Here is a 66,207-nt window from a genome sequence, read left to right on the forward strand (position 1 = left end):
TTGATATAATACAGCATCCATTCATGTTCAAAACCCTAGAAAAACTAGGGGTAGTAGGAATATACCTCAAAATTGTAAAAGCTATACATGTTAAACCCAAGGCTGACACAATCAAACTGGAGAAAAATTGAAAGCATTCCCTCTAAAAACTGGAAGAATACAAGGATGTCCTCTTTCAGTACTTCTATTCAACAGCCTTTGAAACTCTAACCAGAGCAATTAGAAGAAAGAAATTAAAGTAATACAAATAGGAAAAGAAGAACTCAAACTATCCATATTTACCAACAACACGATTCTATATTTAGAAGACCCAAAAACCTTCATAAAAAAACTTTTAGAACTCATAAATGAATTTATCAAAATAGCAGAATATAAAATTAATACCCCATAAATCAATTGTGGTCCTGTACATCAGTGATGAATCAAGTGAAAGAGAAATTAGGAAAACTAACTCATTCACAGTAGCCTAAAAAAAATTTTTTTTTGGAGTGCTCGCTTCAGCAGTACATATACTAAAATTGAACGACCCTTCACCTACTAGAAGTAAGTAGGCCCAACTCTTCATCATATTGGCTTAGGAACAAAATTCTTCAACAAGACTCTAAAAGTGCAAGAAATAAAATCATGAATCAATAAATTGGATGGTATCAAACTCAAAAGCTTCTTCACCGCAAAGGAAACAATCAAGAAAGTGAAAAGATAGCTTACAGAACGGGAGAAAATCTTTGCCACCTGCTCCTCAGATAGTGTTAATCTCTAAGATATATAAAGAACTCAAAAATCTCAACACCAAAAAACAAATAACCCAATTAATAAATGGGCAAAGGACCTAGATACTTCACAAAAGAAGAAACATGATCAGTCAACAGATATATGGAAAAATGTTCAATATCACTAGCAATTAGAAAAATGCAAATTAAAACTACACTGAAATTTCATCTCACTCCATTCAGAATGGCAATTAGCAAGAATACAAGTAATAATAAATGTTAGCAAGGACATGAGGAAAAAGGCACACTCATACATTGCTCTATCCAGAGCAATTAGAAGAAAGAAATTAAAGGAATACAAATAGCGGGACTGCAAATTGGTACAATCATTATAGAAATCAGTATGGAGATTCCTCAGAAAACTTGGAATGTTACCACAATTTTACCCAGTTAACTCACTCCTTGGTGTATACCCAAAGGTACAGTGACTCAGTCACACCAAATTTATAGCAGCTCAATTCACAATAGCTAAGCTATGGAACCAACCTAGGTGCCTTTCAACAGATGAATGGATAAAGAAAATGTGGTATATATACAACATGGAATATTACTCAACCATAAAGAATAATGAAATTATGGCATTTACTGGTAAATGGATATAACTGGAGACTATCATGTTAAGTAAAATAAGCAATCCCCAAACACCAAAGGCTAAATGTTCTCTCTAATATGTGGATGCTAACACACAGTAAGGCTTGGGGGTAAGAATAGAAGTTCATTGGGTTAGACAAAGAGGAATGAAGAGAAGGGAGGGGGGATGGGAGTAGGAAAGACAGTAGAATGTATCAAACGTATCTTTCCTATGTTCATATAGGAATACATGACCAGTGTAACTCCATATTATATATAACCACAAGAATGGGAAGTTATAATCCATATATGAATAATGTGTTAAAAATATACCCTATTGTCTATATCTAAAAGAAACATATAAAAAGCTAGCATTTTGTCAATAAATTTAATAAGAATTTTTCTTTTTTGATACTAGAGATTGAAGCACCCAGGAGAGCTTTACCACTGAGCTATACTCCTGGCCCTTTTTTATCCTTTGTTTGAGACAGGTTGGCCTCAAACTTTCAATTTCTCTGCCTCAACTTCCAGAATTGCTTGGATTACGAGCATATACCAATGTACTGGTTCTGATGAGAATTTCTGAAGGACATTTTTGAAATTGATCTGTAGACACTGCCAATCTGGGATTAATCTCTATGGTTTTAAGAGTATGTTAACTCGACAAAATTAAGAATGGGTAGACTGTAAAAAGGCTTTTTAAAAATATATTATTAGAGAATCATTCTCAAATTTCATTTTGTAAAGACCCCATTTAAATATTGCCTCCTGCAGGGTATGGTGGTGCATGGCTATAATCTCAGTGACTCAGGTTGAGGCAAGAGAATTGCAAATTCGAGAAGCAGCTTCAGCAACTCAATAAAGTTTTAAAAGCAACTCAAAATAAATAAAAAGGGCTGGGGAGTAGCTCAGTGGTAAAGTGCCCCTGGGTTCAATCCCCAGTACCTAAACAAATAAATAAATAAATACTTTCTGAAACTTCCCAAGTATACCTAAGGCAAAGCTTCTCAAAGAAAGTCTACAGACTGCTACACTGGAATTGCCAAAAACTTTACTCTATTTTTTTTCTTTCTCAACATTTTTTTCTATTGGCACATTGTAGCTGTATGTAATGATGGGTTTTGTTGAACTATTTTTCTGAAGAAGATTCTAGGCTTCACTGTAGCCCTACTGACAGAATCTTTAGATACTGCAATCAGTATTTTTAACAAGTTTATTCAATGATTATGTGAACAAATTCTAAAGAGACACCAACCTAGGGAATAAGAGATGAATTGTGTATGTCAATTTGGATCCACAGTCCTAACTGGTTCTTAAAAAGTAAAATTATCTTTAAAGTATTAAGTACTTTTTAACCACATAAATTTTGCATGCTGTTCCTGTTTGTTTTATTATAAATGTTAAGTTGCCAAATTAATTGTCTTCCTACCCCCACTCTTCTTTTCAATAAAAATTGAAGCTCTCAGTGCATGCCTGTAATTCCAGCAGCTTGAGCAGCTGAGGCAGGAAGATTGCACAGCCCCAGCAACTTAGGAAGACCTTGTCTCAAAATGAAAAAAATAAATAAAAAGGGCCAGGGATATGATTAAACAAACACCCCTGGGTTTACCCCAGCCCCATACCAAAAGCAAAACAAAAAAACTTAAAGCTCTAGGAATGTGTAATATATTTTATCTTGAAGCTTCTAAGAATCTACTTGGCTTGGGAGTTAGAAGTAATTCACATTTTAAGCTCAGAAGGAAGTGAACTTATTTGTGCTTTATTTGTTATATGCTTAGAGTCTAGAAGAGAACTTCGTAATGTACTAAGCTATGAATATTTGCTAGATGAATGAATGCATGTACGTTGCTGTATGTGCTACTTATAGTAACAATTGTTATATCCAGTTCACTTTCATTTGATAGATTCCCTATCCTACGGTTTACAAGAGCAGTAGTTGGTAGATTCCTTGGATAACTAACCACGTAAGGCAGTGGATTGTCAGCCAGTATTTCTAGGGCTGATGGAGAAAATTGTAAAAGCAGGGAGGAGTAGGGAAGGGCATGAATATTAGAGTCAAAATATTTCAAAACTGGAGGGAGACTATAGAACATCTAATTTCATGGTAAAATTAGAAAAATAAGAGTTATATTGGCCTTTTACAAAGCTAAATTGATTCAATTTAAAGAACAGTTCTTCATTCTAAGATTTTTGTTAACCACCAACTTGGATTTTAAAATGTCCTTTCTTTATGAAGACTGAGATAATAACTTTTTTTCTTTTTTAATAGCCTCACTTGGGAAGATATGAAGCAGACCATTTGATCTTGTCCCTCTTCTTATTAATCTATTAGCCATGAAATCCTAAAGTTTGGGAATCACTAATAGAATATATAATACTAGCTAATATTAGGTGCTTCCTGTGAGTTAACTTTATATAATTTGATACTTCAAAAAATTTATATTTCCCTAAAAAAAAATCTGTGTGAGAATAATTATGTTCCTGTACAGATAAAGAAACTGAGACACAGGGAATAGTTTATAAGTCTAGAGATAGTTTAAAACCCAGGCAATATAACCCTATAGATGATATGCTTACTGTTCCCTATTATCTCTTTGAATCCAAACTTTTTTTTTTTTTTTTGAGAGAGAGAGAGAGAATTTTTAGTATTTATTTATTTGAGAGAGAGAGAGAGAGAATTTTAATATTTATTTTTTAGTTTTCGGCAGACACAACATCTTTGTTTGTATGTGGTGCTGAGGATTGAACCCGGGCCGCAAGCATGCCAGGCGAGCGCGCTACCACTTGAGCCACATCCCCAGCCCCAAATTTTTAGTATTTATTTTTTAGTTTTTGGTGGACACAACATCTTTGTTTGTATGTGGTGCTGAGGATCCAACCTGGGCCGCCCGCACGCACACCAGGCGAGCACGCTACCGCTTGAGCCACATCCCCAGCCCCTGAATCCAAACTTCTTAAACAAGCTGTTTATCATCACTGAAATTTGGGTTTGCCATAAAATGGGAAATCTACAAACCTACCTCATTGGCTTATTGGGAGATATTGAAGAGTAAGAAATATCTTAACATTCAAATATACTTAATATTATTTCCATACTCATCATTAAGCTAAAATCAGTTATTTTCCACTTGATCAACTTCCTTTACCTCATTAAAATGATTACGCATATTACATATTATTAACAATTAGCTATAATTTAGATGCAATCTTAGGCCTTATTTCTACAAGTAAATTTGTCAGATGCCTCATTTGTTTCTCTGGGAACTCGACTGGTCTTAAAGTCACATGGGTAATTGAAGATTTCTATAGACAGCAAAGAAAGCTAAATCTCCTTCTGAGAATGTTCTTGTTCTAACAATTCTTGTTCAGATATCCCCCTGTGTAAAAGACCAACATGCACAGTAATTTATATAGTAACCAGGTAGAAATCAATTCTTGTTTTAAAATATTAATCACTCATGTATAAAATAAGGTTCCTGCTTGAGAAATACTTTCCCTTGGTCTATGCAATGGTTTGAAGGTGTCCACTCCAAAATTCACGTTGCCAGTGTGATAGCATTAAAAGGTTGATCCTTTTAAGGTTTCCCTCATGGGAAAACCAATCCTGTAGGCACCTTGTTCTTGGAATTTTCAGCCTCCAGTCACAGGTATTTTGTTACAGCAGGACAAAGACTGAATTTTCAATGCCTCTCCAAACTTGGTCTCAAAGAAGAAATGCAGTTATATTATTACTTCATTGAGTTTGAAATGCTACCAAAAATATAAACCTATAAATTATTATACATTATGGTACATCAGGGTTTTGTTTTGTGTATCAGAGATTGAACTCAGGGGCACTTAACTATTGAGCCACATCCTCAGTCCTTTTTTTGTATTTTTTATTTAGAAACAGGGTCTTGCTGAGAGCTTTGCTAAATTGCTGCAGCTGGCTTTGAACTCATGATTCTCTTGCCTCAGCTTCCCGCACCACTGGGATTATAGGTATGTGCCACCATGCCCACCATTTTGGTACATCTTTACTAAGCTATTACAAAGTATAAGGGGCTGGGGGCATAGTTCAGTGGTAGAGCACTTGCCTAGCAAGTACAAGGATCTGGGTTCAATCACAAGCAAAACAAACAAAAAATAGGGATGAAGGTGTTGCTAAGTGATGAGAGTGATTGCCTGTCATGTGCAAGGACCAGCAGTAAATCCCAGCACCACCAAAAAGTGTTGAACTTTGTTTTCTGAAATGCAAAATATGCTCAAGAGAACTAACCTCATTCAATTCTTGTAGAAATCCCTAAAAGAAACCTGTAGATGTCATTAAAATTGAGAATGTACATTACTAAATTAGGCAGGAAGTTGGGATACACATGACTTCCTGTATATTAGGACCTAGAGTGGGCTACAGAGAAAGAATGGAATTAGAGGCAGAGTGAGTAGGGATAGAAGAGATTGCATCATCCAAGGCTCCCTTCTGTGGTGTGACAGCCTCATACCAGTCAAAGCTATGTATCGGTTCACTGGAGAGGCAGTTGACTCCAGCAGAAATGCTTGTCTGCTGCATATGGGATAACTGGAAAATAGTCTTCCTGGTCTAATACAATTTAGTGTTAATGTAGTAACTTGGTTTAACCTACATTATCAACCACCTCTCTAGGCAAACGGAATAGTACTGAAGATGAAAAATATACAAGATTCTTTAATAAAGTTTAAAACTATGACTAAAATAGGAAGTGATGAGAAGAGATATATATAAGGGTTTTAGAGCTGAATTTAGGCAAAAGTAGACCAAATGGCAGAAATAGTGAAAATGAATTAAAACAGACATGAGTCCAACATGGCTAGAGCAGTTCAATCAAGAAAAAAAATGAAAAGGTCACAGAAGGCAGGAGCCAGATAATAATATAAATTTGTTGTAATGGGACGCTGCTGTGGATTTAAACAAGGCAGTCTCTTCAGGTCCTAAATGAATGACCCTATTGTGTAGATAGATAGGATAAGAGCCAGGTAAGGAGCAAGAGGGAGCAGCATGGAAGACAATGCAAAGGGTTCAAGTGAGAAAGGTAGCTTGTCCTCTAGTGGCAGCAATGGAGATGAGACAAAGCATATATTCACAAAAACCCATAGGATTTACAATTTGATTAAATATAGGAATGATAGTGAATAGAGTCAAAGACTTCTACTACATCATTTAGTTCGAACAAATGAGTTTTAGTTAATATACTAGTTACTAGAGAACAAACTAGGGGAAAAACATGTTGGGTTGAAATATCAAGATTTGTGTTATATAGGTTACTTTTGATTGTTAGAACAATCAACTATTGCACAAACTCTGGGCATGAAGAGGGGCAGGCTAGATATACAACTTGGAAGGTATCAAAAGATAATGTAATGCTAGATGATGACCCCACCCCCCGTCCCCTGTGGCCCCTTTGAAGACAGAAGAACTAGAAATTACAGCTCAGCCCTGAGGTAGGGAAGAAAGGAAGAAATTGGCAAATGCAACAGTAGTCAGTAAAGTGTAAGAAAAACCAGGAATGTTGTTTCATAGAAGCAAAGAAACAAGAGGACAATTGTTGAATGCTGCTGAAGGTTTAGTAAGATGAGGACAAAAAAAAAAAAAAAAAAAAACATGAAATACAAGTTTGATACTCAAACTTTTTGTTATGGTAAATTCTGTAAATGTGTTACCTTATATAGCAACAGGAATTTTGCAAATATGACTAAGGATCCTGAACTAAAGATCATCCAGGTGGATTCCATGTAATAAAACATGTCTAAATATAGTAAAGAAGTAAGAGTCCAGAGATACCAGATGCTATGCTGCTGGCTTTAAAGATACAGGAAAAGACCACGAGTCAAGGAATACAGCTGGTTTCTAGAAGCTAGAAAAGGCAGGGAAACAGGTTCTCTCTTGGAGCTTCCAAAATACCACCAACATCTTGACTTTATCATCTTATTTTTGTTACTAGGGAATGAACTCAGGTCTCAAACTCAAGATACTTCTGCCAAAGCCTTCCAAGTCACTGGGATTACAGGCATGGGCCACGGTATCAAAGTCCAGTTCCTTGATTTTAGCATGGTAAAGATTTATTTCAGGATTATTAAACGAACTAGAAAAAAATTGTTTTAAGTCATAAATCTGTAGTAACTTAGCAATAGGAAACCAATACACAAAGGATTACATCTATATAGGGCCTTTTATGAAAACTAAGAAGAAATTTCACTGGTTCATTAATTTCATAAATACCAAGCAACTCTGATTTCAATTTGATACACATAAATCTCGACTTTATTTAGGGTAAGGACTTTGATTAGTCTAACTCTTTGATACACTGACAATGCTGCTACAAAGCAGAATCAGGCATGTAATGAGCTGACACAAAAACACTACCACCCTGTGAGACCTTATGTGGATCATCAGTTCTGCCCATAACATAATTCTCTTGGCTCTCAAAGATTATCATGGACTACAGTGCTTTCTTTCTTCTGGTTATCACAAGTCCTCAAAAATTAACCTATTCTTTGGTTGGCTTTTATTTCTTCTAAGAAAAGTCATCAAAGGTCATTCAAAAGACCTTTGAATTAGGAAAGAAAATGCAAACTGGCACATATTAGTCTGAAACATTTCTAAATTACTAGTTTAATATCCTCCTCCACATTTTATAAAATAAAATCTAAACTCAGTTGATCCAATTTATTAGAAATTTAGTAAAAATATTTCTTGAATGCTACCCAAATTTCATGAGGTAAAATAAAATGGAACATCTTAAACATTATACTTACTCTGCTTTCATGAAGTCATTTATATCTATTTATACATACACATAGCAATGCAGTGCTGTGCAATGATGGTTACTCTTTAATTAATTTTGGGGGGGAAGAGGTGGGATTTTAAGTGATTTTTCTATCTGTAATTGCTTTTCTATTTTTCTTATAACTAGCATGCATCATTTAAGTAAGTTATCATTTATAATGGCAGGTCAAACATTTCTATCCACTCAGGAAGGTGGGGAGAGTAATTCAACTCAAACAAAAGACATGAAAATTTCTAAAATTTTGTATAAGCAAACGTATTTCAGAAACTAATACTATAGATTCTATAATTGTCTTTTACTATGGGCATGATGTAGAAAAACTTCTCATTTTCATTTACAAAATTCAATTTTATTAGTTTTTTTTTCCAAAGAAAGAAAACACTGTCTTGTTTTAGAGGCATTTTATTTAGACAACTAAAAATAATTAGATGTTCAGAAGCAGTGTACAATGAAAGAGAAATCAAACCAGTTACTTTATCATGTTTTCCCTCTTCTTTACAACTAAAGCAAAAAAAAAAAAAAGGCATCCTGCTTTAAGGGAAAAAGTCAGAAAAATAGGCCAATATATTTTTCTTTTCCATAATAACATAAACAGCTACAAGAAATTTAATTATAATAAGAGAAATTGGATGTTGGCTTGCACATATTCATTAAAAAGACAACAGGCTGTCATGCTACAAGAGCATAACACCACCTGCCTTCATCTGATACTCCAAGTTTTCACTCACAGGTAACACCAAGTAAGTTGTTCCAGCACTGGAGCTAATTCGTATTCCCCATTATTTACTGCTGTGTTTGCTGTAAGCAGAGAGTAACTCTGGAAGGCTGATGCTTTTCTCTGCTTGGTCACTTAGTCCATAAATTATATACTATCTGTGGCATATACTTGATGCTCAGGCCTTAACTTCAGGAGTTGAAGAATAGATGGAATCTGAATTCTCTGAAGCAATTTCCTCTACAAATAAAAACAATGTCACATTAGTTAATTTAATAAAAAAAAAAAAAGAAGCAAATCTATATTTCTGTGTAATGAATGAAGAAAAAAATTTAAACATGCAATAGTGTGTGTGTGTATGTTTGTTGGGGGAAAGAGCAACTGCACGTGCCATTAATAACTGGACTCTGGCCACTGAAACAGCAATCAAGAAAGAGTTCATGTATTATCCATTAACTCTTTTACACCATGCTTTAACCAAAATTTTTCTCCTTCCAAGCTGAATTTCCATTAAAACTCCAGCTATCCAATAAACACTAAATTAAAGTCATATATTTCAAAGAACTGGTTCTCTCCTTTAGTGATTCAAATCCTAATACTTAATGTTATTAATATAAGAACACTAACTACGAAACATTAAGTTTTCAGCAAAAAGATGCTTAACAGGAAAAAATTAAATTTAAAGAAAACTGAGTAAATGGCAAATCCCTTCCCAACTGCCCCCAAATCATAATACCCAGCTTCACATGCCAACAATCTGAAATTTGACTTAATACACCTCCACCTTCCAACTTAATAAAATTATGACTTATCAATTCTACCACAAAAGACTATTCCATGTAACCTTTTCTGTTCTTATTGACATTCTCTCATTCAAAACCACATAACTGCTCATCCACTTAATTGGTTCACTCTTTTCCCTAATTCAATTTTCTTTCCATACTACAGTCAAGGCAATCTTTAGAAACTTAAAATCTAAATTTAGTATTCCTCTGCTTGAAATTCAAAGGTTTCTCATTACCTTCATCTAAAACTCTCCAAGTTCTAAAAAAGCAAATGAGGTCCTAACCTGTCCAGTCTCTTTTGCCTTGGGTTTTAACTGGGACACATACTGAAGTTCTTCTAGTTCCTCATATGCTGTGCTTCTTTTTGTTTCTGAGTGTTATGACTCTTCTTATAATTTTAACAATTTGTTTAACTAATTTGCTAAAACATCTAAGTCAGATTCTTACATTCTATAAGACTAACCACATTGGTCATGTCCACATTGTATCTCAGTGCCCACTATTATGCAGTAGGTATTTAAATATTTAGTTTATAAAAATTTAAGCTTCCAATTATTAAATATGTTCATATTAAATATGTTCATTTTAAAATTCTTTTGTCAGTGAGCAAAACTCACCTATAGTACTTCAGTTTCAAATACGCCAGGACTCTTATAAAAATAAGTCAATTAATTTGTTCTTACCTAATTCCTCTTCAGTTGTCTCTGGAAAACTGATTTTTGGCTTTGCCAGCTCACCACTATCTTCTTCTACAAAAGAGCAAATGTTTTTGAGAATTAGGATAACACAAATAATTTCTACAATTTAATATTCAAGAACAGCAAGATAAACCTATTTTAAGCAATGTTTAATAAAAAAGAATTCTTATTTTAGTAACTGATTCTAAAATAATGTCTTTCTTTAAAAATTACATTTAGGTACATATTATCAGTATAATGGGATCAATAACTAGTTTTTTTGTTTTTAATTAAAACCATGTCTACCTTATGGGTAAAGATTAAGTAATATTATCTAGCGATTAGATACATTTACTTATAAATTCTTTATATTGCCTTCTAACAAATTTTGAATTAAGTTCATTCCACTTACCAAGTGAGCTAAAAATTTAGGAGTAAAATATATTTTACAACAAAAAAATCTTTAACAGAAGAACACAGTGGCCAATTATAACCATGGCTTCTTTTGGCTTAAACTATACTGGATAATTTAAAATCTACTGAGACAGAAACACTGAAACAGAATTAATAAATGACACAAAACCATGCATTTTAATTTGAAAGCGCTGACTAAAAATTCTTACCAGGAAGCACACATTTCCAAAGGCCATAGGTTTTTCCTACCACAGTTTGCCATAGTCTCAATGTTCCATCTTCAGAACCACTGGCATAGAGTTCTCCATCAGGACTAAATCTCACACAGTGAATGGGACCAAAGTGTCCTTTGTAGGATTCTGAAAAAGAAGATAAGGATTATTAAGACAATTTAATAATTATTAGGTTAAGTACTGATATACTAAAGATGATTCTCTATTACTGGAGATATGCAAAAATTCATAAGGGCAAATACAAAGAACTGTACATAATTGAAAATAAAGTAATTCTCATCATAAAGTGCTATATCATACCATCTCTTCTTAAGAGATATCTAACATATACCAGTTTTATGTTGTCTTTCAAAAAAGAAAATGAATATTTTTTGTCGTATTAAGGATGGCAGAAGGATTGATTAAAAAAAAACCCATAAATTCTACAGAAAGTAGATCTAAAGTCTATCAGTGTAATCCCAATTTCCATAACCTAAACTCTGCCTATTACTATGGAACTAATTCATGATTGTGGAGAGCCACCAGATGGAGCTCTTTTACACATTTTGCCTCTTAATTTCCTACCAGGCTCTATGCAGAATCCACTAATGATATCACCACAGGAAACATTCAGATACACAATCAATACTGATCCTTAAATATTTTAATCTATAAAATATAATAACCAATATTCCTGTTTTTTCCTTCTATCTTTGTCCAACAAGAGAATAAAAAAAAATTAAGAGTAGAGGAGCTGGGGGCATAGCTTAGTGATATAGCAGTTACCTGGTATGTGCAAGGCACTGGTTCAATCCCTACTACTGGAAAAAAAATAATAATTATGGGAGTAGAAAGAACATGAAATTGTGGAATGAGAATGGCCGGGTCCAAGGTCTAAAATTCATTAATAGTGGCCTCGGATCTCAGAAGATATTTCAGTTCAGCTTTTTCTCTCTCACTCTATACATATATGTGTGTGTGCACGCACATGCACATGCATGCAGTAGGGATTAAACCCATAGTCTCCTCACTAATACTAAGCACATATTCAACCACTGGGCTTCATCTCCAGCCTGAGTTCTCTCATCTACAAAGAATGTAACATGTGATCAAAACATATAAAAATATATACAACCTAAATCCATCAGTTTTCCCAAGAAACAAAACGTGAAGTTGTCTTTTGTTCTTTCTTAGGTCTTTAGGTGGTAAAGCAGGACAAAAACAGGAACAACAATAAAAAAGACAACTTACAGACTACGTACATACATACATACATATATACGTGTGTGTGTATGTGTGTGTGTGTAGAGAGATTTTTTGAACTAAAAGCAAAAACTATTTGGGAAGACTCAATATTTATCACTTGTACCTTTTTTGAACTATCTGGTTCATCAGTTAAGTATAAAGTTAGACTGTACACATCTTCAAATTAACCCTACTTGTTTCCCTTATTAAAAACTATTGGCATGAAAAGCAGCAAAACTCAAGACCCCAAAAAAGAATAAAAATGAACAGAATAACTCTCCAAGTCAGATTCCTGAGGTACCTTTATAATAAGCCATAGTGATTCTGCCCACATTACCCTCTACAGAATCTCTACAATTAATTAAGTTGGCAGAAAGAAAAGGAGGTCAGATAAATGGAGCTACACACATGCACTACATCTCAGAAAGAATAAATCTCCTTATGTCTGCTTAATATGACTGACATAAAGTTGTCACCCCCAATGAAGTCTGAAAACTACTACACAATAGTACCAAACATCAGCATAAGGATGAATATAAGTTAAAAGGGAAAAGATAAAATTGAGTTCAGCATATTTTGTTCACAGGCCTATAACAATTTCTATCCAAAAATGGATAAAACAACTGAAAATTTGCACTTATAAGCACAAAGCTTTAGTTAGCTGAAAAATTTACTTTCAACATGTTATATACATAAATGAGAGTTAATTAGTGGAACTCAATATCTGGTAAAGGTAACAACATTATATTAAGGGAGGAGAAAAGGACAACTTACCTAATTCTTCTCCACTATTATAATCATACTTATAAAGTTTAAAATCTTCACCTCCTGCAACAAGGAATTCTTTCTCAGGATGAAGAGATGCAGAATTGATAGTTGCAGGAGCTTCAAAGGATTTAATTGGATCCAAACTGGAAAAAAAAAAAAAAAGGTAGTTTACAAAGTTTTAATATTGTATAAATAATACAAGGAAATAAGTTACATTTAAACTGCTCTCAAATTCTGAAACCCACAGGACAAATATCCATTTGGTCAAACACGAATTATAATATAAAAAAAACCCAAAACAAATCTTCATATCTCCACATTACACAAACAAAGAAAAGTTTAGATGGATGCTATGTCCAAGCGGAGTTCATCTCAGGAATATGAAGACCCTTCAATGAAGAGATATCTACATTTTTAGCAATAAAGTTTCTGGAAATCACTGTGTTGGCTAATCAAAATTGTATGGATAATATTCTGAGAATTTTAAATTTAAAAAAATTTTTTTTTCTTGTGGTTCTAGGGATTGAACCCATGGTTTCGAACACGGTAGGCAAGCACTCTATCCCTGAGCTATACTTTTAGTCCCCAGAATTTCTCCTTAAAATGTTTCTCTTTCAGTACTTTCAGATTTTTCTACAAAAAGCAGGTATTATCTCAGTAGACAGAAAAAAGGCTTGACAGTAGGCATTTAATTACTTTAATATAAAGGACTGTAGGTTATTCTCAATTGTTGAGGGTTTAAGCTTCTATAACAAGAAAGACCATAACATATAAACCAGCTATAAACAGCTGTTTTTATTACCAGACAATAAAAGAATAACTAGATTTGAGACTATAATTATATAGTTTAAAAAAATCAATGTATGATAGTATCACTGAAAATTAATTAGACATTGGCTCCTTTTCAAGTTTAACCCTGAAATCATGAAATGCCTTAAATACAGAACATAACCTTCGATCTCCTAAAGGTCACTCTCCTATTCCCAAGAACACATAGTAGAAAGCATGAAAATTAAAGTTAGTCATGATTTATGCAGTATCACTGAATAGCAACCTGCTGGCTGAAATGTTCGCATCACTGCCGCAAAATGGGATTTGATGTTAACAGTCTACAACAGTGTTGTATGTTGCCAAAGGAGCGGTAATGTAGCTTACAATTTAATGATTGTAGACAAAAGTATCCTTGATTATAATTTTACTGTGTGTGTATATATATATGAACTCCTCCTTTACATTATTAAAATTTCCAATTTTACTGGCTTCTCTTTTTCTCATTAAGTAATTAGCTATGAAAGTAACTTTTTATTTTTTACTTAGTTATTTTTTAGTTTTCTTTTCTTTTTTTAGTTGTAGTTGGACACAGTACCTTTATTTATTTATTTATTTATTTATTTTTATGTGGTGCTGAGGCTCGAACCCAGCACTTTGCATGTGCTAGGCAAGTGCTAGGCGAGCGGTCTACCGCTGGGCCACAACCCCAGCCCTGAAAGTAGCTTTTTAGACAAAAAGGTAGCACTGTAGTCAGAGTGCAATGTGGAATGGAAATCAATCAAGCACCATGAATAAATAAGAACTTTTTTAAAAAAATGATTACATGCTTTTTCTTTTTTTAAGAGAGAATTTTAATATTTATTTATTTATTTAGTTTTCGGCAGACACAACATCTTTGTTTATAAGTGGTGCTGAGGATCAAACCCGGGCTGCACGCATGCCAGGCGAGCACGCTACCGCTTGAGCCACATCCCCAGCCCGATAAATAAGAACTTTAAACTCATTCTATCCTTTGAATAAACTAATTCTACTCACAGGATTCTATCATAAGGAAACAGATATATACCATAACACACAAATGAAGTGCTAAAACAGAACTGATACATAATTTAGTACAACTTATAATGCAATACAGCTAATGAAAATGTTTTCAAGGACATTCTGATGACTAAGAATATTTTTCAAAAATAAAACATCATAATAATATTCACTATGGTCCTAGTAATTAAACAAAAAGCACACAAATATATGCATGTGTTTAACAGGAAATTAAAAAAAAAAAAAAGAAAAGAAAAAGACTGGCAGAAAAAACAATAACCATTCTGGAATTTATGGTTATAAGACTGTGGATACATGTTTTTCAATTGTTATATTTTCCAAATCCTATAATAGCATTTACTCTAATATATTCTAGTCACAAATGATTCTGTTTAAAAGAATCATTAGGTGTGCACATATTTAGAAATAGGGAAAAAACATTACCATTTCTCTAAAACAAAAGAAAACAAAAAATTTTGGTACTTGGGATTGAACCCAGGGATACTTAACCACTGAGCTGCATCCCCAGCACCTTTTTATTTTGAGACAGGGTCTCACTAAAGTTGCTTAGGGCCTTGGTAAGTTGCTTTGTTGTTTTGGTGGTGCTGGGGTTTGAACCCAGGGCCTTGTGCATGCTAGGCAAGCAATCTACCAACTGAACTATATCCCTAGCCCAGCTACGTTGCTTAGGCTGGTTTGAACTTGTGGTCCTCCCATTGCAGGGATTACACGTGTGCATCACCACACCTGGCTCTCTTTGAAATGACAAATAAAAAAGAGGCTTGAGATCCCAATGGTCTTAGAACATTAAGTGTAATATAAAAAAGTGCTGAATTTACCAATAAATGTCCTAAATACCATGACTTTGCTTAATTTCTTTGATTAAGGTATGTCAAATTCTTATAAAATGCATTATTAATGGAAGAAACATTTCTTTTCATATCATATAGTATAAGTAATAATTTACCCTTTTTTTTGTGTCTGTGTGGTACTGGGAATCTAACCCAGGAGCTTTCTATCTCTAAGCTATATCCCAGGCCTCCAATTTAATCTTGAGACCTATGTGGAATTTAAATTTAATGTTCAGACAAGGACTTGCTGATTAGAAAGGCCTCCAATTTGTCATACTCCTGCCTCAGGCTTGGGCATAAACGTGTGCACCACTCATATTCACTTTAAAAGAATTAAATATCTTCCACAGGTGCTTTACAATTTTTAAGTAAGCTAATTGTCCTCTGTTACTCAAAAAACAAAATTAAGAGATTCCTTGGACATACCTTACTGCACTATGAAAAGCAATAGAACGTCCATAAGTAATAACCAGGATCTCTCCCTCAGGAATATATTCCATACTGCTAACAGACATATTAAAATTTAGAGATTTCACTTCTGTCATTGTAGCATGATCCCAGAGGCTGCAAAAAAAGGGAAAATATGGCAACATTTATTCACAAGGGGGGAAAAAAGCTTAAATTCTAATTACATCTGCAGATAAACTAATGACAATCATAATTATAATAAAAACAACTTTCATTCCAAACAATAAACTTCAGATTAGAGAAATTTTGAGTTCCTATAAAATGTCAAAGTCTTTAGTAGCTTGTTGATGAAATAATTAAAATACCTAAATACACCTTCCAAATAACTCAGGAACACTATGCCACTAAGACATCTATGTCCTAACCTAATCAATTTCAGCATTGTTTTAAATTGCTTATTAGAATTGTTTTTTTGTCAATCTGATGACAGTTATATATCTTTTCACAGAAGAATATATCAAGCGTTAACATAAAACTTTGAACAGAATTTTAGGGGTTTCATGAACTCCCTTTAAGCAGCCTGTCCATAGACCTATGTTAAGAACATCTCCTTATATAAGTGTCAGTAATTTTAATTAAATATTTAATTAATAATTTAAATTATTTCTTCTGAACTCTATGTATCTAATAGTAAATGGATAGCTCCAAATAAATGTGACCTATGTGGAATTTAAATTTAATGTTCAGACAATTTTTCCTACATGCTAGTCACAAAAAAAAGTATTTAAAATACAAGTTTTAAGGTAGAATAATTTTTCAAACTTTAAATTATTAAAGAAAATTACTTACCGAACGGTTTTATCATCGGCTGAAAGAATCTGTTTATCCTCACTGCACCAAAGAGCCTTTTTAATACCAGAAGTGTGACCACTGATTTCCTTAGGTTCTTAAGATGAAACAATTTAAAATTATTTAATATTTTACTTTTTAAACTGAACACTATAGGAACAATTAAAAAAATGTAATGAGAAAACCAAAACATTTGAAATTGAACTGCAACTTTTTAAAGCCCAGAAAAATTAAAACTTGATGTTTACCAGAACACACTAGCTTTTCTGTTCTGGAAAAAAACCCTATTTAACTGTAAGACAAGGAACCCCAAAATGATAATCTTTGCTATACATAACTGAGTGTATGTACTACTCATTTCCTCAAGCTCATTTTCTATACAACTAATAATATTCAAAAGCATTATTATACCACAATGCTAAAATAGGTAGTAAGAATTACTAATGAGGCATAATTTAATAACATGGACCCAGGAAACAGGTAGTCTGATCTAAGACTAGTGCTATCATTAACTTTGGGACTCTTATTCAAATCACTGTTGTTAGGAAGCAGAAATTAGAAGCAAACTGAAAAAAATTAGACAAGTAATTCAGGAAAGCATTCAAAAAAAAAAGGGAACCTGGCTCAGTAGAAGACTTTCCCTTCCACAGATTAAAACAAACAAGCAAGCAAGCTAACAAACAAATAAAAAACCTTCATTATCATCTCTGGGCAAAAACAAATGGAAACAACAATGCCATTCAACACTACTTGGACTTTGAGCACATTACTTAACTTTTCTGAAAAGTACATTTCTTTACCTGTAAAATAAGATAACAATAGATAGAATATCTCAGTTTTTGAGAATCAGATAAGAATATGCATCTAAAGTGCTTGATATGGCATCTGGCATATGATAAAAACTCTACAAATTGCTATCATTTCTATTTCTGGTATAGTATAGCAACTTCCAAAAAGCAGTAAGAGAGGATGAAAAATGTCCATCCAAGCCCTGAATTTGTTTCACTGAACAAAACTCATTGACTGAGGTCAATGTACTTTGTTGTGTTTTAGTGTAAGTCTACCAAAAAGAATGTAGAATGTATGAATATTTAACAATGTATAAATAATGTATAATTCCAATGCAATGATAAAATAAATAAAACTCCTAGGTGCAAATGGAGAATAAGAAATCTGTAAAAGCAGTTTGTTTCCTCACTTTAGAAATGCTTCTTCAAAGAGAAGGTATCATAAGAAAATAAGTGCTTAATTTTCAAATTACTTTTTTACTACTCTTTTAAACTTTTCTACTTTTTAAAAATTTTATAGACTTATGGATAATAACCATGCTAAAGCTGAGCATTGTGGTTGGTGCATGCCTGTAATTCCAGCTACCTGGGAGACTGGGGAGGAAGGATTGCCAAGTTAGAGCCCAGGCTGGGCAACATAAGCCAGATGCTCATCTCATTAAAAAAATAAATAAAGGGGCTGGGGATGTGGCTCAAGCAGTAACGTGCTCACCTGGCATGCACGGGGCGCTGGGTTTGATCCTCAGCACCACATAAAAAAATGAATAAATAAATAAAAAGCCCCTGATTAAGTTTGAAAGATACAAACTATGGGTTCAATACCAGCATCACACACACATACACACACACACACACACACAGCCAACTAATAAGCAATCAATTTCTAAAAGTCTGTTTATCATGTTTTGATAGCTTTGTGTGCATAGGAAATCATTAAAGTACTACAAAGTATGTGGACTAGAAAAGATGTACACATTTCTGTACAATGAGAGAATTCACCAAGGTAATGACAGAATAATGTTTTAAAGTCTGTGTCAAACTGGGCATGGTGGCATATGCCTATAATTGTAGCCATTCAAGAGGCTGAGGCAGGAGGACTACAAAAATTAAGGCCAGCCTTAGCAATTTAAAGAGACCCTCAGCAATTTAGCAAGGTACTATTGCAGAATAAAAAATAAAAGATCTGTGGGTAGAATACCCAAGTTCAATACCCAGTACCAAAACAAAAATAAAAACAAGTCCATACTACTGTAACAGAAACATTTCCTTCTACTAAATTGCCAAAGATAAATTTAGGTGTCAGTGCACACTAAAACAGATTAACTATATATATTTTGCTGAAATCTACCAATGGTTTCCAATAAGTCTGCTCTTCTTTGTTCTAACAATTATATTTTTGTTCAGTTACTTATGGAAAATACTGTCAAATATAAGAATATTTAACGTAATATTGTTTTCAAAATTTAAAACATAATAGCCCAAATAGGCCATAATAAGAAATTAGCTAATTCACTTATAGGTATCACAGCTGAAAACATAGTCATTAAAAACATCTCAGAGAACACCTAGTGACATAAAAAATAAAACTGTTACTATGGATTTTAAAAGATTCTTTTGAACAGTTAACATATTCACATGGTTCATAAACCTAAAGACTAACATGCAACAACTGAGAATTTACACCATCTTTACTTTCTACAGATTACCAAAAGGTAGTAATATTCTGCACCTTGATAAATACTTAACATCATGAAAAAACTGCCTGTAATAAAATTTTTAAATTGCAAGGCTATCCAACAGTAATCTAGAAGGGGTTGGGATGTTATATAAAAAAAATTAAGAGATATTAACAGTGATTAATACTGGATAATTAATACTGGATAATTGTGTTTTTTTTTTTTTTAATTGTGACTATATTTTCCAAATTGGAGTACTCATCTAGAAGTCAGTAATGTTATTTAAAAAAAAAAGAAAAAAAACCCCACAAACTGGACATAAATTATGCTTACCTGCTTCAGGTTTGTTCAAGTCATATATGCGTAACAGTTTATCCTGTCCCCCAGTTAACAAGTAATTACTATCCTACAAACAAACAAAAAAGTAACATGTTAATAATAAACCACTTCAATAGTTACTTCTCTTGGAAACGTCTTCAATACCAAATAATATCCAAATATAGCTACAGACATCACAAAAAAAATGCAATATACAACCAATTACTTGAGAAGATGCTGTGGAACAATGCCCATCTCATAAATGTCAAGCCCTTTAAGCTTCCCAGTTCAAATGTGTTACACTATACCACATAAATTCTTATCCTGTTTCCCTCCCTCCCATAGCATTTCTTTGATGATTACAATTTATCCTCTCCCTATTGAATACTAAGAAACATTACTTGAGCTTTTTAGATATTTATTGCTTTTGTTGGAAGACTAAGAGAACAGTGGTATCTAAAAACCTCACAGGATTAACTTAAGAAAAAAACTAGTTTCTACAGCTTAATGTATAACCAAATCAAATACAAATTAATACATACCAAATAGTCCACAAAAACATAAGCCAAATATATAAACCAATCAAACCTAAAATCATCATCACACTGTGCTATAACAACAATTTAAGTATCTAAAATAAATGTTATCTTCCTTCCTTTTTTCTTTTCCTTTTTTGCATTGCTGGGTATTGAACCCAGAGCCTTATTCATACTAAGTAAGCACTGTACCACTGACATATGTCCCCAACCCAAATTTCCATTTCCCAATACCTGTGTGAAATCCACAGTCTTGACAATGTGTTTATGAGCCAGGGTCATCAATTCATCTCCTGAGACAGCATCCCACACTTTGCTAAAAAAAAGTTTGGGGGAAAAAGACATTATGAAACATTAATATATTGGAAGGATAAGTATTTTTATTATTACCAAATAAATTAAATATATCAAAAACTATATAAATGCCTTACAAAAGTCTCCTTTGTAATATCCCTCATTGTTAGACTTCATTTGAGAAAATATCTGCTTAAGTCTCAAGGAAATTTCTCTATAAAAGCCTTATAATCCTAAATTTTCTTTGACAATAAAAAAGATTTGAAAAGTAAATAAGATTTATTAATCAACCCATTCTACTTTTATTTTAACTTATACTAGACTTTTAGTAAGTCTGCCAAACATTTCAAACAATTTTCAGTTTCACCATGCCAATTTGTTCTTCAGTTTTTTACTCATGTGTACACAAAACAAAACCAACCAACCAACCAAAAAAACCCAAGATATTCTTTAAAATTTTACAAGAATGAAAGACCTTGATATAGTTTACATAAAATGTAAAATCAAGATAGTGGAGAAAATATTCTCCCCATAACTTCCTCAAAGTTGACCTAAATTTTCAAATGTCAATCCAATTAACTGTTCCCAAAGTAATACCCTTTTATCGTACAATGCTAAACTGAGGATTTAAATCTCTAAATTATATTTATTTTCCCTAACTTACTCACCCCAAATATAGGATATATGCTACAAATGTGTGTATATATCAAGGGAGGGTCATGGTTGAACAATACTTGATAAAACTATTCTAAGGAGTTTCCTCAAAAAAGACTAAAGGGAAAAAAGGAAGAGGAAATTTTTTATTTATTTATGTTTTGGGGTACCTGGGATTGAATCCAAAGGGCTTAATCACTAAGCTACAACCCCAGCCCATTTTTATACTTTGAGGCAGGGTCTTGCTGAGTTGCTTTGTGCCTCACTAAGTTGCTGAGACTAGTTTTGAACTCTCAATCCTATTGCTTTATTGGGATTACAGCTGTGTGCTACTGCGCCTAGCTAGGAAGAGGGATTTTTTTAAAAAAAGGAGTTAATTTTAGATTAGAAGTCAGTGAAAAATAAACCAGGAATCTATGTATACAGGGAAAAGAACTGCTAAAAATGCTTCAGAGATTTTCGTTTTAATATAATTGACATTAATTTTTAGGAAGTGGGCAATGAAAAGCAAGGATATCTTTACTTTTGTTTACTTAACAAACACACTATAAATATACCAAACAAATTATGCTTTCTAAGCTCAGTGTTAGAGCATAAATGGGAGGGAAAAATATCCCACAGAGTTCCTGCTTTAGTACAGTGTTAGCTAAGGAGAAAAATATGTATTTTAAATAACACATTAAATACAATTAAAAAACAAGTATATATACCTATAAAAACACTGAAAAAAAATGCACTTCTCATTATGCCAGAAAAGCCCAGAAAAATCAAAGCAACAGAGCTAGTGGTCTTAAAGAGCACGCAGAAATGCACCAGAGGAAAAAGAAGGAAAACACTATTCTAGACAAATATTCACAGTATGTACATTAGCTAAGAAATACAGAATAGCTGATATATGAAAACTGATGATAAAACATCAAACACTGTGTACTGTACACGTGAATCATATGAATGGCTGAAAAATATATTCTGAGAGAAATAATGTCAACTCTGAGTAGGACTAGTACGAAAAGCCCAGGTATTCATTTCTCTATACGGGAAACCTGCTCAAGTATCCCATTCCAATTCAACTCCCTGACCCCAACATACTTTCCCAACCTCATTTTGCATTATCTCTGTGAATCTAGCCATACTGGATGATAAATCATCCCTCACACAGGCCAAGCATTTTCTTTCAGGCTTCTATGTTCTTGTTTACATTATTCTCTTAAGTCTGTATTTCCTCACCTCCAAGAATTAACCATTTCCTTCTTCCATAGAACTCAGCTTCCACTGATCACTATGCTTAATTTGGCTTTTAAAAATTTTGTTTACATGTTTATTCTTAATCACAGCAGAACTGATTAAACATTTATGGTAACAATGCACACAGATTAGGATGACAGAAGCATCAAAAGTGAAGAAAATGTCAATGCATCTGACATTCCTATCCTAGTTATTCAGGATAGAAATAGAGTTCTCAATAGAACTTTCAGCAATGTCCTTTGAAATGTTAATTTCAAATACATTAAATCATCTTCTAAAAACTTCTTAATTAATTCTTAATCTTAAGATATTCCACAGATCACATGGATTTACTAGTGAGGAAAGTGAACTGGAGTGACCAAACAAGAAAGCCAATGTATCAATAGTCTTTTTCCTCCTATTTAGAAATCCTGACAGAGGCATGCCATTCTGACAGATCACATTCTAAACACTTGTATACTAACTCTTGACATATTTCCATTACAATAAAAGTTCTAAAAGGAATGTTTGGTAAATGGTAACTCAGACTTACTCCTTCACTTCTTTATTTCTTTTGTCTGTTCAGTGTGCCCTGTAAATGACCTAAACAAATTTATGAATTTTCTAAGAAATGTAAGAATGGGGCTGGGATTGCAGCTCAGTGGTAGAACACTTGCATCCCATGCATGAAGCACTGGTTCAATCCTCAGCACCACACATGCAAATTACTAATATAAATACTTTCCAATGTATTATTTAATCATCAGGAAAGAAACTGACATCAATGAAGTAAGCTGTTCAACTCAAATCAAGACAGCAAACCATCATTAAACAGTATCTTTTCAACAGCTATGAACATATCTACAATACATGTCTCAAAAGAGGGGGTGCTTAACTCACTTGTTTAAAGCTCTATTGAAACAATTAAAATATTTTAGAGGGAAAATAGTGCCTAATTACCATAATATGTTAACCAAGTCATTAAAGAGATAACACTATTTTTTATTTATCAAGGTCCTCATTCAGAGAAAAGTCAGATCTTTTTACTAGTTTTATAGGAAAAAGTGACGGGGGGGGGGGGGTATAGCTCACTGAGGGAGCATATATTTACAAGAGTCTGAGTTCAATCCCCAGCACAAGGGAAAAGAAAAAAGATCAGAGCCTTATTGTCATAGTTCATTTTCTGTGGTATAACATACAACAAATATAGACTGGGTACTATACTTTGGATCTGGAATAGTCCCAAAGGCCCATGTGTTAAAGATTTGGTCCCCAGCTTGATGCTACTGGGAAGTGGTAGAAATGTTGAACAGGTAGAGCACAGTAGGAAGTCTTTAGATCATTAGATGCATGCCCTGGAAGTAGACTCCGAGATCCTAGACTCTTCCTCTCTTTCACTTCCCAATCATGCTGTGTTATCACAGGCCCAAAGCAATAGGGCCAACAGATCATAGATGGAAACCTCTAAAACTGTGAGCCAAAATAAACCTTTTCTGTGTATAAGTTGATTAAGTATATATTATACAGTATCATATAAGTTATTTCAGGTATTTGTTACAGCGTTAGAAAGCTAATTTATTCACTGGGTAATTTATAAAGAAAAAGGCTCAGAGTTCTGAATAGCAGGATGCCAGCATGTATTTGGCTTCTGGTGACAGCCTCATGCTGTTTCATACCATGGCAGAGAGCAGAAATGGAAAATGGATGCATACTGAAGGAGCATATGTACAAAAGAGACGGCAGGAAGGTGCCAGGCTTGCTTTATAACACCCCATTCTTGCAGAAAACTAATCAAGTCTCTTGAGAAAGAAGACATCAACTCACTTGTGAACGTAGTGCCCGCATTTCTAATTACCCCTTATATGTCCCAACCATCTCAACACCATAGCTTCAACCTGAATTTTGGTGGGGACAAACTATAGTAATTATGTATAGATTTCTGGATCTATTACAGAACTCCAGATCTATTTTAAGCACTCCTTGGGATAGAACATAGATATCTTCTTTATTTTGGCACTCTACAAAGACAATTTTGATGAGAGGAAAAGTAGAAGTACACAGAAGAGTAAGCATATGAAGGAAGGCTGAAATTAGCTTTTATGAATGAAAAGATGAAAAAAGAGGATGGTGTTTCAGAAACTGATCCACAGACCTACCCTGAATATAATTTATCTATAAGAAATACAACAAAATTTATGAATTTTCTAAGAAATATAAGAACAGGGGCTGGGATTGGAGCTCAGTGGTACAGCACTTGCATCGCATGCATGAGGCACTGGTTCAATCCTCAGCACCACACATGCAAAAAAATAATAATAAAATAAATTAAATAAAGGTATTGTGCCCATGTATAACTAAAAATATATTTTTTAAAATATAAGAATGGGACAAAAGGTTTTTCTTAAAATGATTTAGATCAATTAGGACAAATTGGGTAAGCTGATTGGGGAGCTACTCTTTAGCTAGATAAAGTTCAAGTTCTATCAACACAAGCCTCACAAGTCATTAAATGGGCAGACTAAACACAAATGCACACACATACTCCCACACCGAACAGACAAAAAAAATGAAGGAGTAAGTCTGAATTACCATTTTCTAAGCACCTACTTTGTCATAGGCATGATGCTAGACTTTGGGGATATAGTGGAGAAAGATGTCCCTGTCTCTCCACTAACCTCATCAGTCTTAGTCACATTTTACCAAAATAAAAACTAAAGTTTAAAAAAAGAATTCTGTGATCAAACTGGAAATACACAGCATAGCTAGCACATATCTATTTATGTCAATGCTTGTTAGATTTTTTTCCCCCACTCTATCATAGCACCCAAAGTCTTAATGAAGAAAAAGGCTTAAAAAACAAACAACAACAACAAAAAGAACAACAAAAAAAACTTCCTATTTGATATTTAAATCTACTTGAAGTTACTTTCATGAAGCCAAATGGTTTTATGGCTTTAGCCATGAAGTTTCAAAATAACATGTATGATTTTGGTCTATGGGGGTGATAATATCATTGTTACCTTATAATATGTAACTATCATTGTTACCTTACATATGTAACACTTACATAGAAAGTCAAGCAATGTTCTAAATATTTGAAACATATTAACTTATTTAGTATTCACAACCAATCTAAGAAGTAAGTAGCATATTATTTTAATTTTTACAGATGATAAAACTCAGAAAAAGAGGCTAAATGGCCTAAGGTCAGAGACATTAAATGATAGAGCCAGGATTCAACTCAGCCCACCTTCCTACCACCAGTGTTTGTGCTCTTAATATTGCTTATAAACACAAACACTGAGACCTGAAATGTTAAGTACATTTAGTGTTACAAAAATAACACTATTCACAGGCATGCTTTCAAATGTGTAATTCTTTTTAGTTAACAATGCCCTGTAAATGACCTAAACAAATATAACTGTTCTTCTGGTTGCAAGATAAAATCTGGATGCTTTTCAAGATTCTGACAAGTATTTAAAGTGCCACATTTTTCTGCACTCCCTTTCTCTGTTCATTTCAAGTTATTCCATGAGCAGTAATTCTTATCTATTGTCCTTTATTTCTTTTCCTAGGGGGTGACAAATACAATTTGGTCAAATGCATAAAAAGTCTTCATGGATCTTATCAAAAGACAGGCATCTTTCCTAACAAGCTTTGCATAAAAAATCAGAATAAGACCATGAAGCAGGTAACAAAACATTCTGCTAATGTAATTAGGGCCAAATAGTAGAAATTAGGTCAACAAAAATATATCTTGGCAGAACTAGAATCCAAAAGCTCACCTCTTTTAATGCTAATTTCTGCATGCAGCGCCCACTCCTATAACCTAATTATATTTTATATAAGATATCACTCTATTCTCTATTAGTTTATCACCATCAGTCTGGGACCTAATCACCATTATGAAAAATTTTAAATCTGCTTACCAGATCTGAAATTGTTGTGTATATTAATCCAACTTTCTACATTCATTATAAAATCAAGAAAATTCATTCCAATGATGTTCTTATTGAACTCAGTTAAAAACAAACTTTGAAGAAGAAAACTAAACCTACAGCAATCAAAGACACAAATATTCTATAAGTAAAATCAAGATCTATAATTCACTAAACCATTTGATTGCTTTAGAAAACTTTTTCAAGTTACTTATTTGGCAATTAAAAAGTAGTGAACAAACCGGGGATACTGAATATGGTCTCTGACCTTAAAATGACACTTAAAAAAAAAAAAAAAAAAGTGCTATAATAGTACCTGAAGTTTACTATAACCTACTATATAGTATAAACTATATGCTATATTCTAGATATAGTATGAGGACAAAAGCTGAAAGGGACACTTTTATTTGAACCTTCCAATCCTCTATAAGTCATCTTTCTTGTGTGAGAATCACTTTTACTTCCTGTTTTCACCTCCCATAATCAACAAAGTATTTTGACATATGATAAGTTAGATTGCATACTGACATTAAACGCAACTTTTGACATGAAAATATTGACATGGAAGTACTTCTATAAAACCAAGCAGTTTCTTTTACCAGGATTATATATTCTAGAGGGCAGAGCATAAAGCATTATAATTGTTATATGTAATGATATAATAGCAATTTATTCATTGGAGAGTGGAAAAAAAGTTCAGAATTGCATTTAAAAGAAAAACTTTTCTTACTGATCTTTCTTCATCATCTTCAATTTACTGCTGTGTAGCGCTACTACCTTTCTCACCCACTCTCCACTTTAAAACTTTATTTTAAAATTTACATACGATAAAATTGTATGTCCTGAGTTTTAACCAAGTACACAGTCACGTATCTACCAAAATCTTTGTTTTTCATGCTAAACTTATTATGTTTAATTTGCTTAAAACAAAGGAGTAAACTCATTCACAATTACTCCTTAGTGTGAAATTCTGTTTAAAGAGAGGGAAAAAAAAAAAAAAAAGAAAGATCACAAGATCACTTTTACTCTCCAGGTTTTCATGCCTAATGAAGTTTATGTATGTCAATTGCTTTTGATATTGCCTTCATTATTAGCAAACACTAAAGTGTCCACGCACACAGGCAGCAACTAAAGGTACCAAATTATAAAAATATGACATGTGTCCAAAAGAAAGGAAGGTCATGCAAGTCAGTTTAATATTATGTGCAAAACAAAAAGTAATAACAAAGTGCATTACAGTAATAGTACATTTAGTATAGCTAGACTGCAGAGTTTACAGTTGCAGTGCCTGGAAATGATGCTCATGTGTTAGGATAAGACCAAAACATAAAGTGCTAACAACTAAAATTTGTCCCTTATGCTGATGGTTCTAAGGCTACATACATATAACCTAGAGGAAGTTATGAAAGGAAAAAGAACCAAATGGTGACTCCATCCTGAGATCAACTGAATCAAAATTTCAGGGACACATGCATTTGATATTTTAAAAACTCTCCAAGTTATGCTAATATACACCCAAAGTCACAAACTGCTAAAATGGCAAAGGGAAAACAAGATCATCTGGTAGACAAGTGAAGTTTGTTCTTAGGAAGTCAACGGCAAGGGATATGGAAGATGAATAGAAGGTTAAGAGACTAGTGGCGGCAAGTAAAAAATAAAACTAGAACAAAAGTTATGAGAGACAAGGAGAAACACTATAGTCAGCAGATATTCAACTGGTAAAATAAAAAAATAGATGATAATCTGAAAGAAAGGAAAATTAAGAATTCTATCTTTAAAAAACCTTAGAAAATAAAAAAGTAGTTAAATTTGGGACATAGTATGTCTAAATCTAGTTAACGAAGCAAATGAAATAAAAATCTGGGACCATTAATATATATTACTAAGGAGGACATATAGAGATATATTTGTAAAGGAGATCAACATTTCTCATCTGGGGTGCTTAGTAATTATGCAGAATACTGGGTTCAAAGACATAAAGAGCAAGTCATCTAAGCCTATGAAGCTTTTGAGAACCAATGAAGACAAAGAAATACATAGAAACAGGATAGAATCTTGGTAAAATTTAACACCAAGTACTCTATGTGGTAGGTAATGAGTCAGTATTACATGAATAACTGAGGTTGAAGATTTTGATTTTTTTCAGGACACAATCCACAGGGAACAAAGTTAGCCATTTTGGTTACACTTACGCTGTGAAATCTGCAGCTGCTGTAGCAGCTTTGGTGGCATCCTTATTCAACGTTGCACCCCAAACAGCACCTTTATGACCCAAAAATGTTCCAATCCAGTCTCCTGTGTCTCCCTGGCGTAACATAGGTTTACCATCTAGAAAATGTTTAAAAAGAAATGTGATTTTAGAAATTCAGACTATTTGAAATCTAAGATTTGAACATCAAATTATTATATTGAAAAGCAAGTGAAAAACCTGTTTTTTTGTTGTTGTTCATTCCAACTCATTGGGGTCACTAAAAAATATCTAAAAATAAATAAACTTTAAAGAGTTGAATCAGTCATTCTCTTTGGGAAACGTGATTGAGTGAGAATACGGATCTGAGTAAAAACAATCTAGATCTGAGTCTTTTATTTTGGACAAATGAACTTAACGTCTCATCTCCCATTTGAAAAAATGAGGCTAATACCACGAAAAACTATTCAGAGAAAGAGCTAACATCTTTGTAAGGAATCGCTCGTTCTGGCCTAATTTCTCCCTTTCCCTAAATCCTTGAAATGTATTTACAGTGGTTCTTGTCCAGAGAGCCTAGAAAGGTGCAGCCCAGCTTCCCCAGAAACAGCAATAAAAACGAGGGGCTTAGTTGGCGGGTAATACTAGTCAGAGGCGTCAAAAAGAAGGCCCCTGGGCCACAACTGTGGATTCCATAACACAACTCTTTTCCCTATCAGACCAGCGTTGGCTCCCACTTCAAACGTTAATATCCCCACCAATCATTAGGCCCTGGGGAATGCCAGCCCCACTCCCTTACTGCCCAGCCCTAGGCGTCTGCTAGTGGCCTTGCTTACCTTTGCAAGCACTGATTAAAAAATACCCATAAGGCGTGATGCCACTGAAGGCCAAATCAACCACCGGCCGCGTGTGGCCAGAGCAGGTGAGCGGCGTCTGTCTCATTGCCATGGCGGCGGCGCACTCGGCGATCCGGCTGGTGAGTGGAGGGTCGTAGTCCTCTTCTCCTCAGCTGCAGCGCCTCCGGCTCCACAAGGCCCCCCGCCCTGACACCAGGGAACAAGAAAGGGAGGCCAATCCGGTGGCAACGAGGTCAGGAAGGAGTTAGGGAGGGGTCAGGGAGTCAAACACCGGCTACAACAGTGGCCGAGGAAGGGAAAGGGAGGGAGGGAGGAAAGTAGGGGAGGGAGAGAACCGGAACACCGGCCCAGCCACGATCTTTACCGTCCACACCGGTATCGGCAGGAAGTGACGATACCAATGACGCACAGCGTCCACCGGAAGTGACGATCTGGCGAGACGGCGGGTTCGCCAAGTAAAAGGCTTAAAAGAGCAAAGATGGAATACGCAGGCGCGAGTTCTGCGTTGGGCCGCGCTTGTCGCTGGCCCTATGCCAACCGCGGAGGCACCTGGAGGGGTTCTGAGCAGTGGACCCCAGTCGGTGCTGCGAAGCTCCAGTGAGTGAGAACGTTCGTGCTGTCCTGGAGCGGAGTTCGCGGTGTCCAGAACTGTTCCCACGCCCGTCTCCTGGACTTGGCTGCCGCTGTGGACTCTGCGCAGAGCGGTCCCACTGTGACCGGCTTCCTAATTGCTGTACAGAAATCGGAGCAGTACCCAGAAACGGCCCAAACCAGCGCACATTGGCTTAACTTGTTTGATTTTTCTTATTAAAAGAAATAGGGCCAGCTCCTCTGGGATTGTCTACAACTTAGCGACTCTTAAGGAAAATAATTTCCCTAGCCATCCCTTCGAAACTTTCCTTTTTTGTTAGTGTTTCAAGCATGAATGCTAGTGGTTTTAAATACAGTTAAAAATACTTTTGTTCTCCTCCCAGAGAACTATAGTAGTGGACCCTCAGTTTTTTTTGATGAAATTCTCGCATCAATAAATTTTGAACCCGCACTCCAATATTTGGGTGATAATTTGCAAATTATATGTACACTATAATACATAAACCAAAAATAGAAACTAAGAACTCTAAAAAAGTAAATAGAAACTCTGGTGTTGTTTGCCTGCAGGCAGCCTACTGAGGGGATCACTCTTCTGTATAAGCAGAACTGAGCATTGATAGCTCAAAGTTTTCCTTAGCAGGGAAGACACTCACTCTGGGCAAATTGTTTCTTTCTTGCCTTAATGTTTAAAAGTAAACACAAAACAGGTTATTGTGTTTGTTCACTATTTTATTCCCAAGACCATAACATTTCGTGTGTATGCACCAATATTTAACACAAATATCCTTTTGAGATGAACATGTATTGTTACTGATTAACATCTGTCCTTCAAGATTCAAGTCAAATAACTTGAATGGGATTTTGGAATATGTCTTCATTCTATTTCCTTAACACTTTCTTCATTCACTTACAGTACAGAATTATGTTTTTCATTATCATTTGTTCTTTTTTGAGCCAATCTCACTCCATTCTTCCCCCCCCCCCCATACACACACACACCACTTACACATTTAAGTAATGAACTCCACAATGTCAATGATTTACTTCATTTATACCCTGGTGTGAAGAAGAATGAATGACTTTTAGTAAGTATTCAACAAATGATTGTTTACTGATTAAATAGAATTGCTATATTACTGAGGGAGGTAAATTAATAAAAGCACATTCAAGTTAAAACAACAACTGAACAGTTAGACATCAGTGTATATTCATTTAGTGCTCATTGTCTATAGATAAAAATATAACCTATAATTATGTTTCCTACTTTGGCTCTAAAGAATGTATTCTCCCCTATTTAGATTTGAGTGCTAAGAGTGTTAGGTATCATGACCAATTGTGTGTCCTTCAAGGTCAGTTTAATATTAGGAGATGTTAAATGCAATTAATATAATAAACCATGTTAAAAATGGAAGCAAAAAATAATCACATTGATAGATGTGTAAAAAAGTTTTTGGTAAAAATTAGCATTCATTCATGATAAGAACTCTTAGGAACTAGAAATAGCAGGAAGTTTCCTTATCCTAAAAGAATATTTGAAAGAAACACCACACCCTGTAGTGAAACACTGAAAGTATTCTCTCCTAGGGTTAGTACAAGATGAATGATTACTGCTACTACTTCAATACAAAACAGTATTAGACATCTAGATAACCCAGAAAGGCAAAAATGTTGAAAGAAATATATAAATCTGGGATTATAGAGATTATAAAATAGGTTAAAAGATGGAATACAGAAACAAAGAAAATGGGGGAAAGTTTAGTAGAAAGTACTAGAATTCATTAAAGTTAGCAAGGTTACTGGATTTAAAAAAAATAATGAAAATATCTCTGTACCTTAATAACAAACACAAAATGAATTTGGGTGACTGTTGGGGCTTGAACTCAGGACCTCAGGCATGTTCTACCTCTTGAGCTATAAAAAAAATGGAATTTTAAAATATGCCATGTAAGTCAGATATGATGGTGCATGCCTCTAACTCTAGCTACTCAGGAGGCTGAGTCAGGAGTCACAAGTTTGAGGCTAGCCTGGAAACTGAGTAAGACCTTGTCTCCAAAAAAAAGAGCTGGGTTTTTGGCGTAGAGGTAGAGCATCTGCCTACCATGCATAAGTTCCTGAGTCCAATCTCATGTACCACATAAGAGAAAGAAAGAAAAATGACACAGTGAAATGCAGAAATGAAAACCAACCACAAAGAAATAGTGAAGAACTCCAGGGAGAAAATGAGCTACTAACCATAGATATGAATGGCTAGCTGAAAGGGACAAGGCTATCTGAACTTGAATTCACAGAAAAGAGCCATAGTTGCAGAAGTAGGCTGCTCCTTGACAAAAGCTGAGATAATGAGTTATGAAGACAAATCTGTTAACCATCATCATCCCAGCAGTGAGGTAGAAGCTGGGGAATGAATATCTGTAAATCTGCCCATGCTCCCTGTTGTTAAACCTATTCACAGACTGAATGGCAAGGGAGCCTTTTGATGGAGTCCATATATATCAAACTTACAGGACACGTACCACAGTGCAGAAGGGAGGACAGGGTGTTCAGAGCCCTTTGGCTAAGGCCCCACTCCAATGGTGCCAACAGATCAGGCTAGGCCACCTCTCCCAATATGGGGGATTTGCATCACTGGCAGAGTAAGTCATCTTAGTTAGGCCATGGTTTGGTTGATCATTATCTCAGGACTGGTGTTGTGAAGCTCTGAGAAGGTCATCATTGCTTGAGGTGAGAAGGTCATTATTGCTTAAGGGGATGATTTGTTTCCATTATGAGATGATTGACTCCTGATTAGGCAGTAGCTTAGTTCTATCATGAGGTAATTGCTCCCACTTAGGGGGACATTCTCATCAAGGTAATCCATTCTTTGAGGCTCTTTGTTGTCTGGAAATAGTTTTGGTACTTTGTGATAAAGATGCTAATCAACTAGACCTGTAATTTCTGAGTACCAAAGTTACTGCAGAAGAAAGTGATTCAGAAGAATGAAAAGAAAAAAATAAAAAAGTTAAAAGAGACATGGATTCAGAGAGGGACAAAATAGAGTTGGTTATGTCAGTGACTGGGCCCTCCTTCAAGGAGACTTGGTAAAGTATATGGAGAATACTCAACATAATATTTTTAAGATCTTTATGTAGAATGATAAACTTAGCTGAAAGGCATTGAAAATATATAAATAAATAGAAATAAAAATTGGAAGATTCAGTACTGAAAAATGTGAATGCTCCCCTGTTATGGACTGAATTGTGTGTCTCCCTCACCCCCAAATTCAAATGAGGAAGCCCTTGTTATGCCAGATTCGTGGAACCCCAATATACCTCCAGGAGCCGAATCCAATGCAATCACACAAGAGTCTTTATTGCAAGCTCAAGCCTGGACTCACAACTGTTCCCGACGCAGCGGTCCCAGGGAGTGAGTTCTGGTCCTTTGTTCAGTGAGATTTTATAGGTTTAGGGGGGATACTCTATGAGTCACAACATCACACAGCAAATCATTTCATACAGCGGGAAAGTCAAACAACAACTCTTAACATTGATTAGCACATTCAATGGCAGGAACAAGTTGGGTAGGGGTGATTGGTTAGTACAAGAGGGGGATTCCTTTGAACTGATTGGTTTAGGCCACAAGGGGTATACGTGCTAAACTACATGGTTTCCCAACATTTTATCAACCACTATAAACTACTTGGGGGTCATCTGGCATTCCACGTATTTCCCTGTCTCATGCTGATTGGAGGTGCTAGGGGGTTGCTATGGGCCCTCACCTAGCCTGAGTCAGGGACACCTGGCGCCACAGATCTCTCCTGTTACTTGTAGATAAACAACTCAGCAGAGTGGTATGTTCCTAGGAGTGCTCTGTGGGTTTTTCCAAGGACAAGGGTGGTCATGCCCCCTTCCTTAGGACAGGCCTTGAGGTAGAAACTGCTGTTATTTATTTATTTTTTAAAATGGAGTCACATCAGTTTCTCACCCTAAATTCCATTATCTTGTGATGTGACTATATTTGGAGATAGCACCTTTAAGGAGATTATCAAGGTAAAATGAGGTTGAATGGGTAGGCCCTGATTTAACACCACAGTGGTTCTGATGAAAAGAGGAGGTTAGGAGAAACAGACTAAGGAATAGCCAGGTGAGGACACATGAGAAGGCTAACATCTGCAAGCAAAGGAGAGAGGCCTCAGAAGAAACCAGTCTGCTGACATCTTGATCTTGGATTTCTAGAACTGTAAAAAAATAAATTTCTTTTGTTTAAGCTACCCAGTCTGTGGTATTTTGTTTTGGCAGCTATAGAAAACCAATACATCCCCAAATTGTTTTATAGATTCAATACAATTCCAAACAAAAGATCCAATTATTTTAATTTTTATTTATTTATTTTGGTACTGTGGATTTAACCCATGGGTGCTTGACAACTGAGCTACATCCTAGTCCTTTTCAGTTCTTTTTTTTTTTTTTTTGGCACCCGGGATTGAACCATGGAGTGCTTAACCATTGAGCCTCATCCCCAGCCCTTTTTTATATTTTATTGAGAGATAGGGTCTCCCTGAGTTGCTTAGGGCCTGGCTAAATTGCTGAAACTGGCTTTGAACTTAGGATCCTCTTGCCTCAGCCTCCCAACCCGCTGGGATTATAGGCATGTGCCACCATGTCCAGCCTCCAGTTATTTTTGAATAAAACTTTTCACACAGATATTAATAATGATGTAGGAAAGCAAAAGGCCAAGAATAGCTAAGACATATTTGTTTTTAAATTAAATTATTTTTAATAATGTCTTTTTTGTTATAGAGAGGCCATGTTCTTTTTTTTTTTTTTTTTAGAGAGAGGTTAGGGACATTTTTGCCTAAACATTTCATCTATTTTTTTTCAGTAGTTCATATCTGTCTTTTGCATTTATGTTTATGTTTATTTTAAATCAATATTTTTCAATACAAAGATCACATTTTACTCACCTTTAAATGGTGGCTGTTCTATTCATTATGATATTTGCACAAGAATAGTATAAATATATTCTTTGTGTTTCTCTTCTGGCTTTTATTGGGAATTGTTTTGGTTATAGCCTTATAATTTTAGCTCAAAAAATAAATATTAGTTATTATATTGGGATTAAATAACTGCCTTCATCATGGGAAATCCCATTATATGTCAAGTGAAGAAGAGGGAGAGACCTAATATAAACATTTTTGATATTGCTTCTATCTGAGTGTTTTGGATGAAATGATCAGCTTTCATGGTTTTGTCAATGGAGATAAAGATAGAGATAGAGCTAGAGATGGTTTGATAAGATAGAATGAGATTCTCTGCTACCTCCCTTACCCATGTTTTTCTGAAAGGAAAGATTACATTACGAGAAAGAATCTACTTGAAACCTGTACCAAAGTCCCTGAATAATTCATAAAAGGAATTTCAAATTAAAATAATGGTTCTAGTAATGTGGACATGTTCAGGAAAAAGCTAGAAGATCCTTATCCAAGAATTTTAGAGTTATTATTTTCTAAGGAGTAGGAATTCACATTAATATGAAAATTGCACCACCCACATAAGATGCCAAATCATGTTGTTTTGGAAAGAAAAGTAATACTCATAGTGGTAAGCTGCTCTTGTCTTTAGAAAAATCAGATGTAAAATAGCAGCAACCCTCACTGAATGAAGAGACCAGTCTGGAAGCAGGGCACTCACATACTCCATCTATGAAACCAGAACCCACAGGGCCCCTTGGCAAACTTCTGAGTTCCTCTGGAAATCCCAGGCCAAGGAAAACCCCATCACCATCTATGCAAAGTCTATGTAATTTAACCACACACAATGATGTAGCTTTTTTCTCATATGGAAAGAAACTGAATTTGACTAAGAAGATGGGTAGGGACCCTTGGCAGTGGAGGTTTGAGCAGGTTCTTCAAAAGAAGTTGATGACCATCTAAAGGCCATCAAGATAGAGTTCAGAAGGAAAGACCATCTAAAGGCCTAGGTGCTGAGGGTTTTCCCTGCTTCTCTCTCCCTTATGTATTCTAAGAGAAAGGACCAGATAAAGTCACAACTCATAGATTCTTGTATTTTTCACTGATTGGGAATATTTATTTAACTCTTCTATAAAATAGCGCCTTTGATTGCTTTTGTAGCTCAATGATTATTTTGTTTGGAGACATACAGTAGAGGTCTTTCAGAAGTGGTCAGGCCAAATTAGTGCTGAAAGGGAACATTTCCACCCCTGTGGCCCTCTGGGTTCTCATCAAGAGATGGAAATCACACAAGTCAAATTTGAGTAGAGAGAATTTCAGACATACAATAGTATTTTACATATCAATACTACTACATGTGGAAAAGGAACTCAAAGGAAACATGGAAATAACAACTTCAGGAAGGAGATACCACCTCAGTCAAGAGACAACTGACAGAACAAAGAAGAAAGTCTTAGAAATGTGGGGAAGAGATCTGTGATGCTGAAACCCAGACCTCTGAGGAGCAGACAGCAGACAGCTAATGTTGTCTGCCCCAGATGGTGATGAGGCTGTTTCTGCAAGTGTTAAAAAAACTGGAAATTGGATTCAGCTGCTGCTATAGAAAAACAAGACTGGTACAGGGGTGAAAAACTATGGCCAAGTGGTTTTTAAAGTAGAACCAAAAGCAAACAGGAAGCCATCAAGAAGCAAACCAGAGGAGCAAGTCCCTTCTTCCTCACCAGCATCCTTCTCTCCACCCCCTGCTAGAAGACCCTAACATGGAACCACCTGGGGAGGCAAAAATGTTGTTACAGAGTCCTGGCCACACCATCACAGAGTAGAGAACAGAAGGGTGGGGTGGAATGAGATACATTATGTGGTACAAGGATCTACAGTAGAATAGCACATATGTAAATGTGTTTGTGCCAGTGGTGACGGATCAAAAAGAAAATGGTAGTTTCTTAATTAACATATATCCTGTCTTCCTCCTAATGAGAAATCTTTCCTGTGGATACCATTTACTATTCTGTGCTTCTTCATACCTGTGTTCAATTAATTATCAACTCATGCCAATTATACCACCAAATAACTTCTCCAAATATACTGACTAAACCAGTTTAGGCACACATTATATTTTCACATGATCTAAAGCAACACCCATCTAAGTGGTATTTACAGCTTTAGCTTTATCTCCCTTTAGTCTAGTGATTCTCACACCAAACAACATAATAACATAAACTGAGTAGTTCTTTAAAACATCTCATTCCCAAGAATCCCGATTGAATTTCTTCAAACTGTGTCTAGGAACCAGCATTTTTAAACTTCCTAGGTAGTTCTAAAGCACAACCAGCTTTGAGACCTATTATTTCACTCTGTCTTCTACATTCATAACAAATTATTTTGTTATTATTTTCTGGTGTATAAATGCGATAATGTCAGTCCATTACCCCAATTCCTCTAGGGTTATCCATATCAACAGACAACTAACTAGCTGGCATGCCCCTGGTTCTTGATCTGGTTCCCACAGACTTTTCCTGGTCTGGTTAACTTTTGTCTCAACCACTATCACTGAGCCATACATTTTTAACTTCATTTCCCAAATTAATTAAGCTACTATCAGTCTGCTGAACAAAATATATTTTCACCTATTCATTCTTATGCATATTTATTCCCTCCTAGTTTTTTAAAAAAGCCTCACTCAAGCTACAGAGAACTTTAACCACCTATTAAAAACACACAATGTAACTTTAATGTTTTCAAAACACTACTTAAAATTGAATCCTTCCATGTATGCATAATATGTCAAAATATACTTTACTGTCGTATATATCTAAGAAGAACAAATTAAAAAAAGCAGAACAAAATTGAATCCTTTTTTTGATATCAATTTTATGAAAAAACATGAACATGAATGTATTTCCATATGGACTGAAGAAAATTCATTAAAATGTTAACTGTGGTTGTCTCTAGGTGGCATTATATATATTTTTTTCTTCTCTATATTGTTCTAGAGTTTAGAAATTTTCTACAATGGCATATGTTACACTTCTAAATAGAAAAAAAATTTATAACTTATTTGAAATATTATTTACACATTTAAAACCAATATGTATATTTCTATCTGAATTTACTTGGTTGCTAAATTATGATAAAAATGTTTGTATAATTAGTAGCTTAGTGAGGGATACTAATATTTGTCTAGACATAGTTTTAGCCCCAGGCTTACACAAAAATGTATTTTGCCTTGAGCCACTAGATGGCAATCCCTTCACATGTATTATACAATTTGCAATTTGCTGAAACACCTTCATAGGGATTGTGCATCATTTACATATTATTTTATTTTTCAAATAACAAATTAAAATATAATTGTATATTTATAAGCTATCTCAACACACATTTTAAAAATTGTAGATTTGTCTAGATTCAAATCAAATTTCTTATAAATATTTCTTATTTATTGTTATCTTAACCAGTTCTATTCCAGTTAGCCCTAAACGCCTCTTAAAAGGTCTTTGAATTTCCCTTTGATTTTATTCTTGATGTAGACCTTGAGACTTGCTGATTAAATCCACAGGAATCATTACATAGTCTAACTGGTCTTATTCAAGGCTTAGGAGACTGCCAGGCCCCTATGTATACCAACTCCATGTTAGGAGAGACCTCATAATTGGCACTCATGGAGGTCAAGTTAAACTGAACTTTCTGAGGTCAGAGGGTGATAGGAGAAGAGACAGTCCTGTATTAAATGTCCTGATGGCACAGATAGGAATGATTCCAAATCTTGTCCGAAACAATATATTCAGTGGTATTAGTGAATATTCCTAAAATATTAGTGGATAACAGCTCATTTGGCATGATTTTTAAAAATTACTATTGCCATTTTCACCAGTATTTGCATTTAGGGTATATAGACATAAAAAGAAATCTCAAATCCCTTGCAGAGTGGTTTTCTCTCTCTGTTCCTTTCTTTCCAAAGTGTAATAGCTTGTCAAAACGGATTCTTTTTTATGTTTCACTTTAGTTGGATGATGACATATCCACCTGGCATTACATTTCTGGTTTACAATAAACAGTACTCGGAATGAGTCAAATCTGGTAGACTCAGAGCTGTTTTTCTGCCAGATCAACTGGGCCTTTTAGAAATTTGAACACGTGAGTTGCATTTCTAATGTCTAAATTTTACAGCTGAATATTATATTCAAGGGTAATTCCTGCAGATGAAGAATATATAAGCAATACTAATTTTTCATTATTCTGATTACAAAATGCACATTCTTTATAAAATTTTTTGAATGCTCTAAAAAAGAAAAGCTAACATCATTCATAATTTCCCCACCCAAAGAAAGTGTTCTTATAGATGGTTATAAAACCAGTTTGAAGATGTGTCCTTGTTGGTTTGTTTTATGTAGTGAGGATTGAACCCAGGGCCTCATGCCTAAGCAGGCAGGTACTCCCACTCCCAATTTTAAAAGTTAATGTTAAATAAGTAAGTCTAGTGTCTCTGCATTCTCATCTTTATCCCTAGTGAATTTTTGTTAGAGTCTTGTTGCTACTGGGAATAATTTTAAAGATAGTACAAAAATTCCAGTGTGTTTTGATCTTAAACTAGATGTCAACCTATATTTAAGAACAGACCAGGTTTGTAATTTATTACAGTTAACTTTTTGTGTGTTGATGTTTAGGGTTTACTATTTCTTAAATTTATGTGAACATGCAGAGCTATAAATGAACTCTGAAGCACGAATATGTAGCTATTTGGCTAAATCTGTCTTTCTCAGGATAACAGAAACTGAATGCTATTCTTCCTCTTCCACAATTTTCTATGGGGCCTTAGCAAGTTAATTATCTTCTTTGTGTGCTTAATCCTCTTACAGTGCAGCCCTCATCACTTTTGCATGCTACGCCATTCTGTGAGGATGAATGTTTCTCTTTATCCTCTGAATGTAGAAATCGAAAACATAAAATTAAAGTAAGAAAATGAGAAGACTAAGTTTTGCATCAGGCTAAGAAATATGGGTTCAATATCTAGAGAATTAAATGTCTGCTTCATCCATTAATATATTTCAGAGCATAATTTTAATTTTAAAATAAGATTAGAAGTCAATATTCAATGTGAATACTGTTTGCTTTATAATTATAATTATTTTCTTCATCTATTCAAACAAACTTAAAAATAACACCATCTGTGCCAATAATTGCAACTTGACATGAGTACAGCATGAATTTAAAAATAACAAATAGAACTATAGATTTTTTTAAAAACATTTCAATTAATTCATTCAGAGAATATTACTAGAGTACTGAGATAGATGGTAAGATAAAACCTTTACTTAGAGTCTGGGGAAGGAGTCAAAGAAATATATAATTATGCTCTTTGAAAAATTATTTGAGTGCTACTGTGTTCCAGGAAGTGTTTTGGAACTGGGGACACAGCTGTGAACAAAACATACAAAAATTTCTCCTTTCAGGAGACTTATATATCCTAGTGGGGGCAGACAGCAATAAACAATCAAATAATAATAAATACATTGTGATATATGGTGATGAGAGCTGTGGAGAAAAGGTACAGTGAGCAGCATTGATAAAATCACATTTTAGAAAGGTCTTGAAGGAAGTAAAGGAGCAAGCTATGTGGATATTTGTGTAAAGAACATTTCAGGGAAAGACAAGTGTAAGAAGGCCCCCAAGGCTTAGTTAATTGTAAGATCAAGGTTGAGACTGGTAGGAGATGAAATGAGAGTAGTAATGGGAGCCGGCTCAGCAGGTCTTTGTGAATATTCTGACTTTTACTTAGAGTGAGATGAGAAGCCAACTGGAGAGTTTTGAACAACAGAGTGAGATGATCTGGGGTTAACACAAGGACATTGGAGGATATTAATTACCTGCAGGAGAAGGATGGAAATTTGGATCACAGTGGTAGCAGGGGAGGTGGTAAGAAATGGTCAGGTTTTGAAGGAAAAGCTGACAGAATATGCTAATTAATTGAATATAGGCTGTGAGAGAAAATGTCAAGATATTTTGGTCTAAGTAATAATATTTTTAACAAGATACTGAGTCGATGTGTTTATAATACGATATAACCCATGTAATTTCTTTTAACACTGAGCTTACAGATTTACTCTCTGTCCAAGCCCTGATATATACCATAGTCTATATCATGAGTGGGGACTCCTATAATCTTCAAACTGAAAAAGAGTAAGAAACTTTTGTTCTGTAATGATTATCAGGGTCTCTCTACTACAGACCCTGCCAGATCTGTTAGATTTGTTCTGGACACCAGGTTGTACTGGAGAATGAGCCAAGTAGAAGGCCATCTCCATAAATGTAAGTCAAATGTTTGTTTGTGTCATTCAAACGGTACAATAAACTTGCTGTTTTCTAGTGAGCCAGAAAGGATCTTTCATTGTGTGTAGTAAGAGGCAATGCTTTCCTGAGGCACATGACTTGACAGACATTTTCCTGTGAGCTAGACCTTTTCTAAACCATCCAGGTAGACTGAGGCCTCACTAGCTCTCTTTGAATCATGCCTCTAGCAGTTGCTTGAAGCTTTCCTTCCTCATGCTATGATTAGTTTGGTAATTCATTTGGTCTTAATGAATTAAGGCCCAGGCCTTCATGGGCAAGTATGGCTGGGATGGCAAAGGAAGCCAGGCAGGACACACACTTTTTTATAGTACTTCCTGAATGTCATGTTTTTAAATGCTCAGAAACCATCACCTACTTTACTTGTTGTTTAAACAAGGTGCCCTAGGACATGTTATTTCTCATACCTGGGCACTAGGAGGTACGTTTCATTTAAGAACTACTTCTTGGCCGAGTGCAATGTGCACACCTGTAATCTTAGTAGCTAGGGAAACTAGATGGATTCAAAGCCACCCTCAGCAACTTAGTGAGGTCCTGTGCAACTTAGTGAAATCCCATCTCAAAATAAAAAGGACTGGGGGTGTAGCTAAGTGGTTAAGTGCCTCTGGGTTTAAATCCCAATACCAAAAAAGAAAGAGCAAGAAATACTTATTGAGTAATTAAATTGATACTTACCTTCTTGGGACTAAGGATTTGGTGATGAACAAGAGCTCTGCTGCCACAGCGCTCCTGTCCTGTCAGGAGAGACAAAGAACAAACAAGTACATGAATTAAATCATTTCCAAAAGTGGTAAGGATTATAAACGAAATAACAAGATGCTGTGATAGAGTTACTTTGTGGGAGGGATAGAAAAGCTTTTGAGACTGAATTAGCAGAGGAGTGACATTTGACATCAAATTAGAAGGATGAGAAGGAGCCTGTCATCTTAATGAGCATTCATTTCAGGGTCAGCATGAATAAATCTGGTGTTAAATATTAGAAAGAGTGTGCTGAAAGAAAAACACAAAATGCAAAAAACATGGTACAAGCCTGCTGGAATCTAATCTCCAATGAGGAATGCATATGTCTACACACACACACACACACACACACACACACAGAGTGAATATATAAGTAAGAAACTTTTGTTCTGTATATACGGAAGTTCACAGTAGAAGTATTATAAAAGAAGGAAAACAAAGTGTTGAAGATGTACTGAAATAGTAGGACAACTCATTTTCATCAAGATGCTTAGAAAGATTTGGAAGATGGACTTCATAGAGGAAGTAACAGCTGGGCTGTTAACTGGGCTTGTTATTACAATGGGTCATAGTCATCTAGTCTTGTTTAATGCCAGCCACTACTCAAACAGGACTTAAAAGAATTCTTTCATTTAATTCTGCCAATACTAAAAGTAAATACTATTAATCATTCTTGTTCTGTTAAAGATTGAGTTAAAACTTGAACCCATTTATCTAAGTATGGAACTCATTCTAGGAAGATACATGCACCTAAATGAGATAATCAGGTTGTTGGCTGTGTTTTTTCTCTGTTCAACTCACTCTTTTGGGTTGCATATAAACTAAAGTACTCTTATTACATAATTCTTGTTCATAGTATTATTCCCCAAATATATGCATATAATAAAATATTTAATAAAACTATGAGGGAAATCCTAGCTCACCAAACTTAAGAATGTGAAAGTTTTAAGGATCTATCACATGTATCTTGGTTTATTGTTTAGAGGATTTTATTTTATCTTAAATTGAGATCATGAAATAAGTATGTGTAAAAGGGAAAGCAGATCATGTTTTAAATTATTTCTCTAGGCCAGGCACACTGTCACATGCCTGTAATCCCAGTGGCTCTGGAGGCTGAGGCGGGAAGATTGCAAATTCAAAGCCAGCCTCAGCACTTTAGCGAGGCTCTAAGCAACTTAGCAAGACCCTGTCTCAAAGTAAAATATGAAATAAAGGGCTGGGGATGTGGTTCAGTGGTTAAGCACCCTTGAGTTCAATCCCTGGTACATTAAAAAAATATATATATTTCTCTAGAGCTGGGGAAGTAGCTCAGTGGTAGAGCACTTGCCTAGCCTGCAAAGGACCTGAGTCTGATCCTAGACCATGAAGCTGAGAACAGCAAGTCTCTAAAACCCATAGAGCCGGGCTGGGGATGTGGCTCAAGTGGTAGCGTGCTCGCCTGGCATGCGTACCGCCCGTGTTCGATCCTCAGCACCACATACAAACAAAGATGTTGTGTGCGCTGAAAACTAAAAAATAAATAAATATTTAAAAAAAAAAAAAAAACCCATAGAGCCAACAAAAGATCCACAATCTGGGCAGTTGGGACTCTTAGGGGCAGTCTAATGTATGAGATTTAATTATGAAAAAATGCTTTCTTAGGAAAACAAGATAATAGTTTTTGTATATTTGATAGTTTTTGATAACTTGCTTTTGGGGAGAAATAACAAAAATAACATTTCTTTCTCTTGTCTTTTGTGAAACAGCAAAAGTTTTGACCCTAGAAATGTAAGAATGTCACATGCTGATTTGTTTGTTATTTTCTGCCTGTGATAGATGATCCTAAATGCTACATTCTGTTTTTATTTTAGGTAGTCATGCTGAGTTCAAAATAAAACTACATCAAGTTTTGAAAATCAGACATTGAGTATTAATTTTAAGGGTCACTGGTTTAAGTTTCCTAAGGCACTGGTTGTAATTCTTTCCAATGTTTAAAAATGTAAGTTTTAACAGATATCAATTGAAGAACACAGTTCATACTCTAGGAAATTGATGTCCACTTTTAAAAATTGGTCATCTCAGGAAAAAACAACACAAAATTAATAAGATTATCTATTTGACAGTCGCATTTATGTAATATTTATTCTTTGAAGTCATGTTGGGGAATTTTTGTTTGCTTGCTTTACTTTCATCAAAATTTGGGGGAAGATGCTTAACTGACTAACAGGGGTATAAATTTGACTGTCATTGAGGATTTTTCATAGATGCTGCTATGTGAATTCTTATATATTTAAGGGTGTGTGGTTTTGTTTTGTTTTGTTTGTGTGTGTGTGCATGCGTACACATCAATACAGTCCAAAAATAAAGCATTTTTTCTACTATCCTTACACATCTGAGGAGAGATGGACAAAAAGTTGCACCAATTAGAATAGGAAAGGCATATTGGTTGTCTTTGGATTATGTGGATGATCCAGAATTAACCTACAGATTGTGACTTGGTATTTTAGTCACAGTAGCAGACTGTGATTTTTAAAAGACAATTGCTTTATCCCCATGCTTTCTGTAACCTTGCCCCTACTCAGAGGTGAAGTTTATGTCCCTTTCCCTTGAACCTAGGTAAGCCATTATAACTGCTTCAAATAAGATTATGTTCATAAAAGCAGCATGCTTGTCTGTTTTCTTGGAGTAATCACTATTGGAGCAGTGACTTCTATGTGAAGAAACCCAAAAAGTCCATGGAGGAACTTATGTAAAGAGGAACTGAGTCCCTTGGCCACAGTCATGACTGAGTTCCCAGTTGACAGGCATATGAATGAACCATATTGAAGGTGAACCCTCCAGGCTCCAGACAAACCACCCCAGCTGAGACTGTGTGGATCAGAGATGAGCCATCTAGCAAAGCCCTGCCTAGATTGCAAATTCATGGACAAAATAAATGACTGCTATTTTTGAAGTATTTATGTCATAGCATGGTTTTTATAAGGCCATAAAATATGTGACACAGTGTCCTGCAAAAGTTACATCAGAATATGACTTTGAAAAAGAGTGTTTTAGTCAGCTTTTGCATTGCTGTGATCAAAATACATGGTAAGAACAACCTAGAGGACAGAAAATTTATTTGGGGCTCATGGTTTCAGAGGTCTCAGTCCATAGATGGCCAACTCCATTACCCTGGGCCCAAGATGAGGCAGCACATCATGGGGGAGGAGCTCAGCAGAGGAAAACTGCTCAGCTCTTGGCAGGATCAGGAAGTAGAGAGAGGAGAGGCAGGATTAGGGTGGTGAAGAGGCTACTGGAAGAAGGGTGTCCACGGCACATCCCCAGTGACTCACCTCTTCTAGAGCTTTGCCCCACCTGCCTACAGTTACCACCCAGTCATTCCATTCTTACTAGGATGAACTGATTAGGTTATGATACTCATAATCTAATCATTTACCTCTAATATTCCTGCATTAATAGAAGCTTTTGAGGGACACCTCACATCCAAACCATAAGAATAGTTCTCTTTTTAGTCCCTGAAAATGGTAGCCAGAGACTGTAAAGAAATCATGTTTTTCCTATGCATATAATCTTATCAGAATTTGACAATGTTAAAGAATTTTCACAAAGGGGAGGGTGGGGAGGAGTTATGAGGATAGGAAAGATGGTGGAATGAGATGGACATCATTACCGTAGGTACATGTATGATTGCATGAATGTTGCATCTCTACTCCATGTACAACCAGACCATTGAAACATTGCACTCCATTTGTGTATGATGAATTGAAATGCATTCTGCTGTCATGTACAACTAAGTAGAACAAATAAAAAATTAAAAAAAAAGAATTTTCAGCAATATTTTAAAATTTACGTAATTGTATAAAAGGTAATGAAAGCTACAGAAGAAGAGGAATAATCTACCATGAGGGGGTTTATTGTCTCCTCACCTGAGGAACCTGGTGTCTGAGGGCCACAACAGTAAAGCAAAATGAGCAGTTTGTTGTTCTAAGAATGCAAGGGGTATGTTAAAGATGAGCATTTTTCTGAGTTGATAAAATTTCATTTTTGTGAAGTTAGAATTTAAAATAGAGTTGTATAAATTATATTATGTATTACTAGGATAAAAATAAATCCAGTTGATTTTATATATGAAGATATACAAATTAGCACACATACTTGCCTTTTAAAAGTTTACAAACATACTTGAGAAACAAGTTTTATGCATAATAGCAGAGCAGTAATACAGAGGAGACTATAATTAGATTTGGGAATATTAGATAGCTTAAAGACAATTAAGACTTTTAGAAGTAAGCTCTCCTTGGCAGCAGTCTGTGGACTACTCAAGTACCCTTTGGCTTGGAGTTATCAGTGGCATTGCCACTAATAAGAATAAATCTTTGACACATAATCTAACCTAGGGACATCAGTTTACTCATGTGTAAAGTGGGGATAATAATACCCATCTCAAGGTTGCTGTAAGGATTACATGAAAAAAATGTGTAAACAATTAAAAAAAAAGAATTATTTAAGTAAGGTGGTTCGAGGTGGGACTTATGATGTAGGAGTTAGAGGGCAGAGAGCAGGATAGGGCAGAAGAATGGTTGTTATATAAATGCAATGTGTACTAATAGCAATGGAAGCCACAGAGGCTATTATCACCAAGGTCAATATAATAAAGGAATAAAGATTTGCAGGGAATAGATCCTCTGGGAGATAACTTAATGGAAGATTTTTGAAGACATGGTGGACTTCTGGTTAAATAGCTACAGGATAAAGAAATACCTGGAAAGAACTGAAACTTGAAATGTTACAAAGAGGGGCTGGAGTTGTGGCTCAGTGGTAGAGTGCTTGCCTAGCATATGTGAGGCCCTGGGTTCGATCCTCAGCACCACATGAATATAAAAAAATAAAATAAATATATTGTGTCCATCTACAACTAAAAAATAAATATTAAAAAAAAGAAATGTTACAAAGAGGTAAGTCACAATATCCAAGTACACTAAATCAGTGAGAGTTGCATTATTTCTACAAATAGTTTAAGCATTTCAATATCAAATATGTTTAGCATTTCAATATCAAATATGTTTATTAGTAATTATATATCTGGTTAAACATAAAGTTTGGGTAGTACAGATCAAATATTTGTTTTTGGCTTTCATAGCCAAATTCCATATGATCCAAACGTTCCACAAAATAATTCAGCTTTTTAAAATTTTAATTATGCATACATAAGTTTTCAGGACTTTTCTAAGCTATCCCTAATACTCACTTTCATTCACTTTATCAGTGAAAAAAATTGGAGAATAATATTTTTTCTAAGTCTAGCATTTCTTCATATGTTCAATTCTTTTTTCTAGATGTCAGAACTAATCTCATTGTTCTTAACTTTAGCTCTAGACTGGGCTCGGATCCTGTGACTTGTCTGGCCAAGGAAACTCCACATCATTGGCTTCTTTTCAAAAGATCAGCAGATGTTCTTGATACATTGTTTATTAGTCTCCTGAGTCAAAAGGCATCCAATGGATCCAGAGTTAGCAACATATTAAATTTCTAAACTACAGCCTAATGCAAAAAAGAAAGTAAACTATTGCTAAGAATATAAAGAAACACAAATCTTTTGAATAGTCTTTTCCATACAATATTTTCTTTAAAGTTCTACCCTCTAAAGAGATACACTTACATACTCTAGCAAACAAAGCAATAATTCTCATGTTACATTGGTTTTTAGAAAACATACATCAATAAAATTGAAAGCCATAATTGGTTGAATGATTCAGACAATAGTCTTATGGATTAAGACCTTTTGTTCTGATTGATTCGAAGCGGTTCCTTTTTAGAAAGCATGACATTTCTTTTGAAACCTAGGGTTTTGCATTGCTTTCTGGGTCACTTTTATGTGTGACTCCAGCTTAGTTTTTCTCAGCTCTGGGATATTTATTGGATGTTAAATATATCTCCCACTGGAATTTATTTATAACTTTCCCAACTTTTCCATAATAAATAATCTTTTAAATTATAAATGCATAATATTTTCACTTAAAGATATATCCTACTAAATGTAGTTACCTATTTTCAAATAACTATTGTGGGCTGTGGGTATAGCTGAGCTGTGGATCACTTACCTAACTTGTTCTAGGCCATAGGTTTTTATCTTAGCACCACAGAACACACTAAAAAACCCCAAATAACTATTGTGTTAATTCAGGTCTGAAAGTCAGATACCAAGAGAGAATTAAATGGGAAAGGATTTTATGGTAAGTATAGAATGGCTTTACCAAAAAAAAAAAAAAAGAGGGGAGCTAGAGACAGGTCAGATTATGTAAATTTGATCCCAAGCAGAGGACAGAGAAAGAGAAGACTGGATAGAAGGAGGTTGGGTGGAGTTTCTAGCAAAACAGTCAACAGGAAATTCAGCAAAAATATTGGTGAGTCCTGGAGTCAAAGTTGACTGGCAAAGGACTTCTTTTCTCAGGAATTCATCAGCCTTAGCATTTTCACTGCAACTAATCATTGGCAAAAAATTTCCTGTGAGATGCACATCCTCAGCTCCAATGCTATGGTGAGTTTAAAGTCCAATGCCTTGGGCCCTTAGCCAATTACTTTCTGGGGAGTAGGAAGATTGTTAAATACATTCTTATGGCTGCAACAGCTACTAAATCAGCATCTCTAAACTGGATCTCCTTCATGATTTCTGCCCCTAACCTGTGAACTCCCTCTTGGAGTTCTCAATCTGAACATCTGCTGACTCCTCACGTGCAGTGATTATGTGCAACAAAATGAATGCATTAGTTCTGTGCGAATGCATATAACCATTCTCTCAAACACAAGAGCAAGGTTACCTCTTTCCTCCTTTGTCTTCCAGATCCAAATAATAATGAATTCTGTTGATTCAGTCCCTACCCCATCTTTTCCTTCTACTCCTCCGGTGGGCTTCCAATGTTACTGCTCTAGTTTAGATTCTCATTACCTTTATTGTACATTATCTGCACTGTTGGCCTCTCTACAGGAGTCTTCCACCTCCAGTTCTTCTCTTTAATTCACTTAAAATGCTGTTGCCAGGTTAATCTTTTTTGAAGGGCAGCTCTGATTATATTATTTCTGTTCTTAAAAAAAATAAAACCTCCAGTGGCTCCCAATACTTTACAAAATAGACTTCTATATCCACAGCCTGGCATTGAAGGACCTCTGTGACCTGACTCCAATCTAGCTTTTCAACTGTACGTCCTAAAATTCCTTTTTATATGCTGATTGAAGTCTTTCTGAGTTACAGCAGGTACACAATGATGCTCTGAAATTTTCTACCTTCATGAAATTTCCTCATAGACCTTTTATTTTGTCAGTCAGTCCTTTGTGTTGCTTCCAAATTATCATCACATTCCAGCTCAAACGTTGCTTTGGAATCTTTTCCTAAGCCCCTTACTGGAAGTACTCTATTAATTGACATTTGCTGGCATATAAATTATGCCTCCTATTTTTAATAAAATTTGTGTTATGGAGGTACAGGTGAGTGTACATTACCAAACATGTATTAAAATTGGTTTATGAGGAAAAAATGTGTTCATTCATGTAAATACTGAATGCTTATAATGCAGTAGGAGGACATACATTTTGAATATGCAAAAGTTTTAACCTTTAATCGTGAGTATGAAAATCATAAATTTCAAAATAAATGTTCTATTGTTATTGGTGAGTCCTGATAGATAGCAGACAGCTATCCAGAAAATTCACTAGCAATTAGAGATCATATATGACATTAAAGCAAATGCCATATTTTTAGTATTCATATTCATAGTACTTAAGTGAGTACTTTAACTAAATACCGAGTCACAATAAAATAAGTGTGGCTGAAGTATTGTACAGATAGCTGAAGTACATGGAGGAGAAAACATTTCAGTAAGACTCAGAACAAAATATATAGCACAATAATAAAGGTAAATAAATTTTAACATCATGTTTATACATTAAGCAAGTGTTTGCTGAATATTAGTGTCTAGAAAAAAATAGTAAAGAAGTAAATAAACACATTAGCTTGAACATGCTAATACATTTAGTTGATATGTGCTACTATAGCAATGCAGTTTTTACCTTTAGCAATATTTGTGTTAGTACTGAAATATGAAATGTTGCAGGAATAACTTAAACCCTCTATTGGATTAGCTTTAGTGCTCTGTGATAGGATGCAAATACAAAAGCTATAATTTTGTTTCCCTCCTTTGTATCCCCACAGTACAGTCCCATATATCTCTTGCTTGTTGGATGTATAACCTGCTTTTTCAATGTGCTATTGTATCAACACTGAACTCCACTGGGCTACAGAATTCTTGAGGGTAGACTGTACATTGATACAGCTTTATATCTACACAGTTATTTGCAGATTGATGAATAAAAGAAATGGGATCAACATAATCAGCAATCAGGGAAAAAAAAGACAAAAAAATAAAGGTTTATTGAGAAGGCTCTAAAGGAAAAGTAGGCTCAGAGAAGAGCATTTAGGTAAGCCATCGAAATGTGAGAAGTATGTTCTGTGTGTAAAGGAACTATGGGGCAAGAAACTAGTAAAGCTTGCAGAAGCCAAATCAAAGAAACTTTAGCCTGGCACAGTGGCACATGCCTTTAATATCAGGGACTTGGGAGGCTGAGGTTGTTGGATCCCAAATTCAAGGCCAGCCTGGGAAACTTAAGAACATCCTCTTTGAAAACTAAAAAAAGAGCTGGGGCTGTAGCTCAGTGGTAAAGAGCCCCTGGGTTCAATCCCCAGAGCTGGGGGGGCAGAGGGGCAAGATTTTTACATGTCATGCTAATAAATTCAGATTTTATTTTTAGGTAATAGGAAAGCACTTAAGAAAATGAAAGGATAAGACTTGTAGTTTAGGTCATCTGGCAGAACAGAGAATAGCTAGGAGTATGCGGAGGGAATGACATTTTGATGGTGGATGCAGGGAGACCAATTAGAAGGAGGCTGTTTAGTGTATCAGACAAGACATGATTAGGGTTTGTCCTAAAGCCAAAACAATGGAATGAAAAATGGGGATGGATCTGATAAATATCTGGAAGTTTTCAGGAACGGGGCTTAGTGATTGACTCCACTCAGGCAGGGAAAGAGAGGGAGCCTAGGCTCACTCTAAAGTATCTGACAGAGGTGCTTTAAGGGTGATAATAAATTCTGTTTGGGGACCCGAGTAGTAGGAAAATAATGAAGCTCACAAAACAAATAGAAGAAATTTGATTTAAGAGATAACTGGAGAACCAAGAGAGAGAGTTGTTTATGATACTATACTTTGTCCTTTATCTTTCCCTGGCTTGAGCTATCATTTTGTCTTCCAATCATTTGTTTCAAGCTTTTAGAATATCTTAATAGTCATCTAAATGTGACTATTAATATATATCTTAAGATATTAAGATATTATATATCTTAATAGTCATCTTAATAGAATATCTAAATGTGGGGGAGAGTGAATTCCAAAATTCACTGTTTTCCACTATAAATAGCCTCTTGATCTCAAGTATGTTACATGTGTTTTACTGATTCTACAGAGCCCATCCCTGTCCTCTACCCCAGGTATTAGAGAGTAATCTTGTGAGTTAGTGGGTCATCCCGACAGGAAATGATTTTTCAACATTCAATAATATCATATTGGACATACCAGAAACCTCAAAAGACAACATTTTTCTGTATTCCCTGTATTATATTATGAACTATGCAGGCAGGCATTAGTATATGACTTTACAAAATTCAATTTACAAATTCTAAAGTACCAGTCAGAACCTGAAAATAATATTTTTATAAGCCAAGGGTGCTCTGCCTTTTAAAAAAATGATGAATCTTCACTTTGCTAAAGCTGTAGCTTATCTTTCAGAACAAAGAGTGACTTCTAAGGGCAGAACTAGAAGTTCAAGTGGCAAATGTAGTTGATGTTTAAAATAATAAAAAAGTAGAGAACATTTGGCTTTAGCCAAATATTAACTGTTGCTCTATTCAAAGGCAAATGTGTCTGCTTAAAAAAAGAAGTCAAGAGGCTGGGGTTGTGGCTCAGTGGCAGAGCGCTAGCCTCACATGTATGAGGCACTGGGTTCGATCCTCAGTACCACATAAAAAATAAATAAACCAACAAAATAAAATTTAAAAAAAGAAATCAAGCCTGGAGCAATAGCAGGCCTGTAATCCCAATGACTCTGGAGGCTGAGATAGGAGGATTGCTGATTCAAGACCATCCTCAGCAATTTAGCAAGACCCTAAGCTACTGAGCAAGACCCTATCTCAAAATTAAAAATAAAAAGAACTGGGGATCTGGCTCAGAAATTAAGCACCCCTGGGTTAAATCCCTAGTATACCACCCCTCATCAAGAAAATAAAAATAAATCTGAATTACTGTAAACTCACAACTAACATAAAACAGCTCACTGCCTCAAACATGTGCTTTATCTTTTAAAGGATAAGTTTATCTCCATAAAGGATATGAACAAAATTTTTGCATGAGTAAAAATTCTGAGACATCCCACTTTATCCTGCTTCTCACCAGGGCAAAACTTGAAAATATCCCTTTGTTCATTGTTTAAACTTGTTCCTAATGAAAAAGAACTCTTTCCTATATGAGAGAATATAGGAAATTCTCTTTCCTATATTCTCTTTAATGTCCATATATCTATTGTAACTCTGTTGAAACTAACCAGTAGCATGTTAGATCTTTCTTTGCTCTCAAAGAGTGAGTTTAAATTCACTCATTTTAATCATAATACTTAGGTTCCTGAAATGGTCAAGATGACTTATAAATGTTAAGAACCAATGGACCAAAATGGATATCAAACAGGCAGGTGAAAATCATCTGTTTTCACTAATGATGTGAAACCATCTCCGGTGTCCTACAAAGAAATCTCAAATAGAATCAATTTGATGCATGAATTCTCTTAGAGCAGAGAGTGAGACACTTTAAACTACAGAATTTCTGAATTTCAGTCAACACTTACATTGGAATGTATCCCAAAACCTTGTAGCTGCTGTTCAAATTATCTATGATGCAGAGGCCAGAATTTAAGCATTTGAATTCTCCACCCAGAGATCATCTTATATACACGACTAACAGATTCATAGCTGCCAAGTTTTATGAGTCAGTTATGAGACAATTTGTTGAAACCTTTCCCATGATCTCAGTATCCTTGAATTTTGGTAAGTGGATGTCTGTTTGGGAAGTTGGAGAAATAATAATATAGTATAATAAAATATGAAATATTACATTTTATCATTTAAGAACCAAGTTAGTAACTTCAATTACTTTATTTTCTATTTTAAAACATGCCAATAAAGTCTGCTTTTATTTTATTTGATTCCTGGATTATTATAGATATCAAAGAGACCAGTTTGTACTATATTTAATAGATTATTATATAATATTTTTCACTTGTTCTGGGTGGTTAGCATGTTTACTTGCAAATGTTACCTGATGAGTTTAACAGTGATGGAAGAAATGCTGTATTTCAGAGGCTCAGTAGGGGAAAATTCCCACAAATATTTAGCATCTTCCATATTCTAGGCTCTAAAGTGGGCAGTTTCACTTTTATTTAATTGAAATGACTCATGGCAATTACAAATATGAGATCTATATTAATTTTCTGTTGCTGTGAAACAAATTACCACAAACTGATTAACTTAAAACACCATCTACTTATTAGCTCATTTTTCTGTAGATCAAAATTGTGGGCAAGGGCTATGGTGTTGCTTAGTTGTATACCACTAGCTTAGCATGTGTGATTGCTAACCTTGAAAAAAAAAAATCTGAGCACATTGTGTCAAATCTCTGTTCAGGGTCTCAGGTAGCTAAAACGAAGGTGCAAACCAGATTGTGTTTCATCTGGATCTCAAGCTCCTTTTCCATGCAGAATTTATTCTCTGTGGTTATAATAATAAGATCTGCCTTTCCTTGCTGGCTGTGAGCAGAGAGCTACCCTCAGCACCCAGAGACTTCCTGTATTCTGTGCCACACAACCTCCTTCTTCTTCAAGCCAGCAATGCAGAATCTCCCTTATGTCAAATATTCCCCATACTTCACTCTCTCAGGGAAGGTTCTAGTGTCTTTAACAATCTCACCTGGTTAGGTTAGGCCAATCTAAGATTATCTCTCTATTTTAAGTGCACTCATTTGAGAACTTAATTGAATCTGTAAAATCCCTTCACAGTACCACCTAGATTAGTATTTGATGGAATAACTGAGAGAAGATGTGAGTATATTGGGCTGGGGATGTGGCTCAAGCAGTAGCGCGCTTGCCTGGCATGCGTGCGGCCCGGGTTCGATCCTCAGCACCACATACAAACAAAGATGTTGTGTCCGCCGAAAACTAAAATGTAAATAAAATATTTAAAAAAAAATAAATAAAAAGATGTGAGTATATTAGTGGGTGGGAAAATCTGAGAATTCTCCCTATAGTCTCACAAATCTTCAAAGTGTCAGGGAGTTGTGTTCTCTCATATGGTGGCTTAGTGGGGAAGAATTTTCTTCCAAGCTCATTCAGGTCATTACTAGAATTCATCTCTGTTGATGGTGGAACTGAAGGTCTTGGCTTTTGGTTGGCTGTTGGCTGAAAGCCACTCACCTGTCCTAGAGGTCACCCTCAGCGCCCTGCCACATGAAGTTCACAACATGGTTGCTTGCTCTGAAAGCCAATATGACTTCTTCCCCAGTCTGCTGATTGTTATGAGATGAGATGCAACCTAATCACAAGAGTGACATCCTCTTGCCTTTGTTATATCCTATTGGTTAAGGGGAAGTTACAGTTTCCATCCCACACTAAAGGGGAAGAGATTAAAAAAGGTGCCACTCACTGAGGGTCACCTTATGATGTGTCTGCCACAAAAAGTCTGTGCTCGGAACAACTGCAGAAGAATTTAGATCAAAGTGGTTTTTGGCTCGTTGGAGTTCAAAGGATAGGACCCTTGTCGGGGTCAGTGTTAGGGATGCTGAATATGCAGGATCTGCCAATGAGATGTTCAACAAATGGTTGAGTTCCAGCTCTGTCATGGATGAACATGCAACTTTATTTCCCTGCGCCTCACTTTCCTCCTCTGTAAAATGAAGATGATTCTATTACCTTCAGTGATTGTATTGAGGTATAATTGATATTTTAAAAATCTGTACATGTTAAGTGTATACAATTTGGATGTATGCCTATACCTGAGATACTAACACCACAAAGTAAAAAATACAGTCATCACCTCCAAAAGATTTGTGTGTGTGTGTGTGTGTGTGTGTGTCAAAAGTAAACAGAAGATCTACCTTCTTAACAAATATTTAAGTGCAGAATACCATCTTGTGTTTCTAGAATATATTTATGCTACATAACAAAAACTTCACACCCATTAAGCAACAGCTCCCCACTCCTCCTTCCCCCAGCCTCATGCAGCTGACTTTCCATTTTTTACTCCTCTGAGTTTGACTATCTTCTATAGCTTTTATAAAGTGGAATCATATAGTACTTGTCCTTCTGTGACTGGCTTACTTCACAATGTCCCAGCCCAATGTCTTTAGTTTAGATGTTTTCTTCATGTAAGGACTTCAGTCTTTTCAACCTTAATATCTCTTCCTTTTCATGGACTTGGTGAGGTAGTCCACAATTATTCCATGTTCACATATCATGATGTTGATTTTATACTTTCTCAGTATAAAATTTCCAGGCTACTAATAAGTCTCTTGAGGAAATGAGTCTTAATTAAATTTCCTTTGACATAATTTAATCATGTGTCTCATTCCCTAGCTAAGGTTAAGTGGTAGACTACAGCTACAGGTAATAAGATCTGATGAGGGGCAATATGGTATATATATATATATATATATATATATATATATATATATATATATATATATATAGTCTGTGGAGGGGGAAGAAGGGAAACATTCTGAGGATTTCCCCAGCTCTATGTTGGAGGGAAGGTCACTCAAATTTACTAAATGAAACTGAGTAGCACTAATTCTGTGTGTAGCTCTACCCTAAACTCTAAACAGGAACAAAAATGAGATAATCCTCATTCCTATTCTGGGGCTTACAGAGTTGCTAGGGAAACAAGGCTCATACATATAAGAGAGACATACTATAAGATGGTGTAGTATTGCATTAAATTATTTAAATAAGTAGAAGTATATGAGAATTCAAAGGAGGGAGGACCGATTGGAAGAGCTTGATGGAGAAGCTTGAAATAGTTTGGATTTGAGGTAGGTTTTGAAGAGGTAGAGAGTACTGAAGGAGATATTCCAGGAGAGGAAATATTTTGAACACGCTTTCAGGACCTAACTTAACCTGTTCACAAGATAGCCAGTTACAAATACAAGATAGCCAGATACAAAGGATTTGTCTTACGAAAAGAGTAGCACAGTATTTATTCCATCTAATCATTATGACATTATCATTGCTCTCATTTTGATCTTGGGGTAATAAAGTTTAAACTGTCCATTTGAAACACATTGCAAACAAAATGTGAACATGTGAGGTATGATCAATAATATAGTGTTAATGTTGGATCCAATTTCTAGGGTTTGTTTGTTTATTTTTGGTACTGGGGATTGAACCCAGGGACCCTTTATCACTGAGCTACATCCCCGGCCCTTTTTATGTATTTTACTTTGAGACAGGGTCTTGCTCAGTTGCTTAGGTCCTCACTAAGTTGCTGAAGCTAGCCTTGAACTTGCAATCCTCCTGCCTCCGCCTCCTGAGTTGCTGGGATTACAGGCATGCCCACTGTGCCTGGCTGATCATTTGTTTTAATAGGAAAAATCTACCATGATTTTTTTTTTCTCTCAGTCTTTTACAGTCTTAAAAACATTATGGTTAACCTTCATAAAACTGCAAATGAGTTTCAGAGACAGCAATACAGAATATTAATTTCCTATCTAAGTAAACAATGTCACAAAATATAAAGTGCTTCACCTTGTCTTATGATTATGTGTGTTGAAAACTACTTTTAACCTGGGCATGGTGGCACATGCCTGTGGTCCCAGAAGCTTGGGAGGCTGAGGCAGGAGGATTGCAAGTTCAAAGCCAGCCTTAGCAATGGTGAGGCACTAAACAACTTAGTGAGACCCTGTATATAAATAAAATACAAAACAGGACTGAGGATGTGTCTCAGTGGTTGAGTGCCCCTGAGTTCAATCCCCGGTACCCCCCACCTCCAAAAAAAAAAAAAAAAAAAGAGAGAGAGAAAACTACCTTTGGGTCAACATTTTCTTTTGATTTCTACATCAGATCTGTGAGTAGAAAGCATGGTTTATCCATTACTACTTCTATTTAATAATCTATCTAGCGAGTCATATTTTACTATATGTAATGAGAGATTGTATTTTAAGTGGCTACTTATAAATTGCATTAAATCATAGAAGGCAAAATTATTAGTTGAGAAAACTAGTAATTGAATGTTACAATTCAATCATTTATGACCTCATTACTTTTCAGAGTCTCTCTCTCAAAGCCAATTTTCTAAAGCCAACTCTTGGAGTGAGTTGGAAAATAGAAATTCTTATAAGCTAAAATCTACTTCTCCCAGCTATGAATCCTTTGTTTAGTAAATACAAGCTCATCTTGTGTACATAAAGTAGGGAACTTCTTTTCAGCTATTTTAGAACATCTTGAATGTGTTTCCTTTGTAACAGAAAAAAGAATTGTGCTCATAAATTCTTTCTGAACTCCTGAAAGCCCTAGTGAGCATAGCCTACAGAGAATCTATTCTGTAGATAGTCCTGGGATCAATATTGATTGTGACATTAAATAAATGGGTTTGATTTTCTTTTTTAAACACTCAAGGCTACAAGTAATGCAATCTCAAGGAAACAGGAAAAATAGGCATGGGGATAGTGAATCCAGGCTTATATCTCATTGCACCAGAAAACAGACTCATTGTCATTTGAAACCTCTATCTCTTTTCATGTCAGACAGGGGAAGGAATGGAGGTATTCTCATATTCACTTTAAATCTAGCTAGACATCCTCAACCTGAGGGCTTCCTGGCTTTTTTTGGTAAAGACTGTACAGACTAAGTATCCGACTAAGGGGCAGGTGGAGTAAATTCAGTTCACTGTGGGCCATCCATGTGCCTGCCTGAGCCTATGTATGAATGAAGGAGTATGATGTTAATCAGCTTTCTGTTACTGTAAAAAAATACGCAAGATAATCAACGACAGAGAAAAGTTTGATTTTATTTTGACTCACAGTCTTAGAGATTTCAGTTCATGATCAGTTGGCCCTGTTGTTTTGAGCCTGTGGGGGCACATCCTGGTGGGAGTACATGGCGAAGGAAAACCACTCTCCTCATGGCCAAGTAGTGAAAAAGAGGAAGAGGAAGGGGCTGGGGTCTCACAGTGCCCTTTAAGAACAAGCCACAAGTAACTAGAAGACCTTCCATAGCTCCCAGTTCTTAAAATTTCTACCACCTTCCAATAGCACCAAAATGGGACTAAGCTTTCTAACACATGAGCTTTGGGGGAACAATTCAGATCAAACCATAGCAAGTATCTTTTTCCTTCACACAAAGGCTGTGTATGAACTGACCCTGTCTCTGCTAAGGACCACCCTGCTGGCTCCCAGAGCCAATGCATTAGCTGTGCCCGGAAAAGTTTAAACTGCTGCATGAACGTCTTTGCCTCCTCTTATTAAAAAAGTGTGCCTTCCTTTCTTAGTATGATCACCATGTGATGAAGAAAGTCTCAACTCATGTTAACAATCACTTTCAGTTAACTCCCTTCAACAGGGAAGAGAGAGTATTCTAGCTTCATAAGAGGCTATTATTGATGCTAATTCTCCCTGTCATTAAATCTGAAAAAATATTTAGCTCCAAAACGAAACATAATGTCACTATTCCTTTAAGTGAATCTTGATCACCTGCTAAGGAGTTTTATTGTATGACTTCTAAACACATTTTGTAATTTCATAGTTAATATTTTTATTCAAACTCATAGATTTCTCCTTTATAAAATTTCTCTGGCTTTCAAAACCTACCCCCCACCCCACCCAGTACCATCATTTTTCAATGCTCAAGGAAAATTCTACCATTTCATTTTTGCTTTTTACTGCTGCAATATTACTCCATCCTGTACATTCATCCTTATAAGACACAGTTGAGACAACACAGCTCAAGGTCCGGGGGGTAGTATAAAACTATACAAGGCACAGTGGTGCACTCCTGTAATCCTAGCAACTTGGGAGGCTGAGGCAGGAGGATCACAAGTTTCAAGGGCAGCCTTGAAATTTAGTAAGGCCCTAAGCAACTTAGCAAGAACCTGTTTAAAAAAAAAAAGTGATTTTTTAGTGCTGCGTAATACTCCATGGTGTATAAATGCCACATTTTTTTTTTTATCCATTCATCTATTGAAGGGCATCTGGGTTGGTTCCACAGTCTAGCTATTGTGAATTGTGCTGCTATGAACATCGATGTGGCAGTATCCCTGTAGTACGCTCTTTTAAGGTCTTCAGGGAATAGTCAGAGAAGGGCAATAGCTGGGTCAAATGGTGGTTCCATTCCCAGCTTTCCCAGGAATCTCCATACTGCTTTCCAAATTGGCCACACCAATTTGCAGTCCCACCAGCAATGTACAAGAGTACCCTTTTCCCCACATCCTCACCAGCACTTGTTGTTTGACTTCAGAATGGCTGCCAATCTTACTGGAGTGAGATGGTATCTTAGGGTGGTTTTGATTTGCATTTCTCTGACTGCTAGAGATGGTGAGCATTTTTTCATGTACTTGTTGATTGATTGTATGTCCTCCTCTGAGAAGTGTCTGTTCAGGTCCTTGGCCCATTTGTTGACTGGGTTATTTGCACTAAAAAATGACAAAATCATGGAATTTGCAGGGAAATGGATGGCACTAGAGCAGATTATGCTAAGTGAAGCTAGCCAATCCCTAAAAAACAAATGCCAAATGTCTTCTTTTATATAATGAGAGCAACTAAGAACAGAGCAGGGAGGAAGAGCAGGAGGAAAAGATTAACATTAAACAGAGACATGAGGTGGGAGGGAAAGGGAGAGAAAAGGGATATTGCATGGAAATGGAAGGAGACCCTCATTGTTATACAAAATTACATATAAGAGGTTGTGAGGGGAATGGGAAAATAAACAAGGAGAGAAATGAATTACAGTAGATGGGGTAGAGAGAGAAGATGGGAGGGGAGGGTAGGGGGGATAGTTGAGGATAGGAAAGGTAGCAGAATACAACAGTCACTAATATGGCATTATGTAAAAATGTGGATGTGATTCTGCAATCTGTATTTGGGGTAAAAATGGGAGTTCATAACCCACTTGAATCTAATGTATGAAATATGATATGTCAAGAGCTTTGTAATGTTTTGAACAACCAATAAAAAAAAAAAGTGAGCTGGGGATGTGACTCAGTGGTTAAGTACACCTGGGTTCAATCCCTGGTTTTAAAAAAAAAAGGCCATACATCAGAGCAATGTCAGGCATTTGCCATAAGGAACAGCATTGTTCAGTCTTTGGACACCTGAAAGAGATTACCACATCAGTAGTGCCCAATACTGCCTGGAAAATGAGAGAAACTCACAGGGAGCTAGGAGAGCAGATTTCACCTTGTATGTAGTCAGAGACACTTTAGAGAATTTACTGTCATGATATTCTGCTATGCATGACCGGTTGATTGTCCTGCCTGAGGATGATGAGCTGAGCTGTGAATTATGTTACATACCAGCTCCACCAATAGGCTCCGATTGCCTTTGTGCAACTCTGCTATCTCCTCACCGTCTTTTCTTTCTTTGTCTTTCATTTTTTTATTCTTTCTTCCTGTCTTTAAAAAACTTTTTTTTAGTTGTCAATGGACCTTTATTTTATTTATTTATTTGTGGTGCTGAGAATTGAACCCAGTGCCTGAGACATGCCAGGCAAACACTCTACCACTGAGCCACAATCTCAGTACTCAGAGTAGTTTTTGCTTTATTTTAATATATATTTATTTTCTTCCTTACCTCCAAACTCCCTTTTTCTGGTGCAATATTCTTCCTTTTTCCTAATGTCTTAATTGGTTCTTAAGTGTAAAGATAATGTGGGTAAAATGATTCTTCTTGTGAATAGAGTCAGAAAGTGGGAACCAACCAGGCTCAAGCACAGAAAATCAGTCCAATATCAGGCAGCTGAATCATATTCTATCCAATTTGCCTAGAATATGCCCTTAGGTTTTCTCTACTGTCTTTGCTCTTATTTATCCCTTTACCTGAATTTTCCCACTTAATGATCTATTAAAATCAAACCCACCTTTTAATACTTAAATGCTAACCATTTCTTAAAGTATTTACTGAAATATGATTTTTTTTCTTCTTCTTAACATGTATCTTACAAATTTAGAAGCAACCTGAGGTAGGATGGAAACATAGAAGGCAGCCAGGATGCTATAGACTTGGAGTAGCAAATAAGGGCTTAGAGGCTGGAGAGATGCCTACACTACCTCCACATGCTAAAGCCAGGAATATGGAGCAGGAGGGAAAGCAGGTCAGGGTGGCCTGCCAATCATACAAATGACAGATGCTTCATGCTAATCATCATGGCCACAATTTCAAATGTAACTAGGGCATTGAGATCAATGGTGAAAAATCAAAGCATGATTCTGGGGTAAATGTGAAGCAAAACATTTTGGAGATTTTTCTGAAGTTTATGTCCAGTTCAAGATAAAACATTCATATTTTCCAAAGAGTTAGTGCTTGTGAGATAGTTCCACAATTTTCAGTCCTTAGTTTGTACTTCCTTTACAATACTCTTCCTGCTATACTTTGTACATGTACATTTTCCTTATCATCGGTAAACTTCTTGAGGACAGAGATCATAATTCTTGTTTGTATTACCTGTATCACCTGGTATGGTCCATTGTACTTACAGATGATCAACAAATGTGTTTGTGTGTGTGGTACTGGGGTTGGACCCTAGGATGTTTTACCATTGAACTATATCCCCAGACTTATTTTTGTTTGTTTGTTTGTTTATGTATGTATTTTGGGAAAGAGTCTTATTAAGTTGAGAGACTGACACAGACCCCAAACTTGATATCCTCCTGCCTCAGCCTCTTGGGATTATAGGCAAGTTCCACCATGCATGGCCTTAACAAATGACTTTGGAGTGGTAGTTTCAAAGACATGTTGAATTTGAGGATATAATTTTACACATGTTGAGATTACAAAGTTGCAGAGCATCCTACAATCAGTTGGAGTTGAAAGACTCAAGATCTGGAGGGAGTGAATGGATGATAAATGTATTTGGGTGACTTCCATATGCATGTGAAAGCCAAGGAAGTATTTATATAGACAAAAGAGCACTAAACTGAGGATTGATTATGGGGGATATAAATTTACTTATTCAATTGATTTAATTTACAATGTTCTAAGAACTTAGGCACAATACTGATATTTCTTGACTTATGATGGAGTTATAGCCTGTAAAGCCAAACATGAGTTGAAAATATTTTAAATTGAAAATGTATTGAATACACCTAATCTACTGTCTTAGTTCAATTCTTGTTGCTATAACTGAATACCCAAGATTGGGTTACTTACAAGGTAAAGAGGTTTTGGCTCAAGAATCTGGAGGTTGGGAAGTCCAATATCAGGCAGCTGAATCTGGTGAGGACTTCATGCTGCTTCAACCCATGATGGAAAATGGAAGAACAAGTGGGTATGTGCAGAAGAAAAAAACATGAGAGGTAGTCTCACTTTATTACAACCTACCCTCATAACTAATCTAGACCATGAGAGCTGGAATTACTCTGGTGAGAAAGACATTAATTCATTCATGAGGGCTCCACCCTCAGGACCCAGCCGGATCACTTTCCATTAGGCTCCATCTCCCAACACTGCCACTTGAGGAATTAAGGTCCCAACACATGAACTATTGGGCATATACTCAAACCATAGCACTAGTCAACATTATAACTTAGCAACAGTACCCTGTAGAGCATGGGTGGTTTACCCTTGTAGTCTCATGGCTGACTGGGAGCTACAGCTTGCTGCTTCAGCCTTAGCATCCCAGAAGAGCACTGTGACACATATTGCTAATCTGAAAAAAGATCAATATTCAAAATTCAGCCTGGCTTAGTGGCATGTGTCTGTAATCCCAGTGGCTCAGTTGGCTGAGGCAGAAGAATGGCAAGTTCAAAGCCAGCCTCAGCAACTTAGCGAGGCCCTAAGGAACTTAGTGAGACCCTGTCTCCAAAATAAATAAATAAATAAACAAACAAACAAACAAATAAATACATAAAGGGATAGGGATGTGGCTCAGTGGTTAAGCACCTTGGGTTCAATCTCTGATTTAAAAAAAAAATCAAAAATCAAAATACAGTTTCTACACAAATTGCTTTTTGCACATCACGAAATTTTAAAAAATTTTTGAGTCAAATTATTAGAGGTCAGGGATGGTCTGTATAATTAAAGAATAAGAAATAGTCTCTCCCATCAAGGATCTGTTGGTCACCAGTGGCACTAGAGACAGGCTAGAAAAGACATGATCATAACATATAGTACATGCAGACAGAATATTCAAGGTAGTGGGTGTGACTAGCAATGGTAGAAATTGCTTTAAAAAATGAAGACAAAAGAAAGGAAATTTTATTTCCTGTCATAAGATCATTGATCATCTTTAGAAATTCGGTTCTAGAGCTTAAGTGAGGCAAATCTGCATAATGTTTGTCATCCTGGCTGTGTGATGGCATAGGCTACAGAGGTACATTTTAGTTAAGTCTTGCCTTGTTATGAGGAGCTAGGGAAAACTCAAATATCTCTAAGTTTCTTTTTATTTCAAGGGAATTATTTTTTTTCAGTCTAATGCAATGATCCGAATAATTTAAATGATTTCTTTGACATTCATTTTAAAGATGAGATTTGAATGGCCATACCAGTCAAAATCCCAAGGCTCTAGAATCCTGTATGGGTGAATTGTTTGGAGGAAGTGGTGGTAAAAAGTATAATGAGGTTATCTGCAGGGTCCCATTTTACTCTCTTTATAATAAAGTACTTCTCATCTTTAATGTAGTTTGACATCTGTAGAAGATTATTCACAAGGATCATCTCTAGGCAATCACCATTTTCAAACATTTGGATGAAACACCGAGGATCCATTGTGCTTGCTGAAGTTTTGTTCCAGCATTACTTGCACCACTGCTGGAAGTTTGCAGTCTTACATTGTGGGAAATGAAGAGGAAGTTCTCTAATTCAGTTAAAATAAATTCTACAACCTCTCATCAGGAAAAAGAGGCTGGCTTTTCCATAAAGTACTCAGTATTTAGAAAGGTGTGGAACCCACATGCAAAAAGGATTGCAACATATTGAGAAAAATACAACTAATCAGTTACCAGGACATAACACTGGCCCTTGTAACTAAGAGATTATGCTAACTGTCTGTGTGAAAAGACATAGCACAGAGCCTGGCACACACAGCGTGACTTGCAAATGTGAGCTTCAAGTCTAAGATGCTTTATTCTGTAGTCTATAAATGGACAAAGATTCTTTTGAAAGGTATCACAAATCCGAGGTTATTTGTTTTATTGGTAAATCAATTACAGACAGAAAAATCTCAGGTTTCACTGAAACTCAGAGGACCCAGGATCAGTGCCTTTGGGTGAAGGGGAAAACTGAGTTGCTTATTTTTCGAAGCCTTCCTGTCCTAGATCCTGGTCTGGATATGCTGAAAAATTAATGGTGGTAGTTCTTTTTTCAAACCTTTATTAGTCACTATTCACTATCTTCATAAAATGGCTAGTTTTGATATCATATACATGAATTAAAACATTCTATGTAATGCAACAAGATTTTGATGCTTTGTCTTAAATACTCTATGGTAGCTGATTAACATAATTTGATGAATATTCAGAAATTATTAGAAGCATTTCTTGGTAGAAGTCCCATTAACTCTATTTTATTTGAATTGGAACAGTGAACACCTAGCACAAGCTTTATAGTAGTAACCCATAAACCATGTTTTTTCATAAACATATGTTGACTAATTTGGTGCTCAGAAATGAAGGTAATGGTAAGGTAAACCAAATTCGATTTTTTTGTTGTTGTTGCTAAAATAAGGGACTTATTTAACAAATTGACACCTCTCTGCTGAGCACCATCTGTATTATGGTGATAGAGCTATCAGGAACTGTGAAGGACCTGGGATTCTACTCGACTTTTAAGCTGGTGATTACCCTGTTACTGTGTCATGGATGCTGGCAAAAGGTACGAGACTCTTGAGTCAGAGACAAAGGGCTTTATCGCTTATGACACAGCAGGCAGCATGAGCTTGTTTGCTTGTGTTCATTTCCTACCATCACCAGATTCTATGGGGATGAAACAGGCAGCCTATGTGAATGCCTACACACACTGGAGAGAGGAATGCTGTGCTTTTTTTTTTTTTTTTGTCCCTTTCAGAGTGAACAGTGACAAGGCTGTTCTTTGTTCAGGGGAGGATGTTACCTCATTGCTCTAAGATTGATTGCTTACAAATATAACCCTGAAAAATGGCCCAGGTAAAGACCAGAGACAGCTTTACTTTCTTAATATAGGATTCTTAGGGCCTACTAGCAGATTGCCTCTCCCAGTAAGATCCCTAGGTGCTTACCCTTACAGGGCTTACATTCTGAAATTAGGAGAGTTCTTCCTGGTTGAGGAATTTCATTTTAGGTTGTTCTACTTCTTCTGAACTGCTACTGACACTACCTTGAAGTCTACATTGACCTGTTTCTCATTTCCAGTTTTTATGCTCTCTGCTGCTTACAGCTTCCATCGCTGTTTAGACCTTCTTTGAGAAGTCTCAGGCACTAGTCAGACTTGCCAGCATCCCAGCAAACTGCTGGCATAAAGGATAGACTGAGACCCTCAGATCACTCCCAGGAAGTTTCCTCAAATCATGAATACCCTTCAGGGATCTCTCTGGCCTCACTGAGGCCTGAACACTCAGGCCAGGCAGTTTTACGCAGGCCACTGTTTAGCCTGAGTCACCTTGGGCTGGCCTTTAAGATCTGGACTTCTGCATCTGCTATATCCAGCTAGCTGTTACATATCTGTGGTAAGAAATTGTCTTCCTCAACTTTATTCCTAGACTCAGTTCTAGTTCTTTGCAGCATAATTATACATTGAAATTTTGCTTTGAGTGGTGACCAGAATTAGGAAAGAAAGGTTGACTCGTCCTATAATTGTTTTGCTTTGCAGACTGAGACATCCACATTTACTTATATGAAGGAAGGATCATCAATTCACCTTTGCTTTCTCAAGATAGAGCTAGTGTGTTACAGGGTGGAGATAACAGTGTTGAGAGAAAAGTGAGGATGCTTA

The 66,207-nt window shown here is 35.7% G+C and overlaps 1 protein-coding gene across 1 annotated transcript; it reads right to left on the reverse strand.

Annotated features, from left to right (window-relative positions):
* Nucleotides 1-8,529: 8,529 nt before the first annotated feature.
* Strap (serine/threonine kinase receptor associated protein) lies at nt 8,530-29,746 on the reverse strand. The gene is made up of 10 exons (XM_027955964.2): nt 29,326-29,746; nt 28,497-28,632; nt 20,429-20,510; nt 19,674-19,746; nt 16,877-16,973; nt 16,046-16,183; nt 12,966-13,102; nt 10,944-11,093; nt 10,327-10,392; nt 8,530-9,098 (listed from the first exon to the last, which is right to left on the reverse strand). The coding sequence occupies exons 1-10, from the start codon at nt 29,435-29,437 to the stop codon at nt 9,037-9,039; spliced, it is 1,053 nt and encodes a 350-aa protein (XP_027811765.1). The 5' UTR covers nt 29,438-29,746; the 3' UTR covers nt 8,530-9,036.
* Nucleotides 29,747-66,207: the final 36,461 nt, after the last annotated feature.

This window comes from Marmota flaviventris, chromosome 3, assembly GCF_047511675.1.
Source record: "Marmota flaviventris isolate mMarFla1 chromosome 3, mMarFla1.hap1, whole genome shotgun sequence".
NCBI classification, from domain to species: Eukaryota; Metazoa; Chordata; class Mammalia; order Rodentia; family Sciuridae; genus Marmota; species Marmota flaviventris.

What these genes read in the sequence shown, in the direction of transcription:
- Strap (XM_027955964.2), bottom strand. Translation starts at nt 29,437, where the DNA reads ATGGCAATGAGACAGACGCCGCTCACCTGCTCTGGCCACACGCGGCCG. An exon ending in TAATAGTGGAGAAGAATTAG is followed by an intron (nt 11,094 to 12,965) that starts GTAAGTTGTCCT and finishes CTTCTTTTTCAG; the next exon opens with AATCCTACAAAGGACACTTT. An exon ending in TTGGAAATGTGTGCTTCCTG is followed by an intron (nt 10,393 to 10,943) that starts GTAAGAATTTTT and finishes GCTCTTTTGTAG; the next exon opens with AAGAAGATAGTGGTGAGCTG.